The sequence below is a fragment of the Hibiscus syriacus genome, unplaced genomic scaffold (assembly GCF_006381635.1).
Source record: "Hibiscus syriacus cultivar Baekdansim isolate YM2019G1 unplaced genomic scaffold, ASM638163v2 tig00110185_pilon, whole genome shotgun sequence".
Lineage (NCBI taxonomy): Eukaryota > Viridiplantae > Streptophyta > Magnoliopsida > Malvales > Malvaceae > Hibiscus > Hibiscus syriacus.
This window is the reverse complement of record NW_024062616.1, coordinates 97,033-169,121: the sequence shown is the minus strand read 5'-3', so window position 1 is coordinate 169,121 and position 72,089 is coordinate 97,033. Positions and strand designations below refer to the sequence as shown.

The 72,089-nt window shown below is 35.3% G+C and overlaps 3 protein-coding genes and 2 pseudogenes across 6 annotated transcripts in view; all 5 read left to right on the top strand.

The window, feature by feature from the left end:
- The window catches only part of LOC120217161 (phospholipase A(1) DAD1, chloroplastic-like), a 3,405-nt gene extending 1,393 nt beyond the window's left edge, over positions 1-2,012 (top strand). Inside the window, exons 2-3 of the mRNA XM_039214369.1 lie at positions 1,646-1,724; positions 1,834-2,012. Of these exons, the coding sequence (XP_039070300.1) occupies positions 1,646-1,724; positions 1,834-2,012 (258 nt within the window). The remainder of the gene's footprint in view (positions 1-1,645; positions 1,725-1,833) is intronic.
- Positions 2,013-14,705: 12,693 nt separating this feature from the next.
- Positions 14,706-15,047, top strand: LOC120217160 (annotated as a pseudogene).
- A 17,751-nt stretch (positions 15,048-32,798) lies between these two features.
- LOC120217152 (COP9 signalosome complex subunit 7-like) lies at positions 32,799-36,498 on the top strand. 4 transcript variants are annotated; one of them, XM_039214356.1, is made up of 9 exons: positions 32,799-33,176; positions 33,642-33,717; positions 34,324-34,412; positions 34,731-34,820; positions 35,066-35,110; positions 35,196-35,266; positions 35,469-35,607; positions 35,927-36,033; positions 36,243-36,324. In XM_039214356.1, the coding sequence occupies exons 1-9, from the start codon at positions 33,018-33,020 to the stop codon at positions 36,262-36,264; spliced, it is 798 nt and encodes a 265-aa protein (XP_039070287.1). In that variant the 5' UTR covers positions 32,799-33,017; the 3' UTR covers positions 36,265-36,324. The 4 variants fall into 4 exon arrangements, with proteins under 4 accessions (XP_039070287.1, XP_039070288.1, XP_039070289.1 ...); XM_039214357.1 differs by having other exon boundaries at positions 32,802-33,176; positions 35,945-36,033; positions 36,243-36,323; XM_039214358.1 differs by lacking the exon at positions 35,927-36,033 and having other exon boundaries at positions 32,805-33,176; positions 36,243-36,498.
- A 10,441-nt stretch (positions 36,499-46,939) lies between these two features.
- Positions 46,940-50,143, top strand: LOC120217141 (annotated as a pseudogene).
- A 7,179-nt stretch (positions 50,144-57,322) lies between these two features.
- LOC120217154 (squamosa promoter-binding-like protein 8) lies at positions 57,323-59,568 on the top strand. The gene is made up of 4 exons (XM_039214363.1): positions 57,323-57,420; positions 57,650-58,422; positions 58,943-59,112; positions 59,212-59,568. Exons 2-4 carry the CDS (start codon positions 57,752-57,754, stop codon positions 59,373-59,375), a joined length of 1,005 nt encoding a protein of 334 aa, XP_039070294.1. The 5' UTR covers positions 57,323-57,420; positions 57,650-57,751; the 3' UTR covers positions 59,376-59,568.
- Positions 59,569-72,089: the final 12,521 nt, after the last annotated feature.

The following is a 72,089-nucleotide window of genomic DNA, read 5'->3' as shown; positions in this document are numbered from 1 at the left end:
TTTCAACAAGAACAAAAAAAAGCACTTCCCACGCTTGTTTTTTGGATTTGTAATTTTTTTGAAAGGATTTGTAATATGAATCTTAATAGGAGTAGAGGTGGTACGTGAGTCAAGAGTTTGAACTTGAACCGTTTCAAAGACATTTTATATCATTTTAAATATGTTATAATTAATTTCAACTATTTTTATATTTAATGTAAGTCCAATTCAAAGTCAGACCGATGCTCGCGCGGCCTCCAACTTGCCCATATGAGAAAATAATTATCTAAAAACTCGTGACAGATAAAAGAAATAAGCTAATTCCAAAAGAGTGGGAATATTTTTGATAAAATGTATATCATCAAAAGCTTTTGTAAGTTATTATATCTCAATGCATTAACAACATTATTAATTTAATTGATGTTATTATGTTAATGAATTACTGATTCAATTGGAGAATCGTTTTAATATCCTTATTTTACATAGCAGTATGAATCTGATATAGAGCAGCCTTCTTTGCAGCTTGGATGTTGCCTTCAATGTTTTCTATACAATGATTTTATTACCTTTTCGCAATACCTGGCTGCACCTCCTTTTTTATTTTTAGACGCTAGGCACCATATTCCAGACGTTGCTAACTCCCAGCAATTTGCAGAGCTTGCACTTGGTTCTTGTCTCTATTAGTTCAAATATTTTTATGTTCTCACTCAAAGCAAGTATGAGTTGAAGAACCTATATACAATCCGCCTGTATGTGAAGAGCTTGCCCGTTTTATATGTTAGTAATAGCAGGTCATGCAAAACTACGGAGATATAACTGATCTGTATGTCGTGTTTAAAATCTTTATAAACTATCTAAGTGCTCGTTTAATTTTTAAGGCGTCTAGAATTATTTTATTCAAAAAAATAATGGAATCTTTTTAATTAAATTATTTAACTTTTAGGATATTAAATCGTTCTGTTGGTTGATTAGGTTCTCCCCTGGAGTTTGCAGTATAGAAGCAGATAAACTAGCTAAAGATGGAGTCCTAATATAAGGCTGCTTTGATCTTGTGAGTTTCCGGATGTTGAAAAATACATTTCTCTAATATCATGTTGTGGCTGCCCTGGTATTTTCCTTTTTTCTGGTTCGTCCATCCATGTAGTTTTCATTGCTTATTTGCGTTAGTAGTCTATGCTCTGTCCCTTGATAGCGTTGGTTGAGATCCGAACAAGTGTTGGGTTGAGGTTTGATTTTGGTTTTGCTTCTGTGGAGGAGGCTTTGTTTGCCTTGAGAAGTCTAGGCTCTTATGGATGTCTGGATTACTAAGAGGGACTTTTTAAGTTGGGTGGAGGCTGTGGTAGCAGTTATTTCGTACGAGATGAGTTTCTCTTACAGCAGTTGTTTCGTACGAGGTGAGTTTCTCGGCATTCGTTTCCATCCCAATCGTGATTTTCCTGCTATTTGAGCCTTCTCGCATAGATTTCCTAGTTGCAAGCGTTGTTTCATTGCATCTTTCGAGCAAGTTTGAATCTGTTCCCTGCAGCAATAGTTAGCGGTTTGTAGGATTTGGTTGCTTAGATGAATTCCCAGATTTTGTTCCTGGGGTTGGATAATCATGTGATGATTAAATGTGGAGGAGTTCCACATAACAATTCATTTTGGACTATTCAATCTTTTGATTCAGGCCATTATCCTTCAAGCTCAGTTCCCACGTAAGAAGGATTTCCAAGACAAGCATCAGAGTGGTTTCAAGCTTCAGCTGGGTATACAAAATTAGTATTAGTGAAGAACAATTAGCAGTTGGCTCGTTTGCAGGCTGCTGTCAACTTGTTTCTTCTTCATACCATCAATCTTTATATTTGAATTCAGCAGGTGTCGGTTTGTGCTTCCAATCTGGGCTTAGATTCAGAAAATGTTACTTTAACTTCATACCCGGCTCTTGGGTTGATAGGAGGTCAACCAAGCACCCATGGGAGCACCTTCAAGCATTTGGTCCATCTCATAATCAGCCGACAATGGTGATAAGATATGTATTAAGCATCTATGAGTAAGGAGTAATAGACAGGAAGCAGCTGAAACCAATGTTCAATAGCAGGAAGTTAAACTCAAGTTTCGAACAGATCAACTGGAGTTAGAGATTGGAAAGTTACAAAGAAATGTTCAGCACCAGAGTTTTGCTTTCAAAGTCTGATGTTCATAGGGAGTCAGATATAAGCTCTTCTCCCTAGTAGTATTGAGTGTGTTTTTGCATGTTTTAGTTCTGGTTTGGTATTGGCTTGGGTAGTGGCATGCATGGACTGGATTTTGATACAAAGTTTGAGTTGTAGTATAATTTCTAAGGTGTATTGGATAATTATAGATTTGTTGGTGTTTTAATAAAGAGAAAATCGCCTCAGTGACCAAAAAAAAGTTATAATATACGATTTTAACCAACTTTTTTTGGATTTGCCAAAATGACCAACAAATTCGCAACGCGAAATAAAAATCGCAACGCGATCCCCAGAATCGCAAATCAGTTTCCAGAATCGCAAATCAGTTTCCAAAATCGCAACGCGATTCTTGAAAATCGCGATGCGATAGTACAAATTCGCATTGCGATTTTCCATAATCGCAACGCGAATATGAAAATCGCAACGCGAACACATAAATCGCAACGCGTATCCGTAAATCGCAACGTGTATCCGTAAATCGCAACGCGTATGGGTAAATCGCAATGCGTATCCGTATATCGCAACGCGTATCCGTAAATCGCAACGATAATACATAAAATCGCAACGCGTATCCGTAAATCGCAACGCGATATTTAAAGCGCCATTATAATCGCTACGCGTATTTTATTTTCAAATTACAAAAAGAATATTAAGACAAAATCCCGTAATCGCAACTCATAACCTAAAACCTAAAATCACAACTCAGTCCCATCTCCATCTCTCACTCTCTACGGCGAAGAAATCCGTCCCCATCTCCGAAGATTTCCGTCCCCATCTCCGGCGAAATCCCTCACAACCATTCACGGTCAGAAATCCCTCACAATATTCAGAAATGGAAAATCAACCTCGAGGGTTAGTTTTTTAATTATTTTTATTTTGAAATGTTTGCATTATTGTAGGTTTTTCATATTGAAACTGATGATAAGTTTACTGGTCATTTCAATAATAGATTAACCATTTCACTTAGATTTCATTTCGCGTTACGATTCTGTCGTTGCGATTTTCATTTCGCGTTGCTATTCTCTCGTTGCGATTTTCAAGTTAGTATTTGTCTTGTCTTTGTTCTGTCTTTTGGTTGAAGTAATGCAATCCATTCAAGTTTCAATTTGCAGAAGAGTCGCAACGAGATAAATGAAAATCGCAACGAGAGAATGACTGTCGCAACGAGAGAATCGCAACGCGAAATGAAAATCGCAACGAGAGAATCGCAACGCGAAACCAAATCGCATTGCGATTTTCATTTCGCGTTGCGATTCTCTCGTTGCGATTTTCATTTCGCGTTGCGATTCTCTCGTTGCGATTGTCATCTCGCGTTGCGATTCTCTCGTTGCGATTTTCATTTCAACCAAAAGACAAAACAGTGTTGCAAATTTTAGTTTCAAGAATAAACTACTACTTTTTATGTTTATTGTTTTGGTATATCTTCACAGTGTAGTTTTTGGTATATCTAACTTGGTATGTTTATTGTTTTTGTAGAAATTTTTTTCGGCTCAATTGACCTTGAGAAATAAAGTCAGTCTGGCCACTACAATTGCAAAGAAGCTTTCACCTGCTCAAAGACAATTGTTTGAGGAAACCTGCTTCGGGCCATGGCTGAGAGTACAGCATCCGGGTGGAGATGCTAATTTGACCCATTTGTGGCTTCAGACCATGACATCAAATCTACCCGACAGTATACAACGTGGTGAGGAAGAGATATGGTTTCATTTTCCACCAGCGTATACTCGCTTTGGGCGGAAGGAGTTCTGCTTAATCACTGGTCTACGATTCGGACACGATGATGTAGGCCGGTACACTCGTCATATCGCCCGCCCATCATGGTTATCCCGGGTTTTTCCGGATGAGTCAATGGAGAAGCCGAACCTACATGTCGACGACCTGAAGAAATTATTTAATAAGAAAGCTGGTTTCACTCGGATGGAAGACGTCGATGTTGTCCGAGTATGCCTTCTACTACTTGTGTATGCCGGCTTTTTAGGCAGAGAGGCCAGACAACCTATTCATCGGGAGCTAATAATATTGGTAGAGGACCTGAATGCATGGAATCTGTTTCCGTGGGGTTCGTATATGGAAAGCTACCTGGACTAAGTTGTCGTCTGCCTTTGATGACCGCAAAAGTTTGCGGGGCGATGGGTCCAAATACACTTTGTCAGGCTTTGTTTGGGCCTTTAAGGTAAGAATTTCTATATAATGTTTCTAAAATTATAATTAATTATTTAACAATTACTAATTTTGTTATTATATTGTTTGTAGATTTGGATATTCGAGGCTTTCCCCAGCATGCGTACATATGCAATAAAAACGTCAAATGATATTCCCAGGGCTATTTCCTGGAAGAGGAAAACTCTGTTGGATTGGGAAGACTTAATACCATATGCCACAATAAATAATGTAAGTTAACACAAATACTTTCATATAATATATAAACAAGTTATTAATAGTAGACGTTTAACTTTGTTTGAGTTTTTATATTTTAGGAGGCCAACATTCCATTACAAAGACTGACACCCACGGAGGAAGAGCTTGCCACTGATTGGTGGCAAGCTAGTCAGAATTTTTTGATGGCACGGATGATGAGCAGCATCCACTTCCTCCAATTCGAGAGCCATCACCTCACCTAGAGCCATCCCGATCGACCCGACTATACACCTCTAGAACGAGAGCCATCACCTATCCCGTCACATCATCGAGCCTCTTCTCCACCATCACCTCATGATAGGCGACCGGCAAAGATGCCACGACTCCTATCTCCCTGTTCTCCACCTCCACCTCAACGGGATGAGTCAAGGGAGTTACGTGATGAGGTCAATGCCTTGCGTGAGGAGATCGGTACTCTACGCGATAACGATGGTGCATGGCGTGTGGAGGTGTCAACTTTACGTGGTGAGGTTGCCGCTCTACGTGAGATGATAGTATCGTTGCAGAATGAGGTTCATACTCTACGCAACGAGGTAAGTTTAAGATTTTCCATATTTAACTTAATGATAAATTTACTCGTAATTTCACTTAGATTAGCCATTTCACTTAGATTGCTTAGTAAATTTATTCGGTTGCTGCCAATTCTGCTAAACTGTGTATTCTTTAACACTGTGAAATAGTCTTTGTCTTGTTTTGTCTTTTGGTTGAAAGTAAATTTGTTCGGTTGCTGCCAATTCTGCTAAACTGTGTATTCTTTAACACTGTGAAATATATTTGTCTTTGTTTTGTCTTTTGGTTGAAAGTAAATTTGTTCGGTTGCTGCCAATTCTGCTAAACTGTGTATTCTTTAACACTGTGAAATAGTATTGTCTTTGTTTTGTCTTTTGGTTGAAAGTAAATTTGTTCGGTTGCTGCCAATTCTGCTAAACTGTGTATTCTTTAACACTGTGAAATAGTATTTGTCTTTGTTTTGTCTTTTGGTTGAAAGTAAATTTGTTCGGTTGCTGCCAATTCTGCTAAACTGTGTATTCTTTAACACTGTGAAATAGTATTTGTCTTTGTTTTGTCTTTTGGTTGAAAGTAAATTTATCCATTCAAGTTTCAATTTGCAGAAGAAGAAATAGTTTACTTTCGCAACACGAAACTTAAAATCGCAACGCGAAACCAAAATCGCAACGCGAAATGAAAATCGCAACGACAGAATCGCAACGCGAAACCAAAATCGCAACGACAAGATCGCAACGCGAAACCAAAATCGCATTGCGATTTTCATTTCGCGTTGCGATTCTTTCGTTGCGATTTTCATTTCGCATTGCGATTCTGCCGTTGCGATTTTCATTTCGCGTTGCGATTTTGGTTTCGCGTTGCGATTTTAAGTTTCGTGTTGCGAAAGTAAACTATTTCTTCTTCTGCAAATTGAAACTTGAATGGATTGCATTACTTCAACCAATAGACAAAACAAAGACAAATACTAACTTCAGGGTATTAGTTTGAAACATATTTTTCTTTGTTATCTGATGCATTTTGTGAACTATGATAGAATAATGACTTGGGTGAATACAATGCAAGTTTGAAACATATTTGTCTTTGTTTTCACTGTTTAAATATCATGTCTGTTTATTTACTGATTTTGTATTTAATTATTTAGCGGCCCGATAGAGTGGATGCTTTACGTCGGGTTATGCTTGCACGACGGAGTTCACGCATCAGACAGCGTGCACGTGCTATTAAGTCTCCGTACACCCCAATAGTGCGAAGACACCGCAAGAAGAAGCCCGACTCGCCTGTCATCCCTCAAGAGTCCACTCCTATCGTTGAAGAGGCCCCCATATCATTCCTCGAGAGTCCCCTCCCACCGTTCAAGAGGCCACTGTCATCATTGAAGAGGTCCCTCCCACCATTCAAGAGCCCGATTCACATGGCGTCATATGTAGGCTTCTTGAGAAACCCTCTGACGTGCCGGACATGATGGATTCAAGTTGGCTCTCGTATGAGTTACCGGCCAGTACCATACCGGTATCTGAAGAGGAGAGGGAACAACTACCGGACACAATTTTGGATAACACCCTTTGGGCTAAGACCGCAGTTTATTTTTATCTACATGAGCGGAGCAAGGGGTGTTTCACTGACATATGCAAGCTCACCGATGATATCTTTTTGTTGCTTGAACGGCCTTGGTGGGGCGTATTATTAGGGGTCGAAGACAATGGCTATTTCGATGGGGGGGTAAGTCTTATATTTTTCTTATATTTCAATTTGATTAATTTTTTTTTTAAATTTATGTAAGTCACTAATATATGTCTTTTTTTGTAAAACAGCATATCGATGCGTGGGTGACACGTCTTCTAATAATAAGAAAACTTAAGAAAATAAAAATATACGATATACAATAATGCCGACGTCTTTTCACGCCGTTCACTTGAAGAATGCACGAGATGAATCATTTGATTTGGGCAATGGACAAGCTAAACTTTATCCTGCATGGTGGGAGGTCGATAAGGTTAGTATTTTTTTAGATTGAGTTTAAAGGTTTTATGAAATAAGTGCGCAAATGAATGAATTATTACTTATGATTGCAGGTGTTTATCCCTGTTTTGGAACGTAAACATTGGATTCTCGTCGAGCTTCAGCTCCCATCCCTTAAGACAATAGTGTATGACAGCATGATAAATTACATATCATTGGCTGATTTAAGAGATGTTATTAAGGGATGGAGCTCTCATTTGGCTAAATTCTTGGATGCGATCAATTATTGGACTCGTTCTGGAAACAAGAAGCCAAAGAAGCTCAATATTACAGTTATTAGAGACGAGACCGCGCCACAACAAACGAGCGGAGCCAGAGGAGATTGTGATCCTCTCGTATGCTTGGCGTTGGAGCGTTTGACGACGGGAAGCATCAAGTATCTACCTCCCACCGATAGAGATAAAGCTGCAGTAGGCTTGTGGTTTCGGCATTATATGGCTAAATCGATATATACGAGACGCTGCCTACCTGCATCCGCGTTATAAAAATGTCCATAAACAATTGGTAAGTTTATATACTTTTGGTTTGAAAATGTTGGTTAAGTAACTAGAATTCAATAATTTGCTGTTTGTAGGTTTAGATGTGTAGAAAGTGTTGTTTGAACAAATGTTTGGTTTCTGCAGGTTAATCTCAGAAGTGAACTGCGTGAAAATGATGTCGAGCTGCAAAGTTGATTCAATAGTTTAATTGATTGTTTTTTGATTGTTTAATTGATTTGTAAAAGTTGATTCAATAGTAGATGATCGGAAATAAGAATTATTGCTTATTTTTTGATTGTTTAATTGATTTGTAAAAGATGATTTGTAAAAGTTGATTTGTGTAATTGATGCGAACATAATTCTTATTTGTGCTTGTTTAATTGATTGAAATGTAATGGTTGATTTTGTTGATTTCAATCTGCATTATGTTGAAGGCAAAAATGACTATCGCAATGCGAAATGAAAATCGCAACGAGAGAATCGCAATGCGAAATGAAAATCGCAATGCGGAAATGAAAATCGCAATGCGTTTATAATTTCGCATTGCGATTATCTCGTTGCGATTTTCATTTCGCATTGCGATTTTCATTTCGCATTGCGATTCTTTCGTTGCGATTTTCATTTCGCATTGCGATTTTCATTTCGCATTGCGATTTTCATTTCGCATTGCGATTTTCATTTCGCATTGCGATTTTAATTTCGCATTGCGATTCTGTCGTTGCGATTTTCATTTCGCATTGCGATTTTCATTTCGCATTGCGATTCTCTCGTTGCGATTTTCATTTCGCATTGCGATTTTCATTTCGCATTGCGATTCTCTCGTTGCGATTTTCATTTCCGCATTGCGATTTTCATGTTGGGATTTTCATTTCGCGTTGCGATTGTATTTTCCGTGTTGCGATAGTCAAATGCATGCCTAATAGTGATAACAACTGAATAACAAGAGTTGGTTAAGTCAAAATGGTTGGCCTGAGTCATTAATTCAACTGAAAATGTTAAAAGTTCACACATAAAATCCACATAATACAACGTTTGCATTTAAAAATCACCTAAGTTAACAGTCTCAAAAGGTGAAGCCAATCGTGATTGGGATTTTAAAGATGATTGCCTTTTGCTTGACACCATATGAGCTTTGGATTTTGATGAGGATCCATATTTTGGTAGAGGAAAAGATGATTTTGATGGCACTGGTGATCCACATGTCAACCTTGTATGACCACTTTCCTTGCACCGACTACATGTCGATCTCTTCTTCTCTTCACCCTTAGACGGTATACGATCGTGACTTTTTGGTCGGCCAGGTAGCCTTCTGTCCATGGCTGGTGGCAAAACTGTTTGTAAGTCATCTGGTATGTCCCACTCAGAAGGATGTGGAATAGGGTAGACAATCTCGGCATAAGTCTGTCGATAAACTTCTGTAGTGTAGCAATCCATAGCGTATGCGCTTGAATCATCTTGGTTTAAATGAAGAGCAACTTTTATAACATGGCCACACGGATAACCAGATATTTGCCATTTCATACAACTACACGTCTTTGCATTTAGATCGACTAGCCCATTTAAGTTATTATCCAGTACTTGAAACAAAGTGTTTGAACATGGTTCAACTCTCCATGACGTTGACTTCACAACACGTTTCGTTATTTTTTTCAGTCCATGGTGTAACACGATGTTCCAATGTTCCTGTAAATTTAAATAAACAATACTTAGTAAATATATAAATATGATAAGTTACGAATTCAAAGAAATAATACCTGCATGGTTTCTTTTCTTGTAGTACCACTGTTGAATAGAGGCTCGAAAAAACTCCATTAACATAGTAATGGGTAATTTCCGGGAATGACGACTTAGAGCGTTGATTGATTCTGCACTATTAGACGTCATGAAACCATATCTTGCTCCAAGTTGATGTACTCTTGACCATCTTTCAAACCCGACATCTTCTAGTGTTTGAGCACACTGAGGCAAAACACGTCTTAAACAATTTATATGCTTATTGAAATCCACTTCCCGATAAGCTTTTACAGCCTTCCAGTATGTCCATTTGTGCTTTTTTATACCAGCAGACCTTGATTTTAGATTTCTATACAAATGAACACCACAAAGTCCATGAAAAGCATCTGGGAAACACCTTCTAACAGCGTTGTCAATTGAGTTTGCCCTATCGGATATGATTGTCAGATTGCTAATAGGACCTATGCAATCCCTAAGATGCCCCATAAACCATGTCCATGAATCAGAGGTTTCAGATTTGCCAACCCCGTAAGCTATTGGCAATATCCCATTGTTAGCATCCATGGCTACTGCTAATAAGTTTACTCCAAGGTATCGACCTTTCAAATGTGCTCCGTCAACTATAATAACTGGGCGCATGCAAGTAATAAACGAACGAATCTACAAAATAATATACACAAGAAATATATCATTTAAATGTGAAATGCATGTAACTAACAAAAATGAGTCAACAAAATTATATTGATTTACTAACCGTAGCACCAATGGCGATAAACAGCAACTCAAAGCGTCCATCTCTATCTGTTTTGATATGAGTTACCGACCCAGGATTTTTCAGCTTTAAATTGTGACAATAAGCCGGCAGTTGGGCAAACGATGCTTCTGGCGACCCCCTCAACAATTCCAAGGCATAACATTTGGCTCTCCAAGCTTGAGAATATGATATACTAATCTTGAACCGAGCATTCATGTCAGTCATAATTTCATGTCCCCGATATACCCTGCCATTCAAAAACATTAACTCAGCCAGAAAACCACCCAACACCTTTTTGTTTGCCTGTCTATGGTGAGGAAAAACTTGGGTTCTTGAACATGTATGTTTATCAATAAAAGTCCTAACTTGAAACATTTTGCAATCTTTTATTCTCTTTGCAATCATACGCCACGTACAGTTTTTGTCAATCATACACCTTGTTTCGAAACGATCTTTGCTTGATTTGTTAACTTTTAGTTGATAGCCATCTTCCACACATTTCGTATATAAAGCTATCTTCAAGTCTTCCTTTGTATCAAAACAATCATCTTTCTTGATACGAATAACTTTTGTGTAACAATCAACTGCTTTCTTTATCAACTCTTCTTCCGGTATCTGAAGTAATTCTGGTATATTCCAGTTATACGCCCGTGGCATTTTCTTTTCTTCGGGGACTTTTCTTCTTCTTTTTCTTCTTCAGGATTATATGAATTACAGAATGGATGTTCAACATGTTCATTCACAGTCGTAACTTCCTCCTCATTATCATCAACATTACATTCTTCGGCAACGGCTGTTTCATCATCAAAATTCGGGTATTGACCAATATCAATATCATTACACGCATGGTCTGTTTCTTCTTCTGAAACATCATCAAAATCCATGTATTGACCAATATCAAAGTCCGGATATTGACCAAGACCAAATTTCGAATACTGACTAGTACTCACAATTTTTTCTGTTGGCTCATCATCGTCTAACTGGTCAATACGAAAACCGGAATTTGGTGCTGAAAGTTGATTGGGATTTGGATTAGAGAAAGGTTGTGGGTTTTGAGAAAAACTTAGTTGATTACTACCCGCTACTGACCCAACAATACTACTTCTAGGTTCAACAACATACAATGTAACATCATCTTGTGAAACACTAATGTAAGCAATGAATCGTTCAACATCTTCATTGTCGGTTAACAAATAAACTTTACCATTTCTCTGATAAGATAGCCTAAATCCACTTAGGGGCTCTAAATTCAATTTATTTGAAACACGTAGCATTAGAGTTTCATAAGTTAACTTTTGTAAAGACAATTTTAGTTGAAGATTCATGGGTAAAGGCATATATTGTAAAACACCATGAACATTATCCCATGACCCTCCAAAACACAAATCTATCCAAACATGATCAACATTAGATGATTTCATGGTTGTAAATTAATTTACTAAACAGACGAGCTGCGAAACTAAAACCTGTTGCCGGATTGGGAAGGATGTCGTTGGATATAGGAACGGATGTCGCCGGAGAGAGTGATAGATGGAGATGGAATGAGTTGCGATTTAGGGATTTAGTTTATGATTTCAGTGTTATATACCCAAAATTTCAGTGTTGTGATTTACAGATTCTCGTTGCGATTTACGGATTATCGTTGCGATTTACAGATTCTCGTTGCGATTTACGGATTATCGTTGCGATTTACGGATACGCGTTGCGATTTACGGATTATCGTTGCGATTTACGGATACGCGTTGCGATTTACGGATACGCATTGCGATTTACGGATACGCGTTGCGATTTACGGATACACGTTGCGGTTTACGGATACGCGTTGCGATTTACGGATACGCGTTGCGATATACGGATACGCATTGCGATTTACCCATACGCGTTGCGATTTACGGATACACGTTGCGATTTACGGATACGCGTTGCGATTTATGTGTTCGCGTTGCGATTTTCATATTCGCGTTGCGATTATGGAAAATCGCAATGCGAATTTGTACTATCGCATCGCGATTTTCAAGAATCGCGTTGCGATTTTGGAAACTGATTTGCGATTCTGGAAACTGATTTGCGATTCTGGGGATCGCGTTGCGATTTTTATTTCGCGTTGCGAATTTGTTGGTCATTTTGGCAAATCCAAAAAAAGTTGGTTAAAATCGTATATTATAACTTTTTTTTGGTCACTGAGGCGATTTTCTCTTTAATAAAAGTGTTGGGTACTCTTTTTTCCTTCCGTTGTTTCAATTGAGTCTTTGACTTGATCAAGTTAAAGGGGTTTTAACATAGTCTTATTTACTTTAAAAAAAAACATCATTTTAGTTAAATCCATCACCATATAAGAATTTGATTTTTAACTCTTATCTAATAGTATAATGAGATGTGTTATTATTTTATTGGAGGATATTTAAAAATCAATTTTCTTATATTGCAACGAATGAGATAATGACATATAACACCACTTTATGCACCGAAGAAAAAAAAAATTTAACGATGGTAACTAAATTAATAGAATAAGTGCAAGGATTTTTTGTGTCTGTGTGTGTGCTAAAATCGAAAGCACCATGGAAGCTGGATGACCATTTAGATATTTACCCTAAGATTTTTTTTATTATTTACAGATTAATGTTCAATATATTATACAGGTAAGTTTGGATTAAAAAAATTAAAACTGTTAAAATATTAATATTTATGAATTTTTTAGATAAAAATTTTATTTAGACATTAAAATTTTAAAATTTATGAGTATAAAAATAATTATAAATAGAAATAATAATACTAAAAATATGTAATATAAAAATTATTAAATTTTGTAAAAATATATAAATAATTTTAATAATTTAAAGTATAAAAATATAAATATTAGATAAAATAAAAATTATATTTTAAAATATTTTATACTTTATAGTAAGATCAAATTCATTAAATGAAATAAGGTTAGAAGAAACTTTAAACTCTTTCATTACTTTTATAAAAAAAGGTAAACTAATTTTTAAAAGCATGATAACAAAATTACTCGTGTTTTATTGACGTTGAATAATCCATACGTAGATATTCTGATAGTTAGGTCGCTTAATTTAGAACCAAGGGTGAAGATATAACCATTCTTATTGTGAGATAGAATAGCAAAATTAACTGTATTTATTGCACATTTTAATATTTTGCTAGAGGAATACGATCTAATATAAAATTAAAAAAGATATATATTATTTTGTTTTTAATTATTTTACTGGGAGGACCATGATGTACAACCTTATTATTAGAGGAGCTGTTTAGCCACAAGGGAAGAATTTTGTTGCGGTACTGTGAAATGAACAAGTCGTGTTATTATTAGTATTTTTTTTTGCTAAAAAAATTGACCTCGTTTAAGCCAAGAGAAACCCAAAACCTTTCACTATCGACAATAAACAACCTTATCAAACCGTCGCAATCCGATATTGTTGGTGTACAAGAAAATAGAAACATATGTTAGAAAAGTTGAGGATGGGAGGGAGTAATCCCAAACCTCAAGCGTGTTTCACAATTTAAAGGCCTGCTACTAGCAAAGGAGGAATCGGGACACGTGGACGACATGCAACAATGGACGGTTTCAACGAGTGAAAATAAAATAGTGGGTTGGGTCAACTATTTTGCCTCATGCATTCTCCGCCATACGCACGCACCATATATCTAATTACTACACTGCAATGTGGAACATGCCACACAATATGTTTATCGTTTTCTTGCCTAGGGGAATGTTTGTCCTGCAATCCATCTCCAACAGTAGTCGTTATCAAAATCTTCACAGTAGGGACGTCAGGACAGCCGTGCTATTGTATGATAGCGGTGCCAGAGTTCTCACAGTCGGTGGACATTGTGCATCCCACCACCAGTAAGATTCACAAGCCCCAATCCTTGAATCAAATCTCAACTACTACGACTCCCAAAACAATGAACTACCATTCTCCAACTAATAACCACAAATTATTTCAATGCAGGCATATATCATACGATTTGAATTACACACACATGTTTTTACATTATTTTATTGTGTTTACAAAAATATAAAATTTCGTCATTAAATAATTAACAGCATTATGACATGACAATTATATTAAAACGACATATTTTTGAATTTATATAAAAAATAAATTTAGACCAAAGCGACATAATTTTAGTCTAAATAAAAACATATTTTTATCCCTTTATTTTTATTTTCTCTCCTATTTTCTTTCTATTTCTTTCCTTAACCTCAACAAAGTCATATTTTAGCCATCACATTAACCGCCGTAATGACTACTGTCAGCCATCGCAATTGGAGGTCAATGACTCTCAAAATTTCTCACCAAACTTCATAGATCTAGAGTTGAAAACATTTTGTGGTTAATCTTAACGGTGAATCTATAAATATTTTTTAGAATGAACATATATATATTAATAAAAGATATTTTTTGTATAGAATAGACATAAATAAAATTTTAAGATTAACATCAATAATAAAATAAATAATCAATATAAAGAAATTCGAATTTCATAATGAACACGTGTCTATTCTAAAAAAAAAAAAACCTTGTGTCCGCCATTGGTTAGTCTGCAATTGGTTAATCTCAACTCAAAAAGCGGCAACCAACCCTAGGGATAGAGAAAGCTCTCTCCACCCAAAGCTAAACCCCTCGGATTTCTTCGTCTTCAGCAGATTTCATGGCCCCAAAGAAAGACAAATCTCCACCTCCTTCCTCCATACAAGCTAAGTCCGGAGGTGGTAAGCAGAAGAAGAAGAAATAGAGGAAGGGAAAACAAAAGGAGAAAGGTGAACAACATGACCAGGCTACCTACGACAAGCTTCTGTCTGAAGCTCCTAAATACAAGCTCATCATTGCCTCTATTCTCTCCGTTCGTTTGAGGGTTAATGGATCGCTTGCAAGGAAGGCTATTAGGTAACTGATGGCGAAGGGATTGATTAGGTTGGTGTCTGCCCATTCGAGTCAACAGATTTTATTTTTTATTTTTTTAAATATTATATGTCATAATTAAAAATTAACAAAAAAATATATATCATCGCTATATAATAATAGAATAATCCTCATCATCGGATTGTTAGTGAGAAAATGGATGAGTGATAAAAAAAATTAATGTGTAAAGTTTAGTGATTAAATTAAAACAATTAAAATTCAGTGAGTGAAATAGAAAAATAAAATTTAATGATTAAATTTGTAATTTATACTTTTTTTTTTGTGAAGAACTGAAAAATTAATTACGATGTTGTGCATGGATACCCCACTTGTGCTTGCAGTGCAACATTCTCAGACGACACCACATTTGTAACCCCCTCAGACCGATGCGGATAGCCCGATTCGATCTGGAGTGTCACATTAGTAGTTCATCGAGTAGAAGCCATGAAGATCACAGTTCGTAGGAAGCATTCAAAGTATGACCTTTTCAGAAGATTGAATAGGATGTCTAGCGTGTTCCAATCAAAACCAGTCAAAAGATATAAATCTTTTAAAACCATAGTTGAACCCCCAACCAAACTCCATTATACAGTTCCTCAGAACTGCATCCATAGGGCTTGCCCTCAGCACACAGCAAAAAGGGGAGACAACTTAAGGATATACCTTGGGTCTACCCGAGGACATCCTTAGATTCGTAGGGTTACCTTAAGCACACAGTTAAGGAAACCAACCTAATGATATACCTTGGTTCTACCCAAGGACATCCTTAGATCAGTAGGGTTACCTTAAGCACACATCAAAGGGAACCAACCTAAGGATATACCTTGGTTCTACCCAAGGACATCCTTAGATTCGTAGGGTTACCTTAAGCACACAGCAAAGGGAACCAACATAAGGATATACCTTGGTTCTACCCAAGGACATCCTTAGATCCGTAAGGACTTACAGCCTGATCAGGGTTGTGCCTCCATACTCCAGATTCCTATCCATATAAAAATCTCGTAGAAATCAGTTTTATCCGTAAATCTTAATACATGGATCGTGATCCAGTAATATATCATAACCGAAATAATAAAATAAATCGTATATCAAATTTCCACATGTACACCATAAGTAGTCAAATGATTAACCCAAGGGAGTACCTTGGGCCTGAAAGCCTACCCAAAGATCCCCTTAGGTCCGTAAGAAATTTTCAGCTTGATCATTGTTGTACCTCCAATCTACCCATATAGTATCCCAATAAAACAGTTCGAGTACAACCAGTGAAATATAAAACCATAATTCATAACCCAGTAGTTTCCATGATTCCATAAATCAGAAAAATGTATATTTTCGATAAAACCATAATCGTAAATCACTTACCATGTTGTCATGGTTAATAAACCAGTAAATCAATACTTGTATTAAACTCATTTCAAAATATATAAAATCGTCATGTAGTTAATATGGAACACACTAGAGTATCCACGTATATTTTTCAGAGGCATTTATAGTTATCAATAAGGACAACATGAAACTTGAACAATTTGATTGGATTCCAGGAACAAGGTCCTATTGAGGAGAATCGATTACTAATCGATCTAGACAGACATTTAAGGTTGATACTTTAGAATCCCACTATATTTTCGTGTACATCAGGAAAGTGTTCCAGAATGCCCAGAGTGATTTGAGCTAATAAAGTAGAAACGAAGCTTCAAGACATTTACAATCCCTGTTGATCGATCGGTTTATCGAACAATTCGAACTGAACAATCTCTCAGAATTAATGCATGTCGACCCATCAATTTATTACCTTTATGGGGTATTCACTCTTAAATACTAACAATTCTTGTCCATAAATCATCTTCGTAATCACCACTGAATAGATATTTCTATGGTCTTTATTTCATTTACACGATTCAACGATATTAGGAAATACAGACGTACTTGATTCATGATTAATGATCCATAAGAACAATTCATCATGTAAGTTTAATAGTGTTTCCAGATTCATCCAAATCACTTATCTAATCCTCAGTCATTGAGGTTACTTCGTTCATTTAGCAATCACTTCTATCCCGGTTACTTCAAATTTTCCAATGTAATTCGGATGTTTTCTGAATTATTGATACATATTGTACTTACGTTCAATTTAATTCGGTATTCGTGGTTGATTTTTCGTACAAATATCAAATTCTTAGTACTGGATGCGATCTAGAGTTTAGCTGAGCTGAATACTTCCAAAATTATCATCGAGCCAAACTTGAGAAGTCAAACACGCATTCAAGTGACATCTATGTCGTTATGGTACTGATATAACACTAGCATTGATTGCTCGTCTTAATATGTGATCCATAACTTTTAAGAGTAATACCACACTCATGATTATTTGGATTCCTTAATTAATCCAAGACATCTACTTAATCTAGGTCATAAGGGTATTTTGATCATTTTGGTGCTCAATGTTTTTCCATTCATTTCAAAGCTTGAGGATATCCACTCATTCCTGGGCTTAATGATACTCTTGAGTCATTTTCATTCCAGGGGTATTTTAGTTATTTTACAGATCCATTGTATTTCAACCCTTCATTTATATATGATCTTATTACTTAATTCAAACATACCATCTTTTCCAGGCCTTTGAAATCATTCTGACAAAAGAACACCCTTGATAATTTATTCTTAACTCAGATATTTTCAAGTCAATTTTCTTCTCAGAAGTTACCAACAGGTTATCAAGAATTTTCTATACAAAGACAAAATCTTAACAATTAAATCTGTACTTTATCGAGTTAAGTACGAACCCTTAAAGTGATTTTTCATTCAGGGTCAACTCAGACTATTTTTACATTTCAAGGTTATTTTCGTAATTTCTTGACCAAATAGTTTCGATATTAAATCTTAACGGAAAATAACTATAATTTAAAGATCATATAGTTAATTGTTTTCCTGAACATTCTCTTATCTTGAGATGATTCCTTAACAGACTTCTAGTATCTTGCACAAACCCTCATGGGGTTAAAAACCAGTTATCCAAATTTTCCAAGCAAAACTAGCATTTCTTATACACATCTGTAGTTTTATCAGATCAATAAGTCTTTTCAGAGTTATTAATCAACTTCCAGGGATAATTATTGTCATTTTACAACATAAGGGTATTTTCGTAATTTTACCCAACCAGAGTATTCTCATAATTTCTCATTCGAGTATCTTTAGTATTTAATCTTTGTTAATATAAAATCTATGTTACAAATCCAGGCTGATTCCTTTATCACTAATAACAAAACTTGTAATTTAATTCTAACAATCTCTCAATCTCTTATAAAAGTCATCTAAACCATAATCAATTACTAAACCTTTTTACCGTATTCTGATCGAGTGTATAAATTAATCAACTCCATAAAAGTGACCCACATTATCTTATTCATGCATTTACCAATATCAATATGTTTCATAAAGCATAAAGAGGTAGTAAAGTATTACCTCGATTTTCGTGCAATACTAATCGACCAATAAATTCCATTTGAACACCCTCGATCTTGAAATCATCTTCCAATAATTCCTTAGATGCATATCAACATAAATTACATAAAAAAACGGGCTTAATTCCGAAAAACATATTGAATCGGGTGATTAATCAATGAAAAAACAGCTTACCAGGTTCTAATTTGGCGAAACGGACTTCGGAATCAGACTTAGGACGTAAACAAAACCCAAAATATTACTATTGAATTACAGCTCACCAACTTGATTTCTAGCTTCTAATCTTTTCTACCTAACACAGACAATCTATCATACAAATACGACTTCAATTAATTTTCCTCGCCATAAAAATAACTTATTAGAATCTAATTAATAATTTGGGGACCCAATTGTTAAAACTAAAAACTTTAGGAGTCAATATAATTTTTAATTACTAAAATTAGGGACTAAATCGATCTTAATAAAACCATTATGCCATGATCATAACAATATAAAAGCTAAGAGACAAGATTGGGCTTTTAACAACTTGGATGGTTTACCTTGTAATTTCCCCTTCCCACTTTAATAACCACCCCCAAAACCACGTGATTTGGTATTCTTCAATTCAAATTTTCCTTCATGTTGTAAAGACTGAAACTCAGATTCATGCTTACTTGTGTTTGCCAGCAATACTGAAATGGATGATCCCTTTCATATGAAATACGTCAAGCATTTGTTGTGTTGCCGCAACCGCATTGATCGTTCCAATCCCACATCTGATATAAATGACTTCTCTTCCACGAACTTGTCCAATACGAAATCTTCTTCCCGATAAATTGATGAAAGGATACCTGGGGTGGGGTTTAAATAATCCCTGGCTCAACTTTTCCAACTTAAGCTATAGTTCAAGAAAACATTACTGATTTGAGTTAGGAGAAGAAAACATTACCGAGCGAAAAATCCATGATTCCTCTTGCGCCTGATGGTACTAGGTTGATATGTTCTCTTCGGGAAACAAAACATTGGCTCACTTGATAAATCTTGACTGAATAGTTTGGATAGTACTCCAACTGAATGCGTTCATCGCACTGCTTCGGCCAACTTTTAAGCTCGAGATGCCGAATATGTAGCTTATGCTACAACAACTATGATGAAAATAAAAAGAATGGTCCCAAATATTAACACCAGCAAACACCTTGTTGATGAATTTGCTCTCTAGATCTTGGATGCCTTTTTAAGATGTGAAGTAGCTTGAACAGTTGCTGCATGAAAATTCTCAACATTCAAACCAATGTCATCAATCACGACTCCTTGCTCATGGATCAAAACTGCTAGATCTTTGAAGATTTCGTTCACTCCACTTATCTCTTGCTGAACTTCTTTAATCCCCTATTCTCGCTCTTCAATAATAGCTTCATTAAATGTGATTTCATTTTCCAACAGTACATCTTCTTGTCCTTTTGCAACCAGAAGTTGTTGGTGACTCTTAGATGAATTCTCCATTATAAAAATCCAAAATATCTTATTCATTTGTGGTTTTATATATTTTGAATAAAATAATAAAGTTCATAACAATAATAGATGAATAGAATTCACGTGAATTCTAGAATACTTTAAACCCCATATTCAATTAAAAAAACTAACCCCACCAATTGGGGTGTGACAACATCAGCTTCTCCATCCATGCCACAACTTAAGCTGGCCTTTCACTGCCTCTGCCTGCCACCCATATATGCTTATGGAAAACTCACATCACACGAACATATTGCGATGTGTTCAATAGCAAAGCAATGATTAACTGTAATTAAAACCCAGCCAGAAAGAGGAAAGTAAGCTGTAAGGACATTCAACAATACCATAAATCCAAATTAAAACTGTAGGTTTTGATCATTTACTTAGCTTGAGAGGAAAGCTCCATCAAGTCCAATTTGGAATTACTTGCTATTAAACTGTACAAGGTGATTAAAACTTGATTAAAACTGGTAACTGCAAGCCTGCATCATGAAGATCACAGCTAAGACTAGGCTTTGCTTAACAAAGATGCGATGGAGCAACTACTAGAACCACCAATATTTAATAGTTCAAAGGACCAACTACTAGAACTTCATTATTAATGTTTCCCACTAACGGTATACCTATAAATACCTCTAGTTTTAAACCTTACTAAGATCTACCCAAAATAACAATTGACATACTACTCCAACGTATTAATGATTTCAGTTACTAAAATACAATAGAGAATAGGTACTACTCAAGGAATGCATCATTTAAATTAAAAATATTAGTAAGTTAACAGTGTCTTTAATTGTAGAATTGCATATGAAGCAGTGAAGCACCATAAGGAAATACAAAACAACCTGTTTCTGTAAATTCCAAGTTTCTGAAATAAACAACAAAGGTTAATGCTCATCCTCACATTAAAAGTTCTTAAATTAATTGTAGCAATTATATGAAATAATGCTAATATCAGCAAGGAGAGTAATGCCCGGCCAATAAAATCTTACCAAGGTGTATTTTTTATTGGAAATTGAAATGACACATCCAAATTTGACATGAGGGCGCCATGAAGAGCATCCGAATTCTGTAAAACATAAGCATTTACTAAACATAAAGGCATATGTAAAACCACAGAGAAAATGCTCACTTGTATGATATGATATAATCAAATTTATAACCACGGAATGAAATAAAAATGCATATTTGGAAATATTTAATTCCTCGAAAATTCAGAGAGACTACCTCTATTTTTTTGGATAATTCAAGCTTTTATTACCCAAATAGTAGTAAGCTAGTAACAAGAGAAAACAGTGCAGTCAAAGGAACAAGAAAAGGGAACTAGTTACAGCAAAATTAGACTATATCCCAATGATCACAAAGAGCTAAGTTAATGCTATCTAATCTATTAACATTTCTATTACTTAGAAGAGTTCCTACCACATCCTTAATGATTTTGATAATTACTTCATCAGTTCTGCAAATTCCCTTGAATATCCTACGATTTCGTTCCTCCCAAATGAAGTAATTATAGGCGCACCATGACAGCTTCAGAATGCAAGAAAACAGTGATTTGCCTTTCCATGTAGAGGTCGCCCACTCCAGCAGGTTAGTCCAAGTCGAGAATTGCCTATTCAAACCAGAAAGTTGAAGGATAGATCTCCAAATTGAAGCAATCTTCGAGCACTCGGTAAATAGGTGGTTTCTAGTTTTCTTTGCTTCCGAGCAGAAAATACAAAGGTCATTGGTAATAAGACCAAGTCGGTGCAGTCTGTCCCTAGTGGGAAGCCGATCCAAAATAACCATCCATGAGACAATGCTATGCTTCGGGACATGAAAAGGATACCATAATAGTTTATGCCATGAGACTTTAGAATCTCTGGGGCGGATCAGTTCCCAAATTTCTGCAGTGCTTTTTACTGCTGTTACACGCACTGTTTGAGCAACAATTCTGAATTTCAGCATTTGCTTGAAGCTCCAGCTAGCAGTTTGCGGTTCTGCCATGGTCCAGAAATAATTTTGTTTAATTATGTAGCTATGGAGCCACGCTACCCATAGAGAACCCTCTCTCTGAAGTAATTTCCTGATAAGAAAAATTATACAGGCGTTGTTCCAGGACTTGATGTCCTTTAATCCCAGGCCTCCTTCTGATTTTGGTTTGCAAATTTTCACCCAACTCACCCTTGCACCAGCAGCAGAAATGTCCGATCCTTTCCAGAAGAATCTGGAACATAATTGCTCAATCTTCTTGATAATGGACTGTGGCAAGACTAGCTGTCTACACCAATAATTAGCAACGCTGTAGAGGATCGTCTTAATAAGCTCGGCCCTGCTTGCATAACTCATTTTCTTCCTAGACCATTGGTGGAGTCTACTCTTGATATTGTCAAGCAGAGCTTGGCAATCTTTATCGGTAAGTTTCCTGGTGACAAGAGGAACCCCCAGGTATCTGACAGGCAACCTACCATGTTTAAAACCAGAACAGTTGATGATAGTATCAAGATTAAGGGCTGAAATACCTGCAGTGAAAATCTCGCATTTGTCTGTGTTGAGTTTCAACCCTGAATATTCATAAAAGCAGTCCAAAACATTAAGGACTCCCATAACAGACTCTAGGTTTCCTTTGCAGAAAATTAATAAGTCATCAGCGAATGACAAGTGGGTGAGTCCAATTTTCTTGCATTTAGGATGGAAGGCAAAAATCCATCTGAAAGCAGCATTATTGAGAATATTAGAAAGCACATTCATAACCAGAACGAACAAAATAGGTGAAAGCGGATCTCCTTGTTTGATTCCCCTTTTTCCCCTAAAATAACCAGCCAAGCTTCCATTGAGAGCGATGGAGTATCTAGCATTTGTATAGCATGAGATAATCCAATTGATGAATTTATGGGGTAAATCCAATGCTTTAAGGACTGCGTAAATAAAGCCCCAATTGATTGAGTCAAAATCCTTTTGGAGATCAATTTTCAGTGCACACCTTGGTGATATGAGCTTCCTTCCGTAACCTTTAACAATTTCCTGAGCAAGAAGGGTATTATCAATTATACTCCTTTCTTTGACAAAAGCATATTGGTTAGGTGCAATAATCGTTGGCAGCAGATTTGTCATTCTATTAACAAGAATCTTTGTAATGGTCTTGTAAATAACCGAACAACAAGAAATGGGTTGAAAGTCGGCAACTTTGCTAGGATTTGGCTTTTTTGGAATCAAAGCAATAGTGGTTGCATTAAAGGCTGGATAAATAAAAGATTCTTGAAAGAAGTACTTTATTGCCTTAATAACATCATTACTTACTACAGGCCAAGCTTTCTTGAAAAAGAGAGACGTATAACCGTCAGGTCCGGGAGCCTTGTCATTGTCTTGGCTGAAAAGAACTTCTTTAATCTCATCACTAGTAACTTCCTTGACAAGAGCTTCAGGGTAAACAAATGAATAAATCGATTGGATAAGACCTTTAAGAAGTGAAGAAGGACATTCTTTTACGTTTGGATCCTCGGAACCTAAGAGATTTGTGAAGAATTCAATTATTTTCGAGGACATTTCGTCGAATGATTCAAGTCTTTCCCCCCGATTGTTGACAAGAACCCTTATAGTCTGTTTCTTTTTCTTTGTAGAAATGACTGAGTAAAAGAATTTTGTGCATTTATCACCCTCCTTTAGCCAATTCATTTTAGCTTTATGCTTTAAGAACATGGTCTCTGTTGCTTCTAAAGAATTGAACTCCCTTTGCAACTCGAGCTCTTTCTCCATGGAATCATCACCTATTAAGGTAAGAATTTGTTGTTTTTCAAGCTCTTCTCTTTTTTGTCTAGTTCGATCCGAGATGTCACTAAAATAGTCTTTATTGAGCTGTTTAAGGCTAGCTTTGAGTCGTTTAAGCTTAAGGAATAAAGACTTCATTGGTTTGCCTTGTGCTGCTATATTCCACGATTGACTAATAATGTTAAGAAACTCTGGATGTAAAGTCCAACAGTTGAAGAATTTGAAGGGTTTCGGTCTATTTAAATGAGCCTCTTTGTGAAGATCAACCACTGTCATACAATGATCAGAAGGACCAGGTGCTAAGAATTCCACAAAAGAGTGAGGAAAATATTCAAACCAAATAGGATTGATGAGAACTCTGTCGAGTTTCCGAGCAAGGTAATTGTCGCTTTGTTTGTTACTCCACGAGTATGTAGGACCAAAGAAAGGATGATCTTGTAACTGTAGATCCCGAGTGATTTCTTGAAATTCTACCATGTCAGAGGAGGTGATCATTCCCGTAAGCTCTTGATCAGAACTTTCAAAATTGTTCAAGATAACATTAAAGTCACCTCCCAAGATCCAAGGGAGGTCACTATAATTAGATTCCAGATGTTGAAGTTCTTGCCAAAGTTGTCGTCTAATAATGCCATTATTACTACCATAAATTGCAGTAATAATGTAAGGATCACCGTTAAACTGACCTTTGACAGTAATACTTTGATCCGTAGCATTACATGAGGAGAAATCCAGTCCTTCCCTCCACAGAAACCATATTCTACCATTCACTGCAAAATCATAGTTGGTGAGAACATTCCAATTCTCAAAAGAAGTAGCTAATAATTCATCTGATTTTTCTGATTTTACTCGAGTTTCCATCAAGCATAGGATATCTACATTATTCTCATCTGCCCTTCTAAGGACTTGGCCTCGTTTAAGAGGATTCTCTAATCCTCTTATGTTCTAAAAGGAAATGATCATTTGATTTTGGATGAGGAGGTCGATTCCCCTCCTTTATTTCCCACTGAAGAACCCTTAGATTTATTAAGGTGAGCCTTCTTTTTTATTTTGAGTTCTTTGATCAATTCAGCAACTCCATAAGCTGTTGCTCTTACTTTTTTCCCTTGATTCTCTGAGGTATGGTTGGTCTCATTAATCGTGTTAAGTAGCTCAAATTGGTTGGTGGACCCTGTTAGAGCATCGTGAGCTTTAGCAGTCCTTCCTCTACTCCTTTTGTTAAGGGTTAGAAGAGCAGAAATACTATCTGCAGCAGTACCTTGCTGGACTGGAATTTTGGACTTAAATTCATCAGTAATATCCGATGTTGTTTCTTGATCAATAACCGTATCAGAAACTGGTTGTGTAGGATCACCCGAAGCATCAGAATCGTTATCAGAATGATATGGCTCTAAGGAGGATTGGTTCCCAGCTTCGATAACCTTAGGAGATTTGTTCTTAGAAGAGTTGGGATCAGCAGACGTTGGATTTTGTTTATCTTCTGTGAAAACAGTTTCGGTGTCCAGGGGGGTTAAGGAGGCAGAAACTTTTTCCTTCCAAACCAGCGTTGAGGCTTGAGGGATAGGATTTTGCTTACAGCTTTTACTACTGTGACCGAACACATTACATTTCTTGCAGTTAGGAGGCATCCCCGGTACTTCGACAACTATCGAAGTTGTTTGACCGTTGTTAAGAACAACTTCAACCGACTTTGGAATAGCATCAGACGCCCCAACTTCAACACAAACTTTTGCAAATTCTAACCTGGTTTTAGTAGCAGTGATAGAATCCATTGAAAGAGGGCAACCTATTGCACTTGCAATATAACTAAGGCCTTCGCAGTTAAACAATTCAAGGGGAACATTAAATAAGTGTACCCAGATAGGAATTCTTGATAAATCAAGATGCAGCTTTTCCATGTTCGGTACCCATTTTCTAAGGATTAATGGTTTGTTGAAGATGTGCCAAGGGCCATTTTCCAAAACCCAATCCCGAGCATGTTCAGAACTAAACAAGGTAAAGGTTTTTACCTGCGTAGCTGATCTGCACGTTGGCTCCTTGCAAGGGTTTTCTCCACAGAGCGTCGATAATCTGATGCAGAGAAGCTAGTTTTGGAGCAGCACCGAGAAATTGCCCAACAATCGAGAGACCCCATTCTTTAATTCCACCTTCGAACACTTCAGGAGGCGGATGCACAGTCGGAATCCCATCTCTGGAATTAGGGGGAAAGTACTGTAACTGAGTCCCAGCAGAGCATGAAAATAATTTGCGCCAGTCCATTTTGGGAGCATAGATGTGAAAATAATTGAGATAGACTACCTCTATTGCCACATCTTCTATGTAAAGATTCAACGAAGTTAACTGCATTATCTGAAAAATACAAATCGAACTCCACTACCTTAATCTGCAGCCCAAGAAACATGACTGACTTCAGAACAAATCAAGAAAATAACAATTTTATCAATGTTCTACAATATGGCAGAACTTTAAGGAAATGAGTTCATAATTTAGTACCGAGAACTTTGTTTCTGCAACCTTTGTAAAAGAGTCAGGAATTGCATACATGAAACATCCCATTCAGATTATCATGACTTGCAGGAAAATGAAGGTGTAGTATCATATATATATATGAGATTAAAACAAGATGCAATATATCACCGCCTAGTACAGAGGAAGAAGATGGAATATATGGCCTCATGTCTTCTGAATAAGAATGACAATTTACTTTCCCCAGAACTTGAAAATTTTTCTACGACCAAGGCCAGCAATGCATTTAACCTTCATGGTACAAAACCTAAATTTGAACTTACCTACCTTCTCCTGCCTAAAAATGAACCATGATTCTGCCCATTTCTACTCACCTACTTCAACACATCAGTTGAGCTATACTTTCCATCAGCCTCCTAAGTTGATTTAGTTGAACCACTTAGTAGATTGACCGCAAATCCCATTACATTCTTCTCTCTCAAGCTGATTCATCCTTCCTTTAGTATTCTCAAGCTATACTTCTCTCCTAAGTTGATTCATTCTTCCATTACTATTCTCCTCTACCCGTCTGATTCTTTGTTTTCTCCATAGTTTCTGCCTACTTCTCACTCTACTTGTCTATTTTAACCTTTATGGCTACCTCTCTCTCTCTCTCTCTCTCTCTCTCTTTCTCTCTACTCCTACTCATTGCACATCCAAATAGCTAATCCAGAGTATAAAGCTCAAACCCAACCAAGCAGGAGTGGAGTGCCATTATAATATTAAATTTAGTCCCTAATAAACAAGGAAGCAGCTACGCAGCGAAGTGTGAACAAGATATAGGTTAGACTACAACTAGAAATGATGAAGTCAAAATGTGATGACATGCAGAACATGAGAGACTCACAATTTAAACGGCTTTAACTAACCCTTCAGTGCATCACAGTTCTCGAGCGTCCAGAAACAAGTATCTGCTCATGCTGAAAGTTAAAACCATTACTAGTGGGAACATCTTCATCTTTGTATAAACATGCAGTTAGAAGAAATGATTCACGAGTTCATATCAAAGGAAAAAGCGGAACTCTGAATTAGCAATAAATTCTCCAAATCATTCTGTTCATAAATGATACCCGTCTCTAGATTCCATGTCATTTATTGGGTTTTTGAAGCTACTGACTTTTTTCAATTGCAACAAGTCCATTCTCTCTGCTGCTGGACTCCAACATCAGTTCCGAATTATGAAGCTCAATATTTTGATAACTTTGGAAAAGTAAATTATAGGAAGTGGAGTGTATCACACAAAGGTTTGTCTTCCGACTTTATTCTATTGCAGTAATTAGATCCCCAAGCTCACCACACAGCATCTGAGTGTCTTACATTGAATGGATGAAATGGAAAATCTCCTCGACAAAGATAAAATAATACAAGACAGCAAAAATCAATATATTATACTAAACAAAATACTCTAAATAAAGCAAGCGTGGTGAAAAACTTCACATCCGAAATGTGCATGAATGGTATGTACAAGAAGGGTATCAAAAGATCTAGACAACATTGACAGCAATGAAATATATAACTTAAAGTTCACATCCTCTTCAATGATACTAAGCTGTGAATATTTCTTTTTCGATAGATTAGCTTTGAATATTAGATACCTGCTGCTCTGTAATTTATTTGCCTCCATTACCATCATTAATGAGTTTGAAAGCTTCATCACGAGATGGGAATAATGCAAAGTACTGCCAAGTCAACAAGTAGAGTGGATAGAAGAACTAATGCATGCCTCTTTACATGGAACAAACAATAAATGTCAAGCCCTATCACCTTACTTCCTCCAGCAAAAATTTCTATTTCATTTGAAAAGATCCCTGCAATCTTTGCTCTTTCAACACTTATAATCTCATTGAAAGAGAATATTTTCTGCAGAAACCCATAAAATATTCCATGGTCGTATCATTATCACGTAAAGCTTAAAAAAGCTGCCAAGAAGGACACAGGGAAACAAACTAAGAATAAAATCAATGTTCAAATAATAATTTTGTATCAAATCCAAACATATTGGAATAAAAGCAAATAAAATGAACAAACAAGTACATGTGACCCTGCGAAAAGCATATAATACCTGATGATTAGAGAAATGAACATAATTACACCTAGAGCCACCAAATAATCGTTTACAACGTCGTCAATCCGGAAACTCCACAGATTGACAAAAGTGAGATAAGGCGATTTGCAATGCAAAAGTTACAAGATGCAGCAGAGTAAAAGAAATTAAGCATGCAACTTCCAGACCAGACTAGTAAAGGTCATTCATTATAAAGACGTAGATTTCTTGAAAAGAATACTCTCTTGGAGTGCACAGTTGAAATCTTGAACAAGGAACTGCAGCTAAGGGCAAAAGAAAATTTTCCTTTAATAACATTACAAGTCTAAATATAATTGGTTAGAAATGTCAAATTAAGAGTGATTTAATATGCATGGCCAAAAGTGAATAGAAAGATTTGATTTCTGGCACTTCCCTTAAATGCAATATTTCATTATCGTGTTAATCAGGATTACAAATGCATTAATTTACAAGCAAAGACTGTCAAACAAAAAGCAGAAAATGAGAGGATTGTTGACCTGAGATCATGAATAGACTAAAGACTACAAACACTCATTTCTTTCCAAATTCAGAGAAAATGTTTAAATACGACATGAAATATTCTTTAGAATCTGAAGTAGGAGAGGGGAAAAAATGAACAAGCATTTCCACATCTTGGACAAAAAACAAAATAAAATATACTTGGATTGGTTCATGTTCTGCATGAAAGTTCAGATGATCAAAACTTCTTACCTTCAACTGGCAGTCTCTCTTTAACGTCAACCACGAACAACATTTTCACATTACAAACCAAAGAATGCTCACAAAATACAATGGAGATATGTAGAAAATTGCTAACAGCAAGTGATCACGACAGAGACAGATTAAAGAGTAAAGACACCCACCTCTTCAGGTGGAAGTCCAAACAGTTGATGGTACATTCTTCACTCCTCAATGCTGCAGTAGACTGAAATAAACAAGTGTCAGATTTATCCATTATGCTAAAAGAAATCGGAAAAGAACCGGAATTTCACCATCTCTGCAACAAGTGTTAGCCGACGGATCGTTGAAATCGGGGGAGTCGGCAGGAGACGAAACTGAAAATTCAGAAACGGCACTAAGGGACCGGTGGGGGCAAATTCAGTTCCGGCACGGGAAGCAAATTCAGAAAGAGAAGGATGAAGGATCTATGGGCGGTGGTTCGTGAATAAATAATGAATAACCAAGGGAGATGGAAGCGTGAAGCGGTTTGACAAACACAGAAACCGGAAACACCAATGTAGTAATCTTAAAAAGATTGCTTGTCTAAAGTTAAACCTCCAGATTGTGTATTCCATGTATGAACCTTGTCATTGTTGAGCAAACAAAGCTTTGATGACAATAATGAACCAACCCCAATTAATGTTACACTGATTCAAAGCACCGTATCCTATATATCTTATATATATTTTTGAAGCAAACCAATACTTTAAAAAGGATAACTTAATTACCTCAAGCATCTGAACCAGTTCTTTAGCATTTGGTGCAGAGACAAAGATATGGCGTTGGGAAGGTTTAATAAAGCCATCTTCTACGGTTTTATGGATAAAAGTAAGTAAATAGTTATAAATACTTATAATAGCCCTCAACATTAAGCAAACCCACCTTTTGGAAAAGAAAAAAAAAGGGTTAGGTTACAACTTTCAAAAGAGAGGTATTGCTTCTTTTTCTCGATATTGGCAACAAAAATATTAAGCAGATCATTTTGCTTATATGCTTGTCATGAATACCCAAATGAGCTCCATGACTTCCAGTAACTCCTCCAAAGTTCCATAGCCAAAGCAAAACTAGCAGTCTATGCCTATGGATATGTTTTGGATCAAAAGTTGCTTGATATGTAATGATATGGCCAGCAAAACGATAATGTCGTTACTTATCAAACCCCTCACGTATTTGCAGTCATCCAAGCCTTCAAAACTGCAAATCTAAGTTCAGGTAGCCATTTTTCTACAACAACCTTATCTTGCTCAGCAGCAAAATTCAAACAATAATTTGCTGGTTATGGAAGAAGAAGAAGAATGACACGTGGATTAGTGGTAGGGAAGCGTTGACTATTGATGCCTAGGTCATTAACAATGGTGTGAAAAGAACTTTTGAGTCTGAATGGACGAGGGCTAGCCTTGCATTGGACGTGAAGAACAGAGAAAAGAGAATGAAGATGATTAGGAGGTTGTGATGTATGGGACGTGAAGAAGAGAGTGAAGAGGAGTAGGAGGTTGAGGTGTGAGTGGGTAAGAGGAAGAAGAAGAAACATGTGGATTTTTTTAATTATCACGTAATACTTTAATTAAGGGATGAACGAGAATTAACGATGAAAGAGTTAAAATCAAATGAACCAATAACGTACAGAACCGTAACCACTCTTTTTTTGAATTGAGTATCAAAATCGGTCAGACCAAAAATATAATAATCTACCCAAAAAACGACCATCTTCGATGGACTCTAGCACGTGCCGGGTTCAAAGGAGTCGGTCTAGCTAACGAAGATATCATTTGGGTTTGATATTTCGTGGTTACGACATTGAGTCCAAACAAATTCATTAGAGGCCGAGCGGGCTTCGAGTTTGGGACTCATTTACACGCATCAAAATAGTTTGCCCTATAAATGTTATTTATTTTAAATATTTAAACTCATAATTAAATTAATTTTCAAAACCAACTTAAATAAGATATCCCAAGTGATCATATGAACATAAAATAAATGTTTTGTATACTAAATTAATGTATATAAATAATAATTAAATCGAATAATATAAATATTATAAATTAATTTAATTTAATTAACTGAATCAAATTTATTTCTTATTTATAATTGAAAACACTAAATCTAATGCTTTTATAAATATTATTTTAACCAAAAATCATTAATTGATTTATTTTTTATAATATATATTTTTAATTTTTTTTTATTAATTTAAGGTGATTAGGTGATAATATTTACTTTAAAGATTCTTAACTATTTAACAATAAACACTCAAATATGTTGTAGTAGCTGGTGCTCGAATTCGGGATCTCTAGGAATAACAATAATTTCTTAACCACCGAGATCGCTTGATTCGTATTATAATAGATATTTTTATAATATATCATTGATCAATATTTAGTAATTACAAGTAACGGTCCGTTTGTTTCGCGAAAAATAAATTATATTTTTTAAAAACAAATTCTAGAAATCATTTTACGGTGTTTGGATGATGTATGTAAATCATTTTTCACTTATTGATAATTTTTATAAATTTATTTATTATAAATATAAAATATAATAAATAATATTATTTATTGGAAAATAATTAATATTATTATTTTTAAAATACTGAAATATTTTATTTAATATTATTTATCAATTTTATTATTTAAATATTATTTCTAAAATTTTATAAATAAAAATATTAAGATTATAATATTTTATTAAAATAAAAAATATATTAATTATTTATTAAAATAAAAATAGTGTATTATTAATTATGTTAATTACTTATTAAAATAATAATATTATTATAACATTAAAATAAAAAATTTATATCATATTTTAAAAATTAGTAATAAATATATTTTATATATTCTAATAATTTATTATATATTATTAAAATAAAAATATGATATCGCATATTATTGTAGTATAATTTAATGTATTATTATTATAATACTAGAAATATTATTATATTATTAAAACTATTAATAGTATATAAAAATAATATTTTTATTAAAATGGTATTAAATAGTATATTAATATTAAATTTATAAAATGATATTATTTTGAGTATTAATGCTTTTAAGTAAAAATTTCAGAAAATAACTTACAAAAAATCAATCTGTAAATTATTTTTCAAAAAATATAAAAAAATTATGTTAACAAGAAAAATGAATTGTGTTGATAATCAGTATTCCACCAATAAAGAACTAGAAAATAAGAAAAACGTTTTTCAAAAAGTCAATTAAAGGTAAACAAACACACTCTAAAATAAAATATATAAATCAAGTGATCTGAGTAAAGAGATGATTATTAATTTGTTACGTTTAGAGGAGTTAAGTTTGAACACGTTGTTTGTAAGGAATTTTTTAGCATTTATGCAAACCAAGTGATCCGATTAAAGAGATGATTATTAATTTATTACGTTTAGAGGATTTAGGTTTGAACACGTCGTTTGTATGAATTTTTTAAAACTTATTGTAAAATGATTCAACTCTTTTACCTTATAATAATCTTTTAGTAATAATAAAATAAAATAAGATATTATTTTATACTTAATAAATGCATCCAATGAATTTGTTAGATATATGGTTTTCATCAAACCCTTAAAAATGTCAAAGCCTCGTGACACCTGTGATCTTGTAGCCTGAAAGTTGCCAATACAGAAAACATCAGCAATTTGCAGTCTTTTCATCTTCTTTCTCTTTTCACGTAAAAACACTTTTGTAATTGTTAAATTACTTATTGAAGTATCACATAAGATATAACAAAATCTGTTACTAAAGAGGCCAAAATCCAGAGGGAAGCTAAAGCGGGGATCTTTCTGTCTCAAAATCTATTCCTCTCTCTCTCAAACCTACCATATCTCACAAATTCCACAATTTTGCAGTATTTTATTTTATTTCAATTCAAAGATTTCCCGCCGCTAAATCCAGTACCAAACCCTCGTCTTTCCCCTCGTCTTCTCTGTAAATATTTCAAAACATTCTTCTACTGTCTTATTTGAGTTCCTTTCCCCCCCTCTCTGGTGTGCTCTGGGGGGTTAAAATTTTGAGGATGGATATCGAGCAAAAACAAGCAGAGTTAATCAATTACTTCGTGAAGAAAGTGTCAGTTCAAGTGGGCTCAGCTCTTGGCTCCGTAATACTCGAAGCGACGTCGCATCCTTTCCTCTTCGCCTTCTCTGAGATTCTTGCCGTGCCCACAGTTGCTGAGGTTTGAATCTATTCCATTCTCAATTTAATTCTCTCTCTTTCTCCCCCTTCATTCTAGGAAAACAAGCAACACCCGATTTGGTTGATGAAAAAATTGATTGAAAAGCTAGGAAATTAGTTTTTTTGATATTGATATATTTGTACACTATTCTCCTGACGTATACCTTGTTTTAGCTGTTTGATTTTTATAAATAGCAGAGGAATACCTTCAATTGAATTAAGTTTGCATTTGAGGGTTGTTCATTAGTCAATGATGTTCAGATTTGGCTCAACTTTACCAGATTTATGGGGAAATTATATATATAAATTGCAAAAGCGAGTTACACTTTCAAAACAATTACATGGTTAGTCTGCTATTAGATGTTGCTTGTCTACAGCATGGCGTCTTAGTTTCCTTGTTGATCAGTTCTTTTTGGCGTTATGCATAATTTAAATTATAGCCATTTGAAATCAATGTACCTTGCAGCTTGAAGGAACTGAACATTCAGTGTACCTTGAGGTTCTTCGGCTGTTTGCACATGGTACATGGAGTGATTACAAGAGTAAGTTGGAACCTATATTGATTGTTTGGTTAGAACTTTGTTATGAATTCAATACACTTGTTCCCTTCCTGTACCATAAGTTCCCTTCCTGCGCAATAATGAGTTTAAATGTGTTATTCACCTTGTTGGTTGAATTTGAGCGTGAAATGTGGTCATATAGAGATGTTTTTGCCTTTTGTAAATGTTAAGTATTTTGATTTTTTAAGTGGAATTTTTCTGTTAAATTGATGATAATAGAGAGAAGCTACTGAAAATGATCATGACGTATAGAGTATTATTCGGATAATCTCATGAAAGGAAATATTATACATGATTATCCAAATGGAAATTTCATGGAGTAGTAATTCAAAAGGCAGTACATTAAAATCAATTGCCCGGCTTAGTGATTTGGCTCCCCCTCCAAACAAACAATATTCTCTATCTTACTTGCTTTTATTATCTTCGCTCTGACAGTGTCTGTTATGTTTATTGTTCCGGGCACAGTTGACAGTAGGATACCTTTTGCTTAATTAAAGTACTTGATATATTTCTTAGTCTTGATTGTTCATATTTTTCTTCTGCTCATCATAATATGATTAACTTTGGCTGGTTAAACTGTTTAACCAGGTAATATTGGTCGTCTTCTTCAATTGCTCCCCGATCAAATTTTGAAGCTAAAGCAATTGACTGTCCTTACACTTGCTGAGGCAAACAAGGTATTCTCTGAGATATGAGGCATTGGCTCATGTAAATATGCTACTTTCTGGTATAGTTTCACTGTAGTGGTTATAATGTGTTTTGATATTCATCAATCATGCCACTTTTATATAATTTACTTCATGAATTGATGAAACCAGTTCTTTAGACTCCTGAAAAAGTTTTTATTTTATTTTATTTTTGGGATTCTGTTTATCCTTCCTAATTGAAAGAGATACATTTGTATATTTGTGGGGAATCTTTTTATGATAATTATTCTATAGGTTTTCTATGTTGGTTGCTTCAAGTTTGTCACTTTTATTAGATATCTTCTCCAGGTCCTACCATACGAACAACTAATGCTGGAGTTAGATATCACAAATGTCCGTGAACTTGAAGATTTTATTATCAGTGAATGCATATACGCGGTAGGTAGTTTCCTTGCATAACTCTTTAGTCCTTTTTAATCCAAATATTTACTCCATCATAACATGCTTTAGCTACTGGAAGTCTGGAACAGCTTCCTTGAAGGCCTTGTGGATTTGATGCTTTAATTTCATTCGACATGGAATGTGCTTTTAAGAGGGAGGGTTGACTTTTGAGGGAAACAAATAGTACCATTGTTAGACTGAAAGTGTACTGATTGTTCATTCTTTTTCAATCTTTTTGTTAGGGTATTGTCAGAGGAAAGCTGGATCAGATGCGAAGGTGTTTTGAGGTATGATTCCTTACCATTTAAGGCTTTTCTCTTTTCATTTCCTTTTGTTCTTGCTTTTTGAATTCTCTAATATTTGTTATGGTAGGTCCAATTTGCTGCTGGGAGGGATTTGAGGCCGGGACAACTTGGGTGCATGATACAAAAACTATCAAACTGGTAAAATCTCTAGTTCTAGTAAGGCGTGCCTTAAGGTCCATGCTGAAGTCCTAGTTGATACTTTTTCCCGTCTGATTTTACATTAGCTTCTTGCTTTGTTCCTTAGAGCTAGCTAGTGGAAGTAGCTCGATGGAAATGCAGTGTTAAATTTGATCAAATATCAGCTTATACATCTGACATCTGTCTACGGGTGTGAACCTAGGTTGGGTACGTCAGACGACTTACTTATCTCAATTCAAGAGAAGATAAAATGGGCTGACACTATGAGTAAGTTGGACAAGAAACATCTGAAGGAGGTTGAAGATAGGGTGGAAGAAGTAAAGAAGTCCATTTCCATCAAGGTCGGTTGACTCCAGTTTTCCTGTTAACATTGATTGCCCTTTTGTTGTAATTCAGTTTTGGACTATTAGAAGGCATGGCTCCCTTAATTTTTATTATATTAATTAATTAATTTTTCTTGGTGATGCTGTGAAAGGTAGTTCTTTTAATTCTTGCAAAACTGCATATATAACTGTATACAGCAAAGTTTGGAGCTTAAAGCTGCAATTTCCTAGTTAAGGTGCATGTGACTTTTAACTGTATGAAGAATTAGCATGCCATGAATTCACTTATTCAATATCAAGATATGTTGGTCGATGTGGCTTACTTACGTTGTGGCAGAAGTTACACTGTAAGCGGGCAGACATCGACTTTCGAGGGGTCGAGGAGATCTACTCTGAACCAGGTGGAGTGATGGACTATGAAGAAGACCGAATCCAACCCAAGAGGTGATTTCTTTATCTACTTCATTTTGTTTCTTTCGATATGCTCAAATATGATCTGTACTGGTGAGATGTAATAGTTTTCATGGTATCAACTTTCATGTTTTCAAGTCATCGCCAGCTTCATTTGATAGCATTTTTTATGCCGAAGAATGAAGATATTTGGTTAAATATTATTTGAACTGACTGCTTCTAATGATATGGAAAAAATACAGGAGACGAAATCCAGTTGTCTGAAGATGGAGCATGCTGACCGGACAGATTTTTGTTCAGGAACAAATGATTGTCCGCATTTGGGACAGTGATACTGCTGCTTTTTCTTTTAGTGAATTTGTCATTGTTGCTAAAGAAATTGAGAATTGTTAGCTCGTCTTCAACTTATTGTTCTTCCTATTGAGTTGGGTAGAGAGGGATCAAATCTGGTGGTGCGGCTAAGAACTTTTAACCATTTAGATATACAATTTTACATTACTGATTGGTCTGAATTTATAAGCTCTATTCCATCAATCAAACTTAATTTTAAATTTTATCAAATTATTAGATAAAGATATCGAAATTTAATCATTTATGTATTAAATATTTTTTGTACTATCACTTTACCGTATAAGTAGTTGATTGTTCATAAATCGTTAAGTCTTCAATAAAATAAATTTTTTTTAAAAGCGACAATATTTTCAACGTCGAGTTATTAATTTAAGAAATGTTTATATCATAAATGTGCTTAAATTACCTTATCTTTATTATTTAAAGTAGGTTTTGGTTAAACTATATAATTTTTTTTGTCAAAATAGATACATAAGTATTTTTCTTTATCAATATTTTCATTTAAAGTATACTTTAATTAATGATACATGTCAAATTTTTTAGAATTTATATGAAAAAGATTAAATATTTTAAATATTTATTTTGATAAAAAAATATTTGACGTATATATTTTGATTAAAAAGATAAATTTATATACTTATTTTGATCAAAAAGTATTTTAAATACTTAGATGAAAAAATAATATACTTAAGTATTTCTTTGTAATATAAACTTAGGTAAAATACACAAATAGTCCTCCCATTATAGGACATTATTTTTTTGTCCCTTGACTATGAGAAGTTATAAAATGGTCCCTCGACTATGCTACATTACTTTGTTGAATTCTGTAACTATTAAAACTTACAAAATGATCACACTGACTATTCATATGTTCCAAACTAATCATTTTTCGTTAAAATTTTATTTTTGAATGAGTTGACGTTAACCTACTGGTTGAGATATAATAAGATTGATGGTTACGTAAATAGAGATTAGATCCACAAAATACTACTCAAACAGTTCTGAGATTATTTTTTTATCATACCTAGTAAATAGGTTAGTGTCCAATTCAGACGCCCATTAAAATTTTAATAAAGAATGATGAATTTAAAACATATAAATAAATAAAAATTATTTTATAAATTTTAATGAAAATAACCTCAGTGATCGAAAATTCCTTATAATATACGATTTTGACCAACTTTTTTTCGATTTGCCAAAATGATCAACAAAATCGTAATGTGATCTCTAAATCGCAACGCGATCTCCAGTATCGCAAATCAGTTTCCAAATTCGTAACGCGATTTTGACTATCACATTGCGATTTTCCAAATTCGCGTTGCGATCAAAAATCGCAACGCGAATATGTAAATCGCAACGCGATTCTGACTATCGCAACGCGATAATACATAATCACAATGTGATTCTGACTATCGCAACGCGATTCTGACTGTCGCAACGCTGAATTTCAAATTCGCAACAGGTTTTAGTTTCGCAACACAAATATTTTGGGTATATAACTAAGCAACATCAACAACTCATAACCTAAATCCCTAAATCGCAACTCATTCCATCTCCATCTATCACTCTCTCCGGCGACATCCGTTCCTATATCCAACGACATCCTTCCCCATCCGGCAACAAGTTTTAGTTTCACAGCTCGTTTGTTTAGTAAATTAATTTACAATAATGAAATCATCTAATGTTGATCATGTTTGGATAGATTTGTGTTTTGGAGGGTCATGGGAGAATGTTCATGGTGTTTTACAATATATGCCTTTACCCATGAATCTTCAACTAAAACTGTCATTAAAAAAGTTAACTTATGAAACTCTAATGTTACGTGTTGCAAATAAATTGAATTTAGAGCCCTTAATTGATTTAGGCTATCTTATCAGAGAAAATGTAAAGTTTATTTGTTAACCGACAATGAAGATGTTGAACGATTCATTGCTTACATTAGTGTTTCGCAAGATGATGTTACATTGTATGTTGTTGAACCTAGAAGTAGTGAAGTTGGGTCAGTAGCGGGTCGTAATCAACTAAGTTTTTCAACCCCAGTTTATGGTGCTCAAAATTTAATGGTTCCACCACAATTTCATCACCAAGCAAATTTTGTTTCACCACATTTCCAATACCAAACACAATCTCAAAAACCACAACCTTTCCCTAATCCAAATCCCAATCAACTTTCATCACCAAATTCTGGTTTTCGTATTAACCAGTTAGACGATGATGAGCCAACAGAAAAAATTGTGAGTACTAGTCGATATTCGAAATTTGATCTTGGTCAATACCTGGACTTTGATCTTGGTCAATACTCGGATTTTGATGATGTTTCAGAAGAAGAAACAGACCCTGCGTGTAATGATTTTGATATTGGTCAATACCCGAATTTTGATGATGAAACAGCCGTTGCTGAGGAAGATGTTGTTGATGATAATCAGGAGGAAGTTACGACTGTGAATGAACATGTTGAACATCCATTCTGTAATTCATATAACCCTGAAGAAGAAGAAGAAGAAATCCCCGAAGAAAAGTTCCCGAAGAAAATGCCACGGGAGTATAACTGGAATATGCCAGAATTACTTCAGATACCAGAAGAAGAGTTAGTAAAAATAGCAGTTGATTGTTACACAAAAATTATTCGTATCAAGAAAGATGATTGTTTTGATACAAAGGAAGACTTGAAGATAGCTTTGTATACGAAATGTGTGGAAGATGGCTATCAACTAAAAGTTAACAAATCAAGCAAAGATCGTTTCGAAACAAGGTGTATGATTGACAAAAACTGTACGTGGCGTATGATTGCAAATAAGATAAAAGATTGCGAAATGTTTCAAGTTAGGACTTTTATTGATAAACATACATGTTCAAGAACCCAAGTTTTTCCTCATCATAGACAGGCAAACAAAAAGGTGTTGGGTGATTTTCTGGCTGAGTTAATGTTTTTGAATGGCAGGGTATATCGGGGACATGAAATTATGACTGACATGAATGCTCGGTTCAAGATTAGTATCTCATATTCTCAAGCTTGGAGAGCCAAATGTTATGCCTTGGAATTGTTGAGGGGGTCGCCAGAAGCATCGTTTGCCCAACTTCCGGCTTATTGTCACAATTTAAAGCTGAAAAATCCTGGGTCGGTAACTCATATCAAAACAGATAGAGATGGACGCTTTGAGTTGCTGTTTATCGCCATTGGTGCTGCGGTTAGTAAATCAATATAATTTTGTTGACTCATTTTTGTTAGTTACATGCATTTCACATTTAAATGATTATATTTCTTGTGTATATGATTTTGTAGATTCGTTCGTTTATTACTTGCATGCGCATAGTTATTATAATTGACGGAGCACATTTAAAAGGTCGATACCTTGGAGTAAACTTATTAGCAGTAGCCATAGATGCTAACAATGGGATACTTCCAATAGCTTACGGGGTTGGAAAATCTGAAACCTCTGATTCATGGACATGGTTTATGGGGTATCTTAGGGATTGCATAGGTCCTATTAGCAATCTGATAATCATATCTGATAGGGTAAACTCAATTGACAACGCTGTTAGAAGGTGTTTCCCAGATGCTTTACATGGACTTTGTGGTGTTCATTTGTATATAAATCTAAAATCAAGGTATGCTAATATAAAAAATACAAATGGACATACTGGAAGGCTGTAAAAGCTTATCGGGAAATAGATTTTAATAAGCATATAAATTGTTTAAGACGTGTTTTGCCTCAGTGTGCTTAAACACTAGAAGATGTTGGGTTTGAAAGATGGTGAAGAATACATCAACTTGGAACAAGATATGGTTTCATGGCGTCTAATAGTGCAGAATCAATCAACGCTCTAAGTCGTCATTCCCGGAAATTACCCATTACTATGTTAATGGAGTTTTTTCGAGCCTCTATTCAACAGTGGTACTACAAGAAAAGAAACCATGCATGTATTATTTCTTTAAATTCGTAACTTATCATATATTTTACTAAGTATTATTTATTTAAATTTACAGGAACATTGAAACATCGTGTTACAACATGGACTGAAAAAAAAAAGATAACGAAATGTGTTGTGAAGTCAACGTCATGGAGAGTTGAACCATGTTCAAACACTTTGTTTGAAGTACTGGATAATAACTTAAATGAGCTTGTCGATCTAAATGCAAAGGCGTGTAGTTGTATGAAATGGCAAACATCTGGTTATCCATGTGGCCATGTTATAAAAGTTGATATTCATCTAAACCAAGATGATTCAAGCGCACACACTATGGATTGCTACACTACAGAAGTATATCGACAGACTTATGCCGAGATTATCTACCCTATTCCATATCCTTCTGAGTGGGACATACCAGATGACTTACAAACAGTTTTGCCACCAGCCATGGATAGAAGGCTACCTGGCCGACCAAAAAGTCACGATCGTATACCGTCTAAGGGTGAAGAGAAGAAGAGATCGACATGTAGTCGGTGCAAGGAAAGTGGTCATACAAGGTTGACATGTGGTTCACCAATGCCATCACAATCATCTTTTCCTCTACCAAAATATGGATCCTCATCAAAATCCAAAGCTCATATGGTGCCAAGAAAAAGGCAATCAAAATCGCAATCAAAATCAAAATCCCAATCACAACCGGCTTCACCTTTTGGGACTATTAACTTAGGTGATTTTTAAATGCAAACGTTGTATTATGTGTATTTTATGTGTAAACTTTTAACATTTTCAGTTAGGCATGTATTAGTAACTTGAGTTTGAGTATTGCTATGATCTGTTAAGTTGTTATCACTTATTACACATTCATTTGATTATCGCAACGCGAATTTGACTATTATGTGTATTTTATGTGTAAACTTTTAACATTTTCAGTTAGGCATGTATTAGTAACTTGAGTTTGAACATCGATATGATTTGTTCAGTTGTTATCACTTATTACACATTCATTTGAATATCGCAACGCGAATTTAACTATCGCAACGCGAATTTGATTATCGCAACTCAAAAATTGCAACGCGAATTTGACTATCGTAACACAAAAATCGCAATGCGAATTTGGCTATCGCAACTCGAATTTGACTATTGCAACGGGAATTTGACTATCGCAACGAGAAAATCGCAAAGCGTATTAGACTATCGCAAAGCGAATTAACTTTCGCGTTGCGATTTTGGCTTTCGCATTGCGATTTTGAGTTTAGCGTTGCGAAAGTGTACCTTCAACAAGTCTTTTGCCTTCAATATGATACAAATTAAAATCAACAAATCAACTTTTACATTTCAATCAATTAAATAAGCACAAATAAGAATTATTTACACATCAATTAAACAAATCAACTTTTACAAACCAACTTTTACAAATCAATTAAACAAGCACAAATAAGAATTATTTACACATCAATATTAAACAAATCAATTTTTACAAATCAATTAAACAAGCAAAAAATGCTAATAATTCTTATTTTCCTCATCAATTAAATAAATCAGACTTTTAAGAATCAATTAAACAATAAAAAAAATTGTACCCCAGACAGTTGTTTATGCACCCATACATCAATTTCACGCAGCTCACTTCAGGATTAACCTGCAGAAACCAAACATTTGCTCAAACAACACTTTCTACACATCTAAAACCAACAAACAATAAATTATTATTGAATTCTAGGTACTTAACAACACTTGCATTTGACTTACAAATTGTTTGTGGACACTTTCATAACGCAGATGCGGGTAGGCATCGTCTCGCATATATCGCTCTAGCCATAAAATACCGAAACCACAAGCCTACTGCACCTCTATCTCTATCGGTGGGAGGTAGAAATTGTGTACTTCCTGTCGTCAAATGCTCCAAGCACATGCATACGAGAGGACCACAATCCCCTCTGCCTTCTTGCGTTTATTGTGGCGCGGTCTCGTCTCTGATAACTGTAACATTGAACTTCTTTGGCTTCTTGTTTCCAGAATAAGTCCAATAATTAATCGCATCCAAGAATTTAGCCAAATGAGAGCTCCATCCCTTAATAATATCTCTTAAATCAGACAATGATATGTAATTTATCATGTTGTCATATACTATTGTCTTCAGGAATGGGAGCTGAAGCTCGACGAGAAGCCAATGAGTACGTTCCAAAATAGGGATAAACACCTGTAATCATAAGTAATAATTCAAATTGCGCACTTATTTATGAACACCTTTAAAATATTTAAAATAAATAAATACTAACCTTATCGACCTCCCACCATACAGGATAAAGTTTAGCTTGTCCATTAGCCAACACATATGATTCCTGTCGTTGATTCTTCAAGTGAACTACGTGAAAAAACATCGGCATAATTGTATATCGCGTATTTTTTTTTTATTTTTCTTCAATTTCCTTACTATTAGAAGACGTGACACCCATGCATCAATATGTTGTTTTACAAAAAAAGACATATATTAGTGAATTACATAAATTTTAAAAAAATTAATCAAAATGAAATATAAGAAGAAATATAAGACTTACCCCCCATCGAAATAGCCTTTGTCTTCAACCCCTAATAACACACCCCACCAAGACCGATCAATCAACAAATGCATATCATCGTTGAGTTTGTATATGTAAGCGTAACACCCTTGGCTCCTCTCATATAGATAAAAATCAACTGCGGTCTTAGCCCAAAGGGTATTATCCAGAATTGTTTCCGGTAGTTGTCTCCTCTCCACTTCATCTGTCGGAATGGTATTGGCCGGTAACTCATACGAAAGCCAACAGTCATCCATCATGTCCGGCACGTGAGGGGGTTTCTCAATAATTCGACATATTACGCCGTATGAATCAGGCTCTTGAATGATGGGAGGGACCTCTTCAACGATGATAGGGGCCTCTTGAACGGTGGGAGGAGACTCTTGAGGGATGATAAAGGCCTCTTGAACGATAGGAGAGGCTCTTAAACGATGACATGTAAGTCAGGCTTCTTCTTACGGAGTCTTCTCACTATTGGGGTGAACGGAGACGTAATGGAACGTGCACGCCGTCTGATGCGTGAACCTCGTCATGCAAGAAAAACCCAACGTAAAGCATCCACCTTATCGGGCCGCTAAAAATAAATTAATACATAAATCAGTAAATAAACAGACATGATATTAAACAGTGAAAACAAAGACAAATATGTTTCAAACTTGCACGGTATTCACCCAAGTGATTATTCTATCATAGTTCAAAAAATGCATCAGATAATATTCAGGAAGTAAGCACTTATAAACATTTAAAAGGACAATATATAGGTTTAGTGCATGTTCAAGGACAACATAAAGAGTAGTAGTTTATTCTTGAAACTTAAATTTGCAACACTGTGAAGTTAGTATTTGTCTTTGTCTTTTGGCTGAAGTAATGCAATCCATTCAAGTTTCAATTTACAGAAGAAGAATAGTTTCTGAAACTTAAAATCGCAACACGAAACTTAAATCGCAACGCGGAAATGACTATCGCAACGCGAATTTGACTATCGCAACGCGAAAATCGCAATGCGAAAATGACTATCACAGCGTGAATTTAGTTTCGCGTTGCGATTTTGGTTTCGCATTGCGATTTTTATTTCGCATTGCGATTATCCCGTTGCGATAGTCAAATTCGCGTTGCGATAGTCATTTCCGCGTTGCGATAGTCATTTTCGCGTTGCGATTTTTAAGTTTCGTGTTGCGACTATTCTTCTTATGCAAATTGAAACTTGAATGGATTGCATTACTTTAACCAAAAGACAAAACAAAGACAAATACTAACTTCACAGGGTTATTTTAGAACTGTTTAGCAGTATTGGCAGCAACCGAATGAATTTACTAAGCAATCTAAGTGAAATTACGAGTAAATCAAGTTAAATATGAAAAATCTTAAACTTACCTCGTTGCGTAGAGTATGAACCTCATTCTGCAATGATGCTACCATCTCACGTAGAGCCACTACCTCACCACGTAAAGTAGATACCTCGTCACGCCATGCACCATTGTCATCACGTAAAGTACCGACCTCCTCACGCAAGGCATTGACCTCATCACGTAACTCCCCTAACTCATCCCGTAGAGGTGAAGGTGGAGAACAGTGAGATAAATGTCGTGGCATCTTTGTCGGTCGCCTATCATGAGGTGATGGTGGAGAAGAGGCTCGATGATGTGACGGAATAGGTGATGGCTCTCGTTGTAGAGGTATATCGTGTGGTCGATCAGGTGATGGCTCTGGGTGAGGTGATGGCTCTCGAAGTGGAGGCTGCTCATCATCCGTGCCATCAAAAAAACGCTTACTAGCTTGCCACCAATCAGTGGCAAGCTCAGCCTCTGTGGGTGTCAGCCTCTGTAATAGAGTGTTGGCTTCCTAACAATATAAAAGCTCAAACAAAGTTAAACGTGTACTAGTAATAACTTGTTTATATATGGTAGTATTTGTGTTAACTTACATCATTTATTATCGCATACCGTAGTAACTCTTCCCAAATCAACAGCCTCCGTTTCCTCTTTCAGGAAATAGCTCTAGGAATATCATTTGAAGTTTTTAATGCATATGTCTGCATGTCGGGAAAAGCCTCAAATATCCAAATCTACAAAAACAATATAATACACAAACATTAGTAATTGTTAAATAATTAATTATAATTTTAGAAACATTATATAGAAATTCTTACCTTAAAGGCCCAAATAAAGCCTGACAAAGTGTATTTGGAACCATCGCCACGCAAACTTTTGCAGTCATCAAAGGCAGACGACAACTTATTCCAGGTAGCTTTCCATAGATACGAACCCCACGGAAACAGGTTCCATGCATTTAGGTCCTCTACCAATAATATTAGGTCCTTAGGAATAGGTTGTTTGGCCTATCTGCCTAAAAATCCGGTATGCAAAAGTACTAAAAGGCATACTTGGACAACATCGATGTCATCCATCCGAGTAAAACCATATTTCTTATTCAATAATCTCGTCAAGTCGTCGACGTGTAAATTCGGCTTCTCCATTGACAGCTCAGGAAAAACCCGGGATAACCATGATGGGCGGGTAATATGACTAGTGTATCGACCTACATCATCGTGTCCGAAGCGTAGACCAGTGATTAAGCAAAACTCCTCCCGCCCAAAACACGTATACGCCGGTGGAAAATGAAACCATATCTCTTCATTACTACGCTTTATACTCTCGGGTAGATCGCTAGTCATGGTCTGAAGCCACAAATGGGTCAACATAGCATCTCCACCCGGATGTTGTACTTTCAGCCATGGCCCGAAGCAAGTATCCTCAAACAATTTTCTTTGTACAGGTGAAAGCTTCGACACAATTGTAGTGACTAGGCTTATTTTATTCCTTAAGGTCAATTGAGCCGAAAAAAAGTTCTACAAAAACAATAAACATACCAAGTTAGATTAAAAACTACACTGTGAAGATATACCAAAAACAATAATAAACATAAAGAATAATAGTAGTTTATTCTTCAAACTTAAATTTACAACACAGTGAATTTCGTATTTGTCTTTGTTTTTTGGTTGAAGTAATGCAATTCATTCAAGTTTCAATTTGCAGAAGAATAATAGTTTCTGAAACTTAAAATCGCAACACGAAAATGAAAATCGCAATACGAAAATGACTATCGCAACGCGAAATGAAAATCGCAACACGAAAATGACTATCGCAACGTAAATTAAACTATCGTTGCGATTTTCATTTTGCGTTGCGATCCTCGGTTTCAAATAGTCATTGTCTAAAATTGAAACTTGAATGAATTGCATTACTTCAACAAAAATACAAAACAAAGACAAATACTAACTTTACAGGGTTAAAGACTAAACAATTTAGCAGTATTGGCAGCAATCGAATGAATTTAATAAGCAATCTAAGTGAAATGGTTAATCTATTATTGAAATTACCAGTAAACTTATCATCAATTTCAATATGAAAAACCTAATAATAATGCAAAAATTTCTAAATAAAAATAATTAAAAAAACTATCCCTCGGTGGTTGATTTGGTTGATTTTCCATTTCTGATCGTGAATGATTGTGAGGGTGGCTCTGAGAGATTGAGATAGACAGATTTCGCCGGAGATGGGGACGGATTTCGTCGGAGATGGGGACGGATGTCGCCGTAGAGAGTGAGAATGGATATGGGACTGAGTTGTGATTTAGGGTTTTAAGTTAATTGTTACGATTACGGGATGTATTAATATTCGTGTTTGGAATTTGAAAATAAAATACGCGTTGCGATACTAATGGCGCTTTAAAAATCGCATTGCGATTTTGTATTATCACGTTGCGATAGTCAGAATCGCGTTGCGATTATGTATTATCGCGTTGCGATTTACATATTCACATTGCAAATTTGGAAAATCGTAACGCGAATTTAGAAAATCGCAATGCGATAGTTGAAGTCGCGTTGCGAATCTGGAAACTGATTTGCTGGAGATCGCGTTGTGAATTAGAGATCGCATTACGATTTTGTTGGTTATTTTGACAAATAAAAAAAATGATCAAAATCGTATATTATAAAAAAATTTCGGTCAAGGTTATTTTCTCATTTTAATAATCGGTAGATTTAACAAAATAAAATTCACTCGAAATTTTCTTAATCCGCAATAGTGCGGACGACGCTGGTCGGATAAAAAGCGGGTTTTCTTCCTCGAACGCGGGTTTTGGATTAGAGGAGTGAGTGAATCAGCGATGATGGCAGGAGCAGAGAAATTTGTGGAAGCTGATAATGTGGAGGCTATAATATCAAGAATCGAGCACAAATCGAGAAAGATCGAGAGCTTACTTAAACAGTAAGAATTTCTAATCGAATCAAATCAATCTCCTTTAAAAAAAGAACTGATTAAGCGGGATTCATTTCTTCCTATCTCAGGAATAAGCCCGTTGAAGCTCTTAAAACCGAGCTATAGGGATCTCCTCCTATGACACGTGACGAGCGATGCAAGGTTTTGGATCCAAAAGAATTTTTTTTGTTTAATTTCTTTTTTTATTTAAATATATAAATAATTAATCCTTTTTCTCACCGATTTGAGCATTTGCAGTCGGCGAATTGGATAGTTGTGCTAATGGCTATAAAAGATGTCGAAGGAATGTTCTCTTCTTTGGATCCTGAGTACTATGATATTCTTATGAAGTGAGTTTTTCTTTTCTTTTCCGTATTCCTAATTTTGATTGTATTGTATCTCAAAAGTAGTAATTGGAAATTCGGGCATGCTAGTTTTATTCCCAGTTATGCTGGTTAGTTCAAGGATCTCTTCATAATAGATTGTTTTCTATTCCCTTTTTGGAGCTTTATGCTATCTTCATTTTTATTTCTGCTAAGGAGTCCAATTGCGTACCCTTTACAGCTCCCTCAATTTTCTAGCAGAATTTCCAGTACTTTCATTGTTGGAGCTGGTGTTTTTTCTTTGGATCCTGAGTACCATGGTATTCTTATGAAGTGAGTTTTTTTTTCGTATTCCTAATTTTGATTGTATTGTATCTCAAAATTAGTAATTGGAAATTAGGGCATGCTAGTTTTATTCCCAATTATGCTGGTTAGTTCAAATATCTCTTCATAATAGATTGTTTTCTATAGTATTCCATGTTTGGAGATTTATGCTATCTTCATTTTTATTTCTGCTAAGGAGTCCAATTGCCAACCCTGTACAGCTCCCTTTATTTTCTAGCAGAATTTCCAGTATTTTCATTGTTGGAGCTGGTGTTTTTCTTTGAATCCTGAGTACTATGATATTCTTATGAAGTGAGTTTTTTTTCTTCTTTTTTTCGTATTCCTAATTTTGATTGTATTGTATGTCGAAATTAGTAATTGGAAATTAGGGCATGCTAGTTTTATTCCCAATTATGCTGGTTAGTTCAAAGATCTCTTTGTAATAGATTGTTTTCTATTCCCTATTTGGAGCTTTATGTTATCTTCATTTTTATTCTGCTAAGGAGTCCAATTGCCTACCCTTTACAGCTCCCTCTATTTTCTAGCAGAAGTTCCAGTATTTTCATTGTTGCAGCTGGTGTTATGGTTTTATTATATTTTTACAACTACTGTACTGATAAGAAGCTTGATAGGAAACCATGTTATTTGGTTTATTAAAGATATGAAATTGTTTAGGGCCTTTTTTTTTGTTTGAGTTGGGTCTTTGCTACAAACTCGAGTTCAGTGTTGGTGACAAGATCTCTCAATTTGGCTAGAATGTTAGGAACAATTGAGGTTGAAAAACAATCTGATTTGAGTTTTGTATGATACTTTGACTGCATTTTGATCTTCTGATTGATAGTTGCTCTGATCAATATCGATATCAAATAGTGGCAAAGAAAGGTCTAGATGTTCCTTCGGCTGATGACGCTTGCAAAACTTTTTTTGATACTTCTTTTTTTTTCTTCTGGAATTTCCAAATAGAATAGGTTTAGTATGTGAAACTTTCACTAGTTTGTTTAGTCCCACTACTGAATGTTGCTGCATGATGACATGTTATGGCTCTGGGAGAACAATTGCTTGCTTGAGAAGCATATGCTCAGTATTTATGTATTTGATATAGCAAATTAATAACAAGTGAGGACTGTTATGTTATATCCAGGTATTTGTATAGAGGATTGTCAACAGGAGATCGCCCTACATGTGATCAGTGCCTTAGGATCCATGAGAAGCTGACAGAGAGGGCAGGTTTGGGTTGCATACTTCGTTCCCTTTCAGACACTGTGAATACTGTTTGACTCCAGTAGGCCCTTCCCTTTGAATGTGTTGCCTAGTGTTACACCTAAATCATTGAAGTGTTTGCTACCTTTTCTGTGACAGCATTTTCCCCATGATTCGTATTCCCATGTTAGTCACGATCACATGGGTTATAGTTTCATATCTGGCTTTTCTACTTGGAGGTAATTGGAGGTTTTCTTTTTTTATCTCAATGCCCTGTTCCTTGTTTTGATTCTTTACTTGGTTTTATTTGCTGGTTTTTTTCGCATGTTTTTAAATGTTGTGATCTTTTTGGAATGCTAGATGTCTAAAAATAGGTAACAATCAAACCAAAATCGAAGGTAGAGCTTAATAAAGCTTAATGTGATCATATTTAATTGGACATCCATTCACAAAAGGTGACCAATAAGTTAGAGAGTGAAACAACGTCTATCTTCCCGTCTAGTAATTTTTCCTTTCATTAGAACCCGTAGTTATATGATGCGGCTTTCTACTTTCTCAAAAAAAATTGCCCCCAACAGATCACAATAATATAAACGAAAGGGATTCAGATTCTTCTGTTATTTAGTTAAAGCTTCAAATCTATGCTTTCAATTATATAAATAGGAAATTCAATTCCTAATCTCTTAGATTGTTTGCCCTCCCAAAAATATTATCCCAATTGAGATATTATGATGTTATGATCTAGATGCAGGGGCATTGAAGGGATGTTATGATCTAGATAAGGGTATTTACCTCAAATCAGATGCGAAGACGAAGAGATTAAACCCCTTTTCAGATTACAGAATTTCCCCCGCCTACAACGAAACCTTGCTCTCCCGTAGAAACCATAACCCTAATTGTTTAAAACCTCAGTTTAAAGAATTCAAAGTGTGTAATCGCGTAAAAACCTTAGTTCGCACACTTCTCTCCGATGAACAGACGTCCTCTCTGATGAACAGAGGTGAAAAAGTAGACCCGTTTAATCCACGCGGAAAAAATGCAGTTTAAAATCAAATAGGGGTTTAGGGTGACCGTTTAATCTACGTGGAAAATGGGAGGGAAATGGTAAAAATTTCGAAAAAAAAAATTAAATATTTTTTTAATTCACCACGTCATTTTGTTATAGGTTAGAGGGTTTTTCGTCATCTTATGTGACATAAATGGGTGTACCCGTTAACGAAGAAAACATTATATAAGTAATCGAGAATTTTTAAACATTATGTATGAAACTAATAATTAGGTATAGTTCATGTATGAATGGGGTAATTAACCCTTCTTTTTTTTAACCTAACTTGTTAGTTTTTAAGTACTATTTTCAAAAGCTTGTTGAAGTGGAAAATGTTTATTTCACACTATTAATAAAAAAACTTATGCTCATTTTTATATATAAAACTTTGTTTATGAAAGGGAAATACTTCGTAACTGTAGACAGATAATAAGAAGTTTTAGTTTAGTTTTCAACCGTCTTTTTAAACCATGTCATATAAAATAATCTTCGGCTATTTTGTTTGATACTTATTAGGAGTAAAATTTTCATTTTACTCCTCTTAGGCAAGAATTGTTCAAAAATTATTATTTTATTCTCTCATATTTTTTAGGTAATGGTTTCTAGATTTACTAGGAATACTTTCCTTGCTTCTCCTAGAGTCCTCTTATCTTTTCTCTGTAGGTAGGATTAAGATTAAATTTAAAATTTGTAAAAAAATTGAATTGTTTGATTTTATACGGTAATGTTAAATTTTTAATAATGCAAACTTTATAAAAATATACTAAATAATCTTATTAATTTTTATTTCTCCGATAATTTTACATTTCATTAGAATTCTATTTCTTCAAAGGCACTCTTAAATCAAATAAATCATTGAATAAAAATATTTTAAGGGCAAATTAGATATACATACATGAAATTTATTGATATATATAAATTATATTAGTAATATGTACATTGGCGGATGTAAGGTTTGTTCAGGGTGGGTATGTGTTTATCTTAGAATCTGAATTTCTTTATATTAGTTGTTCATTTTATTATTGGTGTCCACTCGGAAAATTTATTTGTGCATAACTCATACAAAAAATTTCTATTATTAATATATATGTGCTTACCTTAAAAAAATATTTCTGAATCCGTCATTGAATATGTATAATTATTTTTTAAAATATTATTTAATATATTAAATGTAAAACTTAGGTAAAGCCTAATATAGGAGGTGCATAAACTCTATACTTTGAAATGTTAAATTTATTAAGAAGATATATATTTTTAAATATTCTTATTTTAAAGAAAAAAACAAACAAAAAGAAACCTTACTCTTTGTATTCGTTTTCGTTTGTGAATAATTCTCTTGGATTGGTTGACTTTTTTTTGAATGAAAGGGAAGAACAAACTAAAGAGGCAACCTAGCCTTCATTGTGCAGTACGCTACCAGACCCTCCATCATGCACAGACTCATGCAAATCTCCATGTAGCAGTTCCAAAACTTCATCAGGTAGCCATAAGGACGCGACCATGCCAATTTGGCCATCATATCCGCTACATGATTTCCAGTCCGAATTTGAAACGAAGATTCCAGCTACAATCAAGCATGGCAACGATATGAGGGACCATCAGTGAGACACCACTCATTGCTGCACCTTGTCGAAGGAGATCGAACACCGATTACAGTCCGTTTTAACCTCAATGTTCCGCATATTCATACCTCAAGCAACACATAATCCCACATAGACATCCCAAAGCTCTACATCCACAACTGAACAGCACCCTAATGATTTGGCAAATTTAGAAAATAGCAGCTTTACTTGTATGATTATCTTCCATTTACCATGAACAAATGGACCAAATCAAAAGGTACGTAAAGGGATAAAAACGGTCAACTATCTTTTCATACTTTTAAGGACGGTCAGGACGTATGATCCTCTTTTACCCGGCCCCGGCTTAATTGGGTCGACCGCAAAAACGAATAAAGATTCTAAAAGAATAAGATTGGAAAACACTGCCACTATCATTCATATTCAGAAATGAGGGAGAAAGACGTATAGAGATATAAAGAAGAAAGGTAAAGTAACTGCTTGGAACTCATGAAACAAGCTTAATTATCATGCTGTTTCAGTCAATATTAGTACAGGGATTGGAACTCAGCATATATATATTGATGTTTGTGCATTCTACGTACCTACCAAATCTTGTAAAAGTCGGCACATGCCACGTGGCCTTTACCGATACTCGTTACATACTGTTTGTAAACCGCATCAAGCATGATGTTATTGGTAATGATCAACTGCAAACCAGATTTATAATTTTGTTGACAGAAAAGAAGAATTACTACATGCTAGTTATGTGTTAAATTTAAATGCAGTATCAATGACAGCAGTATCTGGGTTATCACCAATGATCTCCGCATTGTCAGTGAACCCAAAGCAAGTCCACATCTCCCATTTACCTGCTTTCAAGCCGATAAATCAGCGAGATTGGATAGTGCCAGTCGAATTAAGCTCCGTCTCGGAAGTGGCTGCTGCATGTTGGCAACGCCTTTGATGTCAAGGAATTGATTGTAATTCAGAGATTCAAATCCAAGCTTTTGCTTCTTTCTATCAAAGTTCAATTTCCAAAATTTATTTGTGCAAGTGTGTGTCCCCCCCCCCCCAGAAGTTATGGACAATACTTTCAAGTCTTACATAATACTGAAGCATGTTATATACTGGTATTTTGATAGGATATAATTGGAAAAGTGGTCCACTAGATCCCTCAAAAATGAATGTAAAACAAGGTGATGAACTGTTAGTACCTCACCTTGTTCAGGTGTCAAAAAACCTGGACTCTAATGGCAACTGCCAAGAATTTTTAATGGAGAACTTGAATGAATGGAACAAGCATTCGGGTTTTGCCCGTTATAAAGCTAGAGTTTTCAGGCAAAAAGAATGCATACATTTATGCATCAACTTCATCAGGTACAAGGCAAGCATTTTCCCATTTTCCATTTGATATGGTAGTGAAGCTGAATTTGTGAGCCAGTACATGGTCTGCAGGGGCTCGTAGATTCATTTGTGAGCCTATTTTTGTCCCCAAAGGAGCTGAAGAGGATGGGTACATTCTTGTGATCCAGGTTAGAAACCGACCCGATAAACTCTTCTCCCTCTATTTCGCTCCATTCTGCCAGTCTTTTCTCTACGCAATAATCTTTTAATGCTCTTTTACACTACAGTTTCAATACAGAGGTGTTATCTAGTCATTTTGGGCAATGGACCAATAGTAGTTGATCTTTTGCACCTAAAGTGTAGACATGCACTTAATTAAATGGTGCTGAAAGAATAACACGAGAAGATCATTTACATGTTATCTTCTTTTAATAAATACATGAATTTCCCTCAAACTCCATGAAGGCATATTATGTAAGCATATATAAGCAATAAATTCCCATATAAGCTGAAGCTGGGCTGTCTTTGGATCATCGGGTGGAAATATATCCAATATATTATAACAAGAGTCTCCACTTAATTTTGTTTTTTCATCAAATGGGTTACTAACAAACTTTTTGAATGGGATTTCTATCACAAACTCGAACATATATGTTGCTTCCTTTTATCGTGTTTGCGTTTTCCAAGCGGGTGCTAGTTGTTGCCAATCCAGTAAATACCAATGCCCTTATCTTGAAAGAATTTGCACCTTCGATCCAGAGCACTAGGCCAACTCTGTGAGAGGCTAAAGATTCATGCGAGTAAGGTGAAGATCGAAATCATATGGGGCAATCACTTGTCAACTAATTACTCAAATGTCAACCATGCTCCCACCAATTGGGGTCTTGGGACTCCTAAGGTAGTTGCTCAATCTGATACATATATATATATATCACCATTAACTATGCTTCCTCTACATTCTTTAACGGAATTAGATAGTTTTGGGTCTTTAATTCAGGGAACATGGGAGTGTATTGTGACGGATTCAGCCCAGCATTAATAGTTACTCTTACCCAGTTACATGTGATGAAGGACAATGGTCAATTGTTAGTTGGATATTTTGGTTTATTGAGCATGTGTCTGGGCTAAGCAGATCTACATTAAGACCATTCACTCGAATAGAAAAAAGCAATTGAAATCCAAAACGGTTATTCCCAAATATAACTGAGTTTGGAAATTATAGGCGAAGGATTCCTTTTTATCTTTGCGAATGGTAGTAGACAAGGAATATGGTGGAGGGAAATATTCCTTTTTGACAAGTTAAAAAAAAGGATTGAATTTGGAACTAGTATGAATGGAAGATTTGATATCATTAGGTGGGTGTTGTAATTTGGTGGTGGCTAATAGCTCCTGGTTCCATGCCTTGTTATTATAGTGATGAGGGTGCATTCGGATATAAGCTTGTGAAGTTTCGTAACTTGAACAATGTTGTTGTGTTCATGTGGTCCTTGCCCAGCCCACCACCAACAAAAACAAAAAAAGTGGTTGCGTTTTACCCCAACCATCATCTTCTTGTCTATGCCTCTTTTTTCAACTATGCTCTTCTGCATTGTTTCAGATTTGTTGAGATCTGGGTGATGCAATTAAACCAAGGAAAGGTACTCTTTTGGACTCAACATTGCTACTTATATAGAAGCTGGTTTTGTTGATCAGAGACTGAATATTCGTTTTATGATTAATCGAATAACAACGTGCTTAACTTAATCATATCGAGTACTACCATGATTCATATATTTGCATTATTGTTGTCGTTTTGTATCTTCTGTTTGCTAGCTGGGTTGGTAGTTGAAGAGATGTCACTTGTCAAACCAAAGACTATGCCACCCATTTGTTACTTTTTTTTAATGAATTTTAACTATATTCGAAATTACAAACTATTAGAATTTTTAAATAAATTCACGTTATTTTAATCTTAAATTTAATTTGAAAACTCCAAACCCATTAACAACCACTTTAATCTTAAGTGGCAGTTGCTTGCATGCAGCTTTTTTAATTAACTGAGGTTTGAGGTATCCAAAAGAATTGTCACTCCAACTCAGTTGGGAGAGCGTAAGGTTTTTAATTTTATGGTCGTGAGATCGAGTCTCACGGTAGACAATTCATAATTATGACTGTCAGAGGTCTTCCACGGAAGTTACTCTCAACCTGACGTTAGGGGTAACCTACTATATTACCTACCTTCACCCCATTATATATGAGAATAGGATCAGCTAATTTTTTCATATTCAACTCATAAACAGAATTAATATAATAATAAAAAAGTTCTCTGGAATTCCGTACAAAAGAGTCAACGTCTATGTCAGGCTTTCACCAAATGCTGCCAGATGATCATTGTACTCTTCCTTTTGGACTGTTATCTCCCCCCTCTCTCCGCATTAATTCTTTTTATTTTCTATTTTTATTTTCTTCACCGTCTCTAATCCTTTTGCATTGCAAATTTGCAGCAATCATTCTGAGTATTTTTGTTAATGGGTGCGCCTGACGGGTAGTTATGTACTTGGGTTTTATGCTTACTGTTGGCCTTCTTTTTATCTTATACAGCTGAATCTTCGCCTTCATTACATTTAAAACAAATGCATATTTAGAACATACTTTAGTGTAGTTTTCAGACGAAGTTGTGTAATCAGACGAATATTAATCGACGCTGAAGTTAATAAAGAACAAGTGGGGTTTGAAGGCAGAGAAAGAAAGGGGAATTTAAAAAAGCTAAAGGAAAGCATCAGAATGACGTTTACGTGACATGATACATGGCAAGAATCATTAAGTATGCGAAAAGCTCCCGGCCTCTTACAACAAATGCTGTATCTATCCCTCATTCAACCACTTTCAATTGATTAGACGATAGGGTTCCGTACATTACGAATTTAGGCACACTAAAGTGAGGCAAAATGGCTGAGATAGTCCTCCAAGGAAGAAGAATTCCCAAAATAATCCAATACCAGAATTATTTTTCAAGATAGAGTGAATGCTACTGTAGCTAGGTGAAGACGCCTGGTGTCCCACTCGACTTCTGGAGATCCTAGGAATGCAGCGTGTCTTCACCATTTTTTTTGTATCTCTACAAAACTAAAGACGCAACTGAAAAAAATGAAATCACATGGTAATTCTGGCGTCTTTATGTTGACACTGTAGCAAGGATTCTAGTTCAGGAAATAATATGGTGAATATCTTATATGGAAAAATCATTTTTCCCAGTAAATGGGCGGGGAAGCCCTAAAGTGGCGATTAATAGAGAATTAAGGGACGATGGGTTTTAAAAGTTTAAACCACAGCTCCATCGACAAAGATGTCTTCTAACATGTTTGAGTTCAAACAATATTTTGAGCGGTCGTTTTCCTCGTTTCAATGAACATAAGAAGTGGTGTTCCTATATTTGTATGAACCAACATCCATCTCCTCTCACTTGACATCCTAGATATTAGCTAACCACAATATGCCAATGCTTTTCTTCTTAGGTGATATCATGTTTCAAACAAGTTAAAAGTATGTTACAGTGTAATTTATTGTAATATTACGTAACAATTTAAGATTGCAAAAGTCATGATGTGATTTCTTTAGTGTTGTATTAATAACTTTTTAAGTTTTAATATCATTATGATACGACTGTTAATTAGATTAGGACCTTAATCTAAAATTATACCTAGAATACAAATCATTTTCGTTTCTTGTCTCATACCACAAAGTGAAAGAAGCCGTTAAACATAGAAGTCCCATCACCGATAATAAAATACAAGTATTGATCCAAATCCTCGTCCATTTGTTCCTTTGTGCTCACGTCCAAGGTAAAAGCAAAAAGGAAAACACTTGTTTAAATTCCACAGATATCAAACTAATTACATTCCAGCTGTTGGTTCGTCTGCATTTTGTTTTAAATTTAAAAAAAAATATTGATACCGATAGAGATTAACCGAACAAGTAGAAAGAGTAGGAATGATGATAATTTTTCTGGGCAATTGATCAAACAGACAGAGGTAAGTGGGACCATTCAGTTTTAATTAGCATCTCTTGGCATTACACAGCAGGAAAGGAAGCTGACAACACACACGGTCATTAGCATTACTGTATTCAGACTGAATTTCCTAACTAGTTGGACTAGGAAAGGAAATCACTACGGATTAAGCCAAAGCCAACCCCATTTCCCAACCTTTTTACACTGAATTTCATTGTGCCCCCACCCATCACCATCGTCTGGGTTAAACCGTAATTTCCTCTCCACAAACTCATCAATCCCCTCTGCACAAGCCGCCTAATTACCCAGGTTCTTGCATACTGACTGTAGAGAAAGAGAGAGACAGAAAGGGCTAAACCAAACTTGGCTTTTTAGAGACAAACAGACGGAGAGAGAGAGAGATAGTTGGTATTTTAAAACAATGTGCTGTAAGCTCAACACTAAAAGAAAATGAGCGAGCTTTAAAACAGTAGAGAGGGGGCCTCATGAACGTTTCCGAAAAAGCAGTCGAGAGCTCAACTGTAGAACTCCATCCTTGGGAATAACAAGTTGAGGTAGGTTTCCGAAAATTCCACCCACTGCTTGTAACACGGCAAGGTTATCTCTATAACCACCTTCAACGCCGACATATCCCCTCTCCTCATGGAACTCTTTATAAAAACCCAACCTTTTAAATCCCCAAAACCACTTTTTTATCTCTTCTTTTTTCTTTTGAATCATCTATTGTGTATATATAAGCTGACACATTTCCATCTTTTCATTTTTATTCTTTGTTGTTGACAGACCATTAGTTGCAATCGTACCGACAAACAAAACGTTCCCTTAACCTCGCCGGAACAAGGGAAGACAAAGGGTTGTTTTTTATCTTTGCAAACTCGGACAAAAATGTTGGATTATGAATGGGGAAATCCCACAGCGATAATATTATCAGGTGAAGACCCTAACCAGGAACCCGACCCAAATCGTCAGATTTTCGATCACTATGCTACCAACGCCGCGACCCAGCAGCAATCTTTCAACGAAACTCTCTTTTCCCACCAGCAAAACGCTGTTTTTGGTCACCAAAACCCTTTCCATAACCCTAACCAAGATCAAACTCATCATAATACTCATTCCCAGCCCCACACCTATCTACACTCCCTGTACGACCCACGCACCTACTCCGGCACGTCTGTTTACTCTGCACCCCACTCTTCTTTGCTCTCCCTGGATCCTGTTTCCGGCACCGGAGGGAGTGAAGGCGGTTATTTTCTGGTTCCCAAGACTGAGCAAGTGCCCAGAGCTGTCGACTTTACACCAAGGATTGGTCTCAACTTAGGTGGCCGTACGTATTTTTCCTCTGCTGAGGATGACTTTGTGAACCGGCTTTATCGCAGGTCTAGACCGGGAGATCCCAGTTCGACCAACTCCCCTAGATGCCAAGCCGAGGGTTGCAATGCCGATCTTAGCAATGCTAAGCACTATCATCGCCGACATAAAGTCTGCGAGTTCCATTCAAAGGCCTCCACCGTCATCGCCGCCGGCTTGACTCAACGATTCTGCCAGCAGTGCAGCAGGTTGGGAAATTTTACCAAAATGCCACTTCCCATTTTTGAACTAGTAATAATCAATAGTGAATAGTGATGGTGATTGGAATGACATAAGTACCCTTGTAGATGTCTGTGAAGGCCATGATTGGCTACCCGTACATGGGGTGATCCCGAGGGTATATGTGTCCGTAAAAGCTACGTGTTCTTTCCATTTACGTACCGTTTTCTGTGCTACTTATTAGGGTAGGATTTTATCGTTGTTGTGTATTAGCTGAAACATTACATTTAATTGTGCTAGAATACAGAAACACCATTCGCATGCATTCATATTTTAACATTGTACTGGTTCCAGTTTTCGTGGACTCATCATTTGTTTCTGCTTGTAGTGTTTATATCTCATGTTATTTTATGGATGATGATTGAGCTGACCATAGTGCCCCAACAATTATATTATCAGAGTAAAGATTGTCGTTGGTATAGAAACAGCTAAGCCTAATAATAACCGCAATCAATGCTTAGCTTCATTAACGTTGGTTGTTTCGTACAGATTCCATCTTCTATCAGAGTTCGACAATGGAAAACGTAGCTGCCGGAAGAGATTAGCCGATCATAATCGTCGAAGGCGAAAATGTCAACAGCAGCAACAACATCAACCCAATAATAAAGAAAACCACGTGAAGTTTGAAAATTGCCGCAATTCCTCTGATAACCACCCGAGTACAATCCTTTTCAGAAAGATTCACTTTGTAAAGATACTTTTTTTTTAGGTTACTTGTTGGCGTTACATGTGCTGTTTTATTTTGGTTATATTAATAGGGTCACCAGTACCACTGCCGGATTCTGGAGTTCAGTCCTCCTCATCAGTAACAGTGGCAGTTTCTCCTCCACGAATGTCATTGGATTATTTTAGGCAAAGACCATATAATGCAACGGCGTCTTCATGGTCGTCACCAAGCTCGTTTTTTTTCTCAAGTGGGTGATTAGTACTGATAATAAGTGAGATTCCATTGAACATACAATGGAGATTTGAAACAAGTCAAAGAATTCGCCTTGTGATTAACAAGTTGAATCTCCCTAGTGCTGTTAACTTTTTCGTTTTGAAATTTCAATGTTTTATATCAAGAATATTAGTTGGTGTTTGATTATACTATGAGCATCGACGACTTGGACCAATGGAGCATGTAATACATATTTTTCGTCGGAAATTATATATATATATTCCTAAATTTCTAATACATTATATGTAACTGAAATTGCAATTTGCAATGTTCATGATAATTCCCAGATTTACCTTTTGCAATATGGGATTGTGATCGTCCTCTTTTCTGTATGGTACTGGAATATTCCCGGCCGGAAAATGCTGTGTACGGTCAGATATGTAAAGAAAGAAAGAAAAAAAAAAGCAACCGGTAAGGGCGTGGTATGAATTTTCTGGGAAAATAGAAAGTTGAGAGAGGGATCCAAGGGACAAGGTAGGAGGAGATCCCAAGCTAAGCAATCAATTGGATTGTCTCCTCAATGGAGGCTGGCCGTACTAAAGCAAAGTTATGATGAATAAAATGAATCTCATGTTTGTAATTTTTCTCTTAACAACATCAAAATCAGTCAGCATTATGATTATGCATTTGTGGCCTAAGAAGGGGGTCCCATTGGGTAGGGGTCTACTCCAGACAAAATACCAGTATTGGTTTGCAAATTTTACATTTGATATATGATTTGATCCGTCCCAACCATGTTGCTCAACGCAAAACATTTCCGATATGACCCCTATTTCAACATTGGAATTATACAGAATGAATTATCAATTTCTATCGGTTTAGTTTAAAATTGGAATAGGTAGACAAAAGGAAGCATGCTCAAGTTGTAAATGTGATCTGAGGGGGAGATGAAACCTGGCACTTTGTTGTGTTGACATCTTATGTTTGTTTTATTCATGGAAATTATGTGCATGTTTCCTTTGTAACCATCGGGTTGCTTACCTTTCAGCTTTAAATCATTCCCAAGTCTCCTTGCAATTTCCAGGAAATTATTTGTGGGTCCTCTCACACTTTTTATATATACACACACACGTATTCTGTATCCATCTCAACGTGTGTTTTTATGAATGATGAGACACTGTATTCACAAAATAGGAATTTCTTCTGACGCAGAATACTTAAACCTTACTTCGGTAAAATTTTAAATGATAATCGATGAGTAAAAAAAAAAACCATATGAGCTAAATGCTGTATGTCTCACGTCACTCGTGCGTATATAATAAAGTAGGAATGAGTTGCTTTCATTGTGGAAAGTGGAAACCCTACATGGATGACGAAAGGAATCAATCATAATGGTAATTAGGCAGCACGTGAATGTCTATGGTAGACTAACCTCATTCACACCATTTGCTCGTAAAATTCAAACTTTACTACGAATTAATTGTAGACTCTTCAGAGAGTGGGAAGAAATCTATTCTATGTTATAATAATTCACTTCGTCTGTTGTATGATATACGGACATCATTAATTATTAAGCATTGCATTTTTTTAATTATTTCAATTCCATAGACAGAAAAGGATGATAAAGAGGTGGTAACAAAGTTATAGATATTTTCTGCTGACGAAAAAAGAAAACTTTAAGAGTGTGTTTGGTTGGGGAAATGCGAGATTTCATGAGAATGAAATCCATATTTTCTCGTTTGGTTGACAGGTGACGCCAGACAAAAATAGTGATTATCCTGCAGGCGTTCCAACAGATGATTCACAAGAGAAAATTCACCAAAAAAAACCAGAGAAAAAAAGTCTCTAATGTTTAATAAAATATTATAAAATCAAACAATCCCCAAAATCAGTCCACAAGTCGGACTGTTATAGCCAAAAATCGTCTTTATTCGAATTTTGCCAAAAATAGCAAAATCTCGAAAATCACTCTAAATTGAAATTCGAAATAAAATAAGCAATCATGGTATCTCAGCGCCATCAAGGTGCAGTCTAACAACTCAGCATCATCTGTCTCGGATCTCCCTGCATCAACAGGGAATGCCATTTCCGGTAATCTTACATTACCAATAGTGGATTTTTTTGGGTATATTACCGGGAATGTCATTACCTCCCTTTCCTTAGGTATTGTTGGATTACCGGCGTTTTGGACTAAAATGCCCTTAAAAAAATTTCTTTCAAAAATATCATTATTCTGTCATTGAATAATAAAAATTCTACGAATGTTAAATTACAAATTTATCCTTAAACTATTTTAGATTTACAAAAAAATCTATAATTAAAATTTTATATGAAGTTCAAGGTTTAAAATAAAATTTTACCCTTTCACTAAACCTTTTTATATTTTCAATTTTGTAAAAATATTATATAAATTTTATAAATTTAAATTTTTAAAAGAAAATATATATAAATATTTTCCAGCTTGTTAAAAAAATATATATAATAATTATAATTTGGTCAAATATACATTCCAATAATCTTTTATTCTTTTAACCAAACACGGTAATCTTACATTCCTGCTAAACCAACCAAACACAAAATACAACATTTCCAGTAATCCTATTCCCTGGTAATCTTTTATTCCCTCTGGTAATCTTACATTCCGTGAACCAAACACACTCTAAAAATAGGCAGCTGTCGGGACGCCCACAAATAATTCCTTCACTAAATAAAGAGAACAGAAAATGACATGGGTATATGCCGAGATTTAACCCATTAATTTATAAATAAATTATTATTTACGAGGAAAAAATTATAAAAAGAGCCGTCAAAACCTCATATATATTAAATCATAGACACAACACATATTAAGACTTGAAAGTTTAAGGATCTAGGACTTCAGTCTTTAATGAATTATTGTAAGAAATAAAATGACTACAAAACAGACGTTTAATAATGACTATAAAAACTTGCATGAAAACATTAATATATTGTTGTTAAACGAAAAGTCGCTCTATTTTATTGTGTACTAGTTTAAACCTCATATATATTTGTAATTAAACAATCAATTTCTGTAATAGTTGAAAACCAGTAGTGCTAATTAACAATCGAAACATCAAAATAAATGTTTAGATTTTGAAAATTTCTTCACATATTTTTCCCTGAAACTCAATAATTAGTGTACTTTTGGTTCTGCCTGTGTTTGGATAGGGGTTGAAAGCAACGTTTCACAAACTGCTTCATGAAAGGAGTGCAGCAAATCCCTTAGCTCCCCCATTCTCCATCTTTGTAGGGTACCCTAAACACATCTAATTTCCCATCTTTTATTATTGCCCCTGCCATTGGGCCCCTGCCTCTGCCAAACTCCCAAGTCTCAAATAATAATTTTCTTTTTATTTTTTAAATCATAATGGGATAATCTCTTTAATCACCTATGATGGTTTAAGTGAAGTTAAAATCTCCACCGGGTGGGGTTGCAGGTGGAGTCTCTTTTTCGGTTAAGCAGTTCATGTAAAAGGTAAAGGGGGCCCTGAACAGATTTGCCATGATATGGATTTGCAGAGTTCACGTGCAGTGCACGTGGTCCTTGGTACTTGATGGACACAGGGTCGTCCTTTGTGGGGACTTTACCTAAAGTATATCTGAATGGGGGATTTAGTTGCTTGGACTCTCAATCTCATCGCAAAGTGCTAGTTTGTTGGGGGATTACTTGGGCCCTTGAATTCTTTAAGTGTAGCTTGCTCATACTTGGGCTATATATATGTGTGTGGATTTCGCGTAATTCTAAAACTATGGCTTCAGTCCAATGGAGCTTTCACAAATGAAAATTACCAGTCACAGAGCTGTAAGGTGGGAGACAGAGGGTAGAAGCAACTTGAAGTTTGCGGGTGTTTGACACGTTTAAATCAACAAAGTTTCTTGATGACCCAAAACAGAGTTGAGGGAAGTCTGAGACTATTGTTTCTTTTCATGAAGCCCAATCAAAGAATAAGGAGATATATATATATATATATTGTAGAAATACATTTAATTCCCACTATTATTAACTTGCAGAATCTGCATAAACTAAGCTAAAGAAGAGAAATAACAAAGTTAAGAGAAAAGAGGAAACTTCATTAATTTTGCCCTGAATTTCTGCTTCACATAATATTGATATTTATACAAGACACCACAACCGGAAATATAATGCCAGCAGTTTCTAGAGATTTAACCAATACTATAAATTTCTAGCGATTTATCTAATACCCACACGGAGTTACATACCTCTTTTTTTTTTTTTTGGTTACAAAGGAAGACTGCTAAAAAGCAGGAGAAACAGCTACGTCCAACGCATATCCCTGGCCAAGAGAGGTTGGGTTTCAGCAGGCGGGTGCTTCAAAATGGTAAGACCCAAAGTAGAAGAGCGCACGGCTGATATGAACGAACTTGCAACGTAATTTGCATCACGCCTTTAAAAAAACTGAAATTGTCTGGTTTCGTTTCATCTCTATTTATTTAATAAAATATCAGTCGGGAAAATGAAAATTTCAATTAAAAATGGAGAGGAATTATTAACAAAACTGGGGACCTCACTCTTAGAAACTGAAGCTGATCGTGGAAAGCTAAGAAGTTAAGCAAATGATACCAATTTGTTTCATTTGGGAGCCATGGATGTGGCAAATACTTGGCGTGATGGAGACATACTTTGAGAAAAGCACCATATAGTATTGGATTTGGACGGAAACAATTGAATTGCTGAATTATATATGGCCTATTTGCACTGCAGTCCACTTTGCTTCTTACATATGCTGTTGTTGCACTCTTAGTTAATGTTGAAACTGGTTATTCTGTCAGCCCTACTCAACTCAGTAGTAGATCAGTGTGAACTTTTGTTTGAACTACAGAAGATGGAAACAAAGTTGTTGGCTTTTGGGAACCCTACACATAAATAGCATATGATCAAAGCAGGAAACCAGATGCTCCATAGCTTTCTACGACATTAAATAGAAACGAAAACCCTAATCAAAGACTAAACAATTAAACTGAAATTGATATCACATGCAAACTTCTTTTAATACATTACAAAGGTATTTTGAAACATATCAATTGGTTCAGTTGTAAAAACATGACTACATCTGTCGCTTTATTTCTATTCTTCGATTCTATTTTCGTTCATTGGTTTAAGTCCAGAAAACGATTTTGTGAATTACAATCCTCGTTGTAGTAAAGATCACAAATTCGTTAATGATATTTTCCCATCACACTTTTCCTTTTTTTTTTTTTTTTTGCATGCATTGTGCCGCTAATTTAACCCAAGATTGGATATGAATAAGCTAATTGGTTTTACATTATATATTATACTTTGTTAATTATTTTTTTAATGTTTATCATCTATTAAATTATTTTTGTAATATAAAATTATAAAGTATATTATATAGTATCATATTAATTAATATTACTTTTAATATTTATCACATAATAAAAACATTTTTAATTATAAGAACTAAAAAACATATTCCCCCCAAAAAAAAGGAAACTCATAATTGCGTGGATTCTTTTTAATGATTGGGCAAATTACATGTCATATACTAAACTCCTAATTTTAAAGCACAAAAGCCTGAAAACTTATTTCTACATATTTAATACACTCTCTAACATAATAAACACTCTCTTTTATCGACAGTTTTTTCGGTAGTCCCAAATTTGAAAACGCCATCCTCGTACTTTTCCTATCTTCCCACTGAAACGGAAATCATGCCTGGTTGTGTCTCGACCTCTTAGATGTGCTGTGTCAACTAGCTGAAAGAGGCCAGGCCAGCTTTGTTCGATCAATGCTTGAATATCCCTTAAAAGTTAAAACACTGCCCTGAAATCCTGCTTCTTGGGATGGCTCATGTTAATGTACATGTCCACCGTATCACACGTGTGATAATTCCCTCTGATGTTTATTTTTTGCATGTTTAATTTTTGGTAAAAAATTTGCATATATTCTTGCAAACGGCTTATAATCTTCTGCAGCATGATGTGACTTCCACAGTTTTTCTAATGATAATTAAAAATGCCCTGGGTGCTGGAACGATACTTCAACTTTGGCATATGAACCCTAACCTTGTCTTGCGTGGATTTTTAGAAGCACACAATACTGACCCTGACAGCATGATTGGGATTCTGGAAATTTGTGAAGAGTTTAAGGTACAATTGGGATTTTCTTTGATATTCCTTTCCTTCTGCATCAGTTTGTGACTTTGTATTTTATTGATTACAAAAGTTAGTTCGGGATTTATTTGTATGCTATATCCGTTCTCTATTTTGATAATTTCTGTTTCATCTTTTCATTTTGCAGATTCTAACATCTGTGCTGGAGATGCTGCCTTTTCCTTCTGGCATCAGATTAGTAGTCCTTTCTTCCAGGAAAGAGGTTATAGATTTTGAGACGTGGTTGAGTAGCAACCTGAATGTGTATAAAGATGTTTTCTTTGAGGTGATGTTGAGTCCTCCACACGCGTGTTTGAATACTAAAGCTAATTTTCGAAAATAATGTTTTGGCCAACATGGATGGTCCAATTTTCAGGAGTGCTTAAAGTTCTTGAAGGAGATACAATTTAGTGGATCACAAGAGTTTTCTGCTAAACCCTTTCATCATTCTACTGCCGTTTTAAGTCGCGGGTACTACCTTTTTCAAGGTTCTGCATCTATTAGCTGGTTATTCTTGTGATCCAAACATGTAATATCTTTTAATCTGGACACTAACTGCTTTCTCGTTGTGTGTTTCCTGTGCAGGTCCTTAAAGCTAATAGTGGAATTGTAGCCTCGACTCAGATTCTTGAGGAAATGGAAAAGCTGCATGCAACAACTATGGATTCTACATTTTTTTTATAGAAGTAGGAGCCCTCATTAAAAACCTTCCTCATAGTAGACCCTTTCCCGAAAGAAAGAACCAACTAACGGAAAGAGGAAAAGAGTGCCTCAATTTATTAATAGAACAGAAATACATAAGACTTAACAATTACACCAAGAACAAAAACTATGAAATCGAAAAAACAACAACATAAAGTTGAAACCTTATAATCAACCAATCCCCTCTTTTGCCAAACTATATGTCTCACAATTACAAACCCTTGGAATCAACCTAACTAAAGACACCTTGTTAGAAATAAGTGACAAAATCTCCTTTACTAGAGTAGAAAAGAAAACATGAGTCAAAGACGGAGACAAAATCCACTCCACTGTCGACTTACAATCACTCTCTACAATCAACCTATCAATAGAAACCCAAACTGAAGAAAAAAAGATTTCAATGCTTCTTTTAATAGCTTTTAATTCGGCAACTGGAGGGGGACCTTGACCAATACTTTTTGAAAAAGTCAGTAGAGTGCAACAATTCCAATCTCTTAAAATACCACCTATACCTCCAACATAACCATCAAACCTTACCGCTCCATCAACATTCATCATAAAAAAGTTAATTGGAGGGGGAGCCAGCGAAGCACATGACAACCCTTAGATTTAGGAACAAAATAACTATCTGCAAGGGAGGCACATCCTCCTGGAAAAGAAACTGAGGGAACTTGACTAGAAACCACTTAGTTAACCTAAATCTAACAATGAAAAAAAGAGAAAGCCTGTCAAGTGAAGTTCCTTCGAAAACATTTGCATTTCTAGCTTTCCAAATGGAGCAAAAGACGACTCCCGGAATAAACTTCCAAATCGTCGAATTCACCCTCAATTTAGACCAATAGCTAAGAATAGAAGGGGAATCCCGGGGCAAAACTACGGATAATTCCCAAAAGCTTATTATTTTATTCCAGAGTTCCCAAGCGACAGAACACGAAATAAAAAGATGTTGCATTGATTCCTCATGCTTCCTACAAAGCAGACAAAGAATATCTTCACTTAGGGACATCCCCTTGTTAACCAACTCAACTCTGACTGTGACTTTTTGATGAGATAACTGCCAAAGGAAAGTTTCAACACGAAGAGGAGTTAGACCCAACCACACCCACTTTTTCCACAAATAATTATCCTCAGATACCTTATCAAGTACCTTTCTACAAGATTTAACCGAGAACAATCCATCGCCACTTGAAGACCAAGAAAGAAAATCTTCCACTGATTCAGTTAATTTTATACTATTAAATTTTAACATCAAATCCACCCATTGATCCAATTCCCAATCACACAAATTTCTCCTAGTTTGTATGTTCCAAACCCAACAATTTGATTCAAAACTTCCAAACTCAGTTACCTTACCCTTTTTGTTAGGAGAAAGAGCACAAATTCTAAGAAAAAGACTTTTAAGAGGAGTATCATCCATCCAAGCATCCGTCCAAAAAGAAGGAACTTACCATTACCCACTTGTAACTTCGAATTTGATCTAAGACACTCTCCCTCTGAATCATTCTTCAAGAAATTATTTGCAATACCTCTCAAGATCCAAGATGACTGAGGAGAAAAAACCTTGCTAATAGACATGGTGTTACAACTGACCTTATGCTTACTGCACAACATTCTTTTCCATAACAAATCCTTTTCATTGGCAAACTTCCACACCATTTCGCCAATAGATCCCGATTGGTAATATTCAAGTCAAGCCCACCATGATTAAAAGGCCTACAAATTGTACTCTAATTCACCCAGTGAATCCGACTCTTCTCCGCACCATCTCCCCAAAGAAATTTGGCCATAAAAGAGTTTAACTTCTTGTCAATTTTGCAAGGCATTTTAAAAATTGATAAGAAAAAAGATAGGCAAGGAGGATAACACCGACTTCAAAAGAACTGTCATGCCTGCCAAAGAAAGACAAGAAGCTTTCCACCCGACAAGTTTCGAGTTAAAATTCTTAATGACCAGATCCCATAAGACTTCTGAATTATTTTTAGCACCGAGGGGGAAACCTAGATACTCTGTGGGTAAAGAACTAACTAAACAACCAACGACCAACGTCCAATCAATTAAGATGTCCTCATCAATATTAATACCAAAATGTTTGCTCTTCGCTAGATTTAGATGTAACCCCGCCATTATACTGAAAATCCTCAAAATTCTTCTTACATTTTTAATCTGGGTAAGGAAGCTTGGCAAAAAATGATGAGATCATCTGCAAACTGGAGATGAGACAACCGAAAATAATCTTCAGACTTTCTGATAATAAATCCTTAGAAAAGACCCACGTCAACTGCTTTAGACAACATCAAATGGAGCAACTCGCCTACAATATTGAACAAAAGCGAAAAAAGACTGCTATTCACAAGAATCGAAATTGGAAATTCTTTTGAAGGGGACTCATTCACAAGAATCGAAATTGAACCTGAAGAAATACAATATGAAATCCACGAGCACCATCTCTCACCAAAGCCCATCTCTGACATAGCTCTAATTAAGATTGGCCATTCAACGAAGTCATAAGCTCTACGAATATCAACTTTGAGAACAACCCCTTCAAACCCTTGTTTTCTCCAATAATATGTCCCTTCATTAGCAATAAAAGCATAATCCAACAACTGCCTCCCCGATATAAAAGCAAACTGGGAAGGACTGATAATATCACTAGCATAACGATTGAGTCTCTTAGATAAGACTTTTGAGAGGATTTTATATAAACTACCAACAAGACTGATTGGTACGAAGTCTTCTAAACTCTATGGGTTTAACTTCTTCGGAATTAGGGTAATAAAAACATGATTGACTCCATGCTCCCACTCCCTTCCACAATAGAAATCTTTAAAGAATTTCAGTAAATACTCCTTTAAACTAGGCCAGCATTTCTTGAAAAAACCCATGGTGTAACCATCCGGACCTAGAGCTTTTGCATTGTCCGGGGATGCTATAGCTTGCCATACTTCCTGTTCTGAAAAGTGCTCCTCAAGACTTGCAGATTGTTCCCCTGACAACTTTATAAAATCCAGAAATAAATTGCAACACCCCCAACCCGTATCCGACCCGGATCCGAGTGCGAGGTGTCATATTGACTTTTCAAAACTCTTTTCTTTACAAATCCACCAAAATCTTAAATTCGTCATTTGAAAAAGTGAGTACTTTTTTTAGAATTAAATATAATTAAATCATTTTACAACCGATCAGAGCATATTCAATCCAAATCTTATAACTACATGCCAACTAAATTTTATAACACAAAATACATCGACTCCATATGTTTCTGAACTGATATTCGTAAGGAATGTGCTAACATGTCTTGCTCCTCTTGACTTCTCTTCTCATTTCTGTAACCTACGTTTGAAACAATCACACGCTAAGTCTATGACTTAGTGAGGCATTAAATAATAAAAGAACTCTAACTATTTACATATGCATGAACATATCATCTTATAATACCACATCAAAACAATATAACATTATATATAACATATACATATCACACATTATTTTAAATTTCTAACCTTAGTTCACTATCAATATTCTTATCATTTATATCTTATAATTATATCCTCTTATATCTATTCTTTTACTCAACCTATTATTCAATTAACTAAGCAATACAAAAATCATCATATAAATCATATCAGATTATCTAATAAGAAATACATGCATACATATAAATCATCATTAGTCACTATCATTTAATCACATAGCACATATACTTAACCTTCTTAATCATATACTATACTTATACCTCATCATGTCCTTGCTATAAAATTTATCATATCACAACATATATTTGTTATTATCTCTTGATTAGCCCATGTACATATGTGAGAACTATTGATATGTGAGTCTCTAGAGGTTGTGCACTAATGTTGTCACCACAACTCGTATAAATGCACCGAAGTGCCACATAGAATTGCACCGAAGTGCCGCGTAGAATTGTACTGAAGTGCCATATAAAATGTCCCTAAGGACCACGTAAAAAATTCCTTAAGAATCATATACATATACAAAGTATCAAGTATGTGTCTCAAAAGACATCACACATGTTCCAAGGAATACATATATGTCCCGAAGGACCGCGTAGACCCTCGACTCTTGCATGCCAACTATACCTCTAGCTCTCAAGACACATAACATGGACATTAATATTTATGTTTGTAACATATTCACACATTCGTATCAAATAGGCATATAATCTCATAGCTTCTTGTCACGTAGATCGTGTAATATTCTCGTAGAGTCTCATATCTCATTATCATACATATCATATCACATATATTTGTATTCACATAGAAAAATAGTCATATAGATCCCTTTCACATAGCTTATATCATACCTTCATGTAATCACACATCTATTATTACATTTTTATAAGATCACACGTAGTCAAGTAGTTCATTTCCATATAAATCACACATACACGTAGACCACTTGCACGTAGAACATCTTCATAATACTCACATATCACATAGCTTATACTTGTTCTTATATCTTCTCATAACATATTCTCTTATAACTTTCTGTCATATCATTCTCACCATTTAATTTCACCTAATTCATAGTCATGTGGCTTATCTTATATACCTAAATTCATATACATTATAATTACCTAGTGTACTCTATTTCACACATAGTCACATAATTACGTAATTTACTTATACATAGATCATTACCATACCTAAATCATATAACACCTAATTCTTCCTCATAAAGTTATACTATATATTCATATAATCTCATATTATCCTATAAGTAATTACTTATCTTATGGTTTGGTATCATCATTTATATTCAATTCCCTTCACTAATATATTATTCTCATATTACTCTATATTCTAATCTTATTTAACTCATCACCTTTCTCATGTAGTCATATAAATCTATTTTATTGATTCTTATAATTAATCATGTATACTATGTAACATGTATGGTCACCTATCACATAACCTATTTCACATTCCCATGTAATCATATAGATCATTCATATTAATTCCTATAACTTATCACAATACATGTATTCACACAAATCATTTAATACATAATGTAATATATATCACATATACTCAAATCAAACATATGCATATGATCATAAATTCATGCATTCTAATATAGGAAATAGACTTGTCGCAAGTCTTATTTCCATTAAACATCATAAACTAACTTGTATGCACTCACCTTGGCCTCACTAAGTTCCAATCCCCTTTTATGATTTCTTTTCCTCCGATCGAATCTTAACTTGATGGTCACCTCGGAACTTGTTCGTGCTCGATATCTACATGTTTATACATTGATACATATCAGTATCTAATTGATGTATTATAATCTATCATTTCTTAGGCCAAAAGAAATACCTAATTCTATTTTCCCTTGAAGTGCATCAGTATATTCTACAGTGTACCGATGCATCCCTTAACATGTGCATCGATGCACTAATTGCATTCGATGTTTCTATTTTTAAGGGGTGCATCGATGCACTTCCTGTGCATCGATACACACTGAACAATTTCTGGAAATTTACCCTTGATGCATCGGTACATGTTGAATGTGTACCAATGCACACAGGTCCAAAATTCCAATTTATGCACGAAAATCACTCAACTTAGCTCAATATTGCCATAATTCAACCCATTTCATATCCTTAACTTACATACTCTTACTTAAACCAATTAATACCCATTTATCACATCTTAAACCTCAAAATCCTATCCACCTCTGGGATTCAAAAATTAAACTCAATTTTTCAACATGTTATAAATCCATTTCTAACACCTCATATCTCTTAATTCAATCATTGACAAGTTAAATTCAACTTCAAAATATACTAACTCCCTCTATTCCAATAATTCACTTAAAAACTCTTCATAACTCATCCATTTTGAAGATTCAACGTGCTTTAATCTCTAAATAATCTTT

Excerpts from the sequence above, each read along its gene's own strand:
- LOC120217152 (XM_039214356.1), top strand. The coding sequence starts at position 33,018 with ATGGATATCGAGCAAAAACAAGCAGAGTTAATCAATTACTTCGTGAAG. Across the intron at positions 35,111-35,195 it reads AGATGCGAAGGTGTTTTGAG|GTCCAATTTGCTGCTGGGAG; the intron begins GTATGATTCCTT and ends TTGTTATGGTAG. Across the intron at positions 36,034-36,242 it reads GACCGAATCCAACCCAAGAG|GAGACGAAATCCAGTTGTCT; the intron begins GTGATTTCTTTA and ends GAAAAAATACAG.
- LOC120217154 (XM_039214363.1), top strand. The coding sequence starts at position 57,752 with ATGTTGGATTATGAATGGGGAAATCCCACAGCGATAATATTATCAGGT. Across the intron at positions 58,423-58,942 it reads TTCTGCCAGCAGTGCAGCAG|ATTCCATCTTCTATCAGAGT; the intron begins GTTGGGAAATTT and ends TGTTTCGTACAG. Across the intron at positions 59,113-59,211 it reads TTCCTCTGATAACCACCCGA|GGTCACCAGTACCACTGCCG; the intron begins GTACAATCCTTT and ends TTATATTAATAG.